At 35.1% G+C, this 72,089-nt stretch overlaps 1 protein-coding gene, 1 long non-coding RNA gene, 3 other non-coding genes and 1 pseudogene across 5 annotated transcripts; 5 read left to right on the top strand and 1 right to left on the bottom strand.

Annotated features, from left to right (window-relative positions):
* Positions 1–27,811: 27,811 nt before the first annotated feature.
* Positions 27,812–29,842, top strand: LOC108456173 (chlorophyll a-b binding protein CP29.3, chloroplastic-like). The gene is made up of 2 exons (XM_017754773.2): positions 27,812–28,472; positions 29,307–29,842. Exons 1-2 carry the CDS (start codon positions 27,942–27,944, stop codon positions 29,622–29,624), a joined length of 849 nt encoding a protein of 282 aa, XP_017610262.1. The 5' UTR covers positions 27,812–27,941; the 3' UTR covers positions 29,625–29,842.
* A 2,452-nt stretch (positions 29,843–32,294) lies between these two features.
* LOC108481288 (arginyl-tRNA--protein transferase 2-like) lies at positions 32,295–46,704 on the bottom strand (annotated as a pseudogene).
* LOC128294650 (small nucleolar RNA R71) lies at positions 41,959–42,065 on the top strand. The gene has a single exon (XR_008284958.1). It is a non-coding gene; the product is annotated as a small nucleolar RNA R71 (small nucleolar RNA).
* A 2,589-nt stretch (positions 46,705–49,293) lies between the features above and the next one.
* Positions 49,294–49,400, top strand: LOC128294927 (small nucleolar RNA R71). Its single transcript, XR_008285234.1, has one exon. It is a non-coding gene; the product is annotated as a small nucleolar RNA R71 (small nucleolar RNA).
* An 8,572-nt stretch (positions 49,401–57,972) lies between these two features.
* On the top strand, positions 57,973–58,078 carry LOC128294834 (small nucleolar RNA R71). Its single transcript, XR_008285141.1, has one exon. It is a non-coding gene; the product is annotated as a small nucleolar RNA R71 (small nucleolar RNA).
* Positions 58,079–64,790: 6,712 nt separating this feature from the next.
* On the top strand, positions 64,791–65,929 carry LOC128293953 (uncharacterized). Its single transcript, XR_008284113.1, has 2 exons — positions 64,791–64,921; positions 65,084–65,929. It is a non-coding gene; the product is annotated as an uncharacterized LOC128293953 (long non-coding RNA).
* The last annotated feature ends 6,160 nt before the right edge of the window (positions 65,930–72,089 follow it).

The raw sequence follows: 72,089 nt of genomic DNA, 5'->3' as shown, positions 1-72,089 counted from the left end.
CTTATTTATCCCTAAAGTCTAATTGAAGTTGACTTGATTATCCATTCCAATCAATTACTAAACGACCAAAAACAAAATGATATAATTAAAAGCCATCCCCACCGCACGTGCATGCATGAATCACTGCGACAAAATTCCGACATCATCGACTACAACCAAAAAGAAAAGATGTCTTAACTTCCTTTTTCTTTTCTGTTGGTTAACTGACATTGGAAATTATTAATCATTAATGTTGGAGTTTATGCCAAAACAATAGATATTAAATCATGATTAGAATAAGTAAAAGAGATGAAGTTGTTCCAATATTTTAATAAGAAAGAAAACATTTATGAAGAAAACGAATCATTTTTTAGGATAAGTTTGTTAATTATTTTTCTTACAATAACTTTCTAATGTTTTCTTTTTGGTAGAAAGAGATGAAAGTGTATGAATTACAAAATAGCATCAAGATTAGAAAGCAAAAACTGGTCATCTCATGAAAAATTGGGGACCGTTAGGGAATATCTTCATTAATCAGTCAAAATATGAGTAGTAAAATTCACCTTCTTTGATATCAACTTAAAATCTATTCTCTATTTACGTTTACATAGTTCTTAAATTCTTAAAATAAAGTCTTTATTCAATTGTCCTCTAAATCTACCATGAATGCCTTTAATTAATTAAGATAAAAAATATCTTATTATTTTCCTTTTAAACTGATGTAATTCTTATCTATTTGGGATGCATGGGTTGATTCAATCTATTAATATAATATAATATAAATATAATATTTTTATTTATTAAAATTAGTACAAATTTAAATAATCAAATTCAATTATATTATATATTATGCTAACATTTGAAAAATATAACTAAAAATTGAAATTGTGTTAAAAGTTTGAAAAAAATAAAAGATACATAATTTTTTTAGTTAAAAAACATAATTTCCAAAGATTATATATTAGTTTTATTTTGAATTTTTTTCTTTTGAAATTAATTTCAACGTAAAAAATAAACATAAACTATAAATATGAAAGATGACAAAGTATAATACACCAAATTTAAATATTTAAATTAAATCTTATTTTTTCTAATATTATTTAAATAATTTAGTTTTTTAATATTCAAAATTAAAATTTAACAATTTTAAAATTGAAAAATTAAATAAAATCCATAACCTTTTTAAAATTATTTATTTTTAAATATTCAAATTAAAATACAAATTTTAAGAACTGTTTTATATTTATTTTTAAAATTGCTTAAAACCTTTAAAATATTAAAATTGATATGTTTTAAATTCGTAAGGAGTATTAAAATTTTTTAGAATATTCTGTAAAAGGTTTAAAACTTTTTAATATTAGAATTGATATTAATTAACGATTATTTTATAAAAATTTTAAAAGTTCCTTTTACCATTTTAAACCATTAATAATTGGTTTAATTATTATTTATTGAAATTCATTTTATACTTTTTACCTAATTTTTATAAAATTTGAAAATGTCAATATTATTTTAATCAAAATTTATAAAAGAGTGATAATAAAATTTTAAACATTATTGTAACCAATATTCAGGCTGGTGATTTGAACTGTCTTTTTCACTTTCATGGTGTAAATTATAAAAAATGAAAGCAGAATATTTCTTTCTACGGGGCTCTTTTGAATGTCTCATACATTTTTGTGGAATAAAATCCTAATTTTTTTTTTCAAGTTATGACTAATGAGAAAAAATTGAGAATGATAAGAATGTGAAGAAATGGGAGAAGGATATGACCATAATTATTTACTAAATTGTCTTTGTGTAACCTATATGATTATTATGATAAAATTTCTTCGTCAACAAAGAAAGTTTAGAAGACATTGTAGCAAAAATATGATATTGAAGAAGCTATATCTAAAAAGTATTCTTGTAGCATGTAACAACTCGACTTTTAGTGGTGTCAAAAATTACGGTTTCGAAATATTATTTTTGTAAATCATGTTCATAAATATTAATATTTAATATTTACGAGATGAATATAGAAATATATTAAAATTTGGTCTAGTAATTTTGTTTAAGTGATAGTTAATTAAGGTACAAGTGTAATGATTCTAAAGTAAGGGTCTGTTTGTTTGCCAGTAAAATGTTTTCCGGAAAATGATTTCTGGAAAATGATTTACTGAAAATATTTTCTGGTGTTTGGATGAAGTCATGTAAAATATTTTCATTGTTTTTGTGATTTCTGAAAATATTTTCCGTAAAAGTTGTTTTTACATATATTAATAAATTTATATACATATTAATAAATATTTATATTTTAAATTATTTTTACATATATTGCAATGATTTATTTATAAATAAATAAATTAAATTAAATATATAATAGTACTCAATTATTAAGCTACAATATTAACCTTCATAAATTGAAAACAACCAAAGTCAAATAAATTATTTGTAGTTGTGTTAAAAAATAAAAAGCAAGGATTGAATAATTATAAATTAACTTTCAAACCACAATTAATACTAGAAATTAATAATATTATCCAAATGCATAATTAGTAGTACACCACATAATAACAACATTGTCCAAGTGCATAACTAAATATTACACCACATAAAAGTATCAATATCTTCAACCTTGAGAAAATTTTTGAAGCCAAATTTTTTTATGCTTCTTATTTTTAACTAAAAAAGCTTTGGCCTCGGATTCATGACTCACTAGATAATCAAACACAGAACACAAGAAGTCATCATGAAATCCTTCTTCCTCCATCGACATCACTTGTTCGTAAAGCTGTGGTGTCTTATCCGCAGTAAATTGTTCCAAAGCATTAGCAATTTTGCCAAGTTGTTCACCCACAAATTTAACTTGTTCATCAACGACACTTTCTTGAACATTTTTTCTTTTACGTTTGGATGTGCCAGATGAAGATACATTTGTTCTTACCTCTTCATCCTCTTCATTGTAGCAGTCTAGAGGCACTGAATCTTGGTTACCATCATCCAAATCTATGTCAGCAAATGTTCTGGCAAAACTCCCTGTTGCCATATCTTTGCCAACAACCAAAGCCATTTCATCATAATGATCAATGCTTTTATTCAAAAATGGTTCATACTTCTTGTGTGCCTGTTGGATATTATACACAATTAGAATAACAAGTATAAAACAATTGAAATATACTTAACATATATATACATATATTACCTGCATCATATGTCGCTCTATCACATGTGATCATTTTCATGTTATCATCCCATCCAAAACCACTTTCACCTCGAATTTTGCATATAATTTGCCATTGGTTTTTTACAGTCCTCAAATGATTTTCCACATGCTTCCCATCCATTGGACTTGGAATCTTTCAGAAATAGCTTCGACAACTCGTTTAATAGAAACTGTTTTGAAAGTATTAGAAGGCTTATTTTCTTTCTGGGCCTCCTCTGCTAGAATTTCAAGAAAAACATGTTCCATCGGTTTTGTCCACCTGATTGCTTGGAGGTCCCTTCTTTGTTGCCCTTACCCATTCTACATTAATAATTGTCATTGTCAATCATTTCGATATCCAACAAGCTTAAAATATAATAAATTCAATATCTAACAAGCTTAACATAATCAATATCTAACAAATTCAAGACATAATAATTTCAAAATCCAACAAACTAAAATTTTAATATCATTATCCAACAAACATTAACAAAAAAAAGAACAATTTTAATACTAAAACATACATAACATAGAAACAACAAACCTAAGACCTAAACCTACCTAATATTTCTAGCCATATAATCAGTCCACATAGTTTGTGCAATTTCGTCTCTCTTAGCAGACCATTCTCTTGCTTCTTCTCTTTCTTCTTGCTCCGTAAGAGTTGGTATTATCAAATCAGACTCAGACTCCTCGTATAATCCTTAATTAAGTAAATCATTAGGATCAACTCCCATGATATGATTATGAATAATACAACAAACCAAAACTATATCTACTTGAGTTTGAAAATTCCAAAATGGTTCAGCATCTAATACACGAAACCGTTTCTTCAAAATCCCCAAAACACATTCAATAGTGATTCGCAATGATGAATGTCGAAGATTAAAGAGTTCCTTTGCATTTTTAGGCCCCTAAGCACTAAACTCTTTTAAATGATATCGGACACCACGATATGGGGTAATATATCTATTTCGGATGCCATATCCAGCATCAGCAAGATAATATTTGCCTAAAATTTTACAAAACATAATTAATACTAATAAATTATGAGCTTATTAGAACTATTTGGTATTTAATGATAATTATTACCTTTTGGAATTCTTTATCCTCTTGGGCGTGAAAGTGCATCATTTAAAATACGAGAATCATGTGCACTACCTTCCCAACCAGCTAGAACATAGGAAAATTTCAAATCAAATGTAACTGCAGCCAATACATTTTGTGTCGTCCCCCCTTTATGGCTACGAAATCTTCCTTCAATGCTAGGTGGAATGGATGCACAAACATGAGTTCCATCTAATGCTCCAATACAATCTTTAAAATAAGGATAAAACCTTCGATTGTTTCTGATTTCACTAGGAGTTGACTCATTAGGTGATCTAATAACTAGTTTATACAATTTCAAAATAGCTCTCAATACAATCCTAAAGTAACGGTGAACTGTCTCAGTTGACCTATAATATCTAGATCCAATCACTCGAAACCTTACATTATGACCAATTATATGTAAAAATATCACTACTTGCTCCCTAATATTCACAGATTTAGTTGATTGTAATAAATTATTCCTACTAAGAATATCACACAAATTAAAAAGGCAATTGGTCTCATCCTTATCATATTAATACAATGTTGGTCACCACTATATAAAATACTATTAATATAATGTTCTCTTTCATAATCTCGATTCACATGAGGGTGAGAAGTAATTTCCTTCCTAGTTTTTAATTTTTTAATCCAAAGAGCCCCAAAAGCTAAAACTGAAGCCACGACTACAGCAATTACATTTTGATGTTGACTACGATCCATCTACACAAAACAATGCCACACAAATATTTGATCACTACAAAAAAGGTGTAAGCTTTTCATAAGATCACATATATGAATAAAGCTACCATGACTAAAGTGCATACATACATATATGAAAATTGATATCTAATACACTAGTAGCTCATGAAGATATCCAAAAGTCAAGACTTTAAAGATATATATTTATTAAAATAATTATAACGACTGAAAATATTTTTATTAATTAAAAAGTTGAAAAAACTTTTAATAACGTCAATTTTTATTAAATCTATGTTAGTATAGATTATTTTAGGTTAAATTATGGTTACTGTTTATTTATTATATTTAAATTTATGAATTAAGAATTAATATTTATATTTTAATATGATATTATTTTATTATTTTATTTTTATAATATCATTAATTCATGCTAAATGTTATTTTATTTTATTATTTTTATCTGATACTAATACAACTAGAATTCATGCTACCCCAATAGAGAACTAGAAATCAATTAGCATACACCCAATATCAGTCTCTGATCAATACACGAGAGTTCTCAATACCATAGTGAATATGAAAATCTCAACACAAAAAAAATCAAAGAAAAGCTGGAACTAAATAGTTAGAGAAAGATGATTCAATTGTAGCACCCCAAACCCGGCCCAGAAGTTATGGCCGGATCCGGCATGCCACATTAAAAACGTAAAAAAAAAAATTCGTTCTAAGTCCAGAAAATCGTACTTGATGTTCAAAAGATTAATTCATTAAAGGTTAAAGTGAATGGAAGCTGTGCACCGGTAGGAAACCGGAAAAGAGGTGGTGAGTCCATCGGACTGCTTAAGTACCAAGCTTCCTTCGGATCCAATCCTAGACATGCATACCGCCATTGCCACACGTTAACGTCATGGATATTTCTAGGAAACCGATTTGATTAAGTCATTTTAGGAAAAGTGATTAATTTTGAAAATACTTTCATTGCGGAAGCTTTATTTGTTGTCGTGTTATTTTGAAATCAATTGTTGTTTTTGAAAACGCCCTAAAGCTATCCAATTTCAACAGTTAAAATAAGTAATACCTATCTTAGTAATACATATTAAAACCATCAAAAATAATTAAGCGGCCTTATTACATTTAAAACCCAAAACTTCAAACGTAAATAAAAGGATGTCCAGTTCACCGAAGAAAATCAAACTTTCGAGCGGGTGGCCACTTGAATTCCCTCACGCTCCAAGCCCACTATGGTTGGGGATTTCTGCGTGGATGAAAATAAAAGGGGTGAGTTTGGGGAAACTCGATGTAAGGAAAACCCATTCAAAGCCCAAGTCACTCAAGCCTATTGGGCCTAAGCCCATTCAGTAATGAGTGGTCTGGGCGAGCCCTTTTCAGATTACAATAAAACGGGCCTTAACCCTTATTCAGATAATGAGATGGCCCATAGGCCCATTTCAAAATACATGCAACATCAAGTAAACATATGTAAGCCCATTTGGGTAATAGTGGTATTGGGCGAGCCCTTTTCAGATTATAATAAACCGGGCCTTAGCCCTTATTCAGATAATGATATGGCCCATAGGCCCATTTCAAAATACATGCAACATCAAGAAACATATGCAAGCCCATTTGGGAGACTACTCAACCCACCAACCACTACACTCCACTCGTACCAGCCATACACTCCATGTGGGAATAACTCAACCCACCCATTTCAACACTCCACATTCTTGACCTTGTTGCTCGATTAACGATAAATTGAGGCAAAGCCTCCAAGATCGTGGACAAGCCACTTTTAGTACTTCCTCCGTCAATATCCCAATCCCATGCATCGATAATAACAACATGGCATGCAATAAATAACAACAATCAAACATGCATTTAGGTCAATTTAACCCTAGGGGTATTTGGTAATTTTGCACCTAGGGGTATAACAAATTTTCCATACATAGGGGTATTATAGTAATTTAGCTGCTTTTAGGGTTTTCATGCATATTCCTACTTTTCACGTACTAACAAAGATCACGCATCGAGGGTTCTTACCAAATTGGGCCCGTTGGCCCATCATTCCAATTTTGGCCCATTAAGCCCAAAAATATCGAGGGCACGTAAATCATGCACTTTGCAGTCCAAATTTTGCAGCTTACCAAAACATTAATCGATTTACCTCACGAGCATTCGCACACTCGTAAATCTACAAAATACCGGTTTTCGCATTTCGCTTTTCGACTTTTGCCGATCTAGACTAAGAAAGAGGTGTTAGTTACACACTGCTTGCGACGATATGTTGACGAGATCCACACACGAACCGCCTACAATTGGATTACTAACACGTTAATCTAACTATTCAAATACAAACTACGTATTAACCCCTTACAATATTCGGCCAACCACACCTACAGATCATAGTAAGCTTATAAGAAATCAATAAGCAACTCATTAACAAATTTTTGTCAATGTTTACCACATAATCATAATTTCACTGCAAGCTGTCTTCCTGAACAACAGTCACTAAATTATTTATAACTGGAGCTACGAAACTCCAAATCAAGTTCCGTTAATTTTCCATGAAAATAGACTCATATATCTTCTATCCATAAAATTTTCATAATTTTTGGTTTAGCCAATCAATACCAGATTTTTCTCAAAGTTTCCCATGTTTCACTGTTTGACTAATCTGACCACTCTTCATTACGAATCAAATTTCTCATTGTACAGAATTCAAAATATGCTCTTGTTTATTCTATTTGAAACTAGACTCATTAAGCTTTAATTACATAATTTATTCAGCTTCTAATTCATCTCCCACAATTTATGGTGATTTTCCAAAGTCACGTTACTGCTGCTGTCCCAAGCAGATTTATTACCAAATCACTCTTTCACACATACCTTGCATGCATGTTATTTAAACATGTATATCACCAATCAATCATCACATATCTATGATTTTACTTAAGTATAATCTCCATTTCATCATTTTAAAGCACACCATGTTAGCTGATTTTTCCCTTTAACATCTAAGGCACATGCATGCTTATTTGTTTGGCTCAACTTCACCTATCTTCCATTTTTCATCAAAAGAACATGAAACAACAACCATTTCCTTCATTTTAATTCATGACTAAATGCTCACAACACAACTAAAAATCAAAATATACTTCAACAGTTAAGGTAGAATCAAGAAGAACTCATGAACCTCAAAATAGAAGCAAGGTACCAAGAACTTACCTTCAATTTTCCTCCTCCTAATGACCAAATACTCAAAGAGCTTTCTCCTCTCCTTTCTCTTCTCTAACTTTCAGCTATGATGAACAAAGATGGACAAAACTTTGTTCTTTTCACCCCTTTTTCTTTTAATAAAACTTCATATTTCATCCATTTAATTCTTTAATACAAAAGACATGAAATTCTTATCATGAAATATTTACCTAACCCATTATCATGAAAGATTTACCTAACCCATTATCATGGAACATTTACCTAACCTATTATCATGAAACATTTACCTAACCCATTATCATGGAACATTTACCTAACCTATTATCAATTTGTATCAATTTGTACCATAAATTATGGATATCAAGTGTACATTTTGTCTACAACAACATGATGGCTGGCCACTTCATGTAAAATGGGAGGTTTGTCATGTAAATCCTCCTATTTTGCACTCCTATTTATTTGGCCACTTCAATTTAGCCTATAGCATTTTCAAACATTTTCACATAGGTCCTATTTCATAATTTCACTCCATTTTTCTTATGGAGCAAAAATTAACTAAAATTACCGGGTTCTATCTTAAGCTTGGGCTTTCTAGAGGCCCACTAACATAATTAAACCTATGCCAACATTCACAGGATTCCTGAAAATTGGGGCGTTACATCAATCTTCTAGCATTCTAATTGCACATATCTCAAAGAGAATGAACATCCTATAAATAGAGCCAATAGCAAGAGAAAAGGAACTTGATAAGTTTTGCTAAATAATTAATAAGTCTGCTATACCAATGCTTCAAATTTGAAGTCGTCAATCGATAATGATAAAGCAACAATCATTATTTAATAAACTGCTCATGATCAATCATCCATTTGGCTAAGGAGATAATGAAAGAGTTGAACTGTTGAAGTTTCCTATATCTAGATAACCGACCGAGTGACCTATAACATTGTTTTGTCAAAAGATGCCAACAGAACCTTTCAATCTAAGAAACTGAAAACACCATACTAATCAAACACCAATATTATATGTGCTGCTTTTTAGTTATAATTTCAATTTCTCAAACTTAGATATTTATCTCGAACTTGAATCAAATATACAAGAATCAGATAAGCACAGTTTAAAATCCTAATGTGCTGTTCGTACATTGCATTTTGCAAAAAGCTTGCACATGCTTTATAGGATCAATTTGCATATTTTCACAGCTCACACATTACATAGCTTGCACATTACACAACTCACACATTATTGTAGCTCACACATTACACAGCACACACATCACTATGACTCGCAAATTACACAGCTCACACATCAATACGACTCGCACATTGATATATACATATACTAAATCAGTTGACATATAAAATCTTACTAAATCGGGTAGCACATAATTACTTACATAGGATTTGCACATAAGTACCTTTCAAGTCGATTTACTCAAGCATTACAAGGACAATTAGCACATATTTTGCCAAAGCAGTTTACACATACCTTATAGTAGCTATCCACACATGCTTTGCAAAGACAATGCATAAATAATTTACAGTTACACATGATTACCCTACATAGTAATCTGATTCACAAAGAAAATTTCACAGTAATCTGATTCACAGCACATACCATCGAATCGGTAGCAGAAAAATCTAACAAAAATTCCATTCAAAAATAGAAGAATTACCTGAAACAACAACAGAATCTTGACGAATAGCAAAAAGAAGGTGAATCTGAAGAAAGATCAAAAGAAAAAAACTGATTAAAATTTCAGGCATAAAATCGGCTAAAGAAACAAATAAGGCATAAAATTTCAGGCTTGACTCCGGACATAGGCTAATTACAGCAAATGATGTATTGTAGTATCCTACCAAATGATATTTTATTCGTAATTTATTAAATTTCATTATATTGTAGTATCCATCTATCCCAATACAAAAAACACAGGTCAACATTGGCAAAGGTAAAAAATATTGACAGAAAAACACACAAGTGGTATGGAGAAGAGTCAAATTTGTTGAACATCAGTGTCATTTTCTAAGGTGGTCCAATGGAGTTTTGTTCTCTCACATGGACTAGTGTGATCCCTAAAATACATACATCACATGGAAATACAGCCAGCACAAGTAAATTATTATATCAATGTTTCTAGTAACTCATAATCAAACAACCCAATTCGTTCATTCATTCATTAAAAAAAGACAAAAGCCAGGGGAAACATTTCAGCTTTCTATTCATATTATATATTATAGACATCATCCATGCTTGTCCTCATATGCAACATTAAACAGAGGAAAATTAAAGAAAGAGAAATTAAGAGCAGCAGAATGTGATCACTGAATCTGTTTAAGTTGAGCGATGAGTAGTAAGTATGTATATATATACATTTACATGAAGTAGTCAATAAATTATTTTATCTCAAATCCACAGGAAAGATGAGAAATTTTTTTTTTTGGGTTTATTAAGATTAAGCAAAACTAGCCTCTCAGGGTTATTTTATGAAGCTTTTGGAACTGTGGATACAGTTCTTGTACTTCAAATCTTGCCAAAATAAAACCCCTGAAAATCCCCCCAAAAAAATGGTAACTAAAAAAGAGAAACCATTGGATTTGAGAAAGGGTAGAGCTTTACCTTAAGCCAAGACCCGAAAAAAAAAAGCTTTATGCAGGAAGAGGAAAATGCCAGCGAAAGAGAGAAAGAGAGAAAGAGAAGGAGAAAGGAAACGAAGTACCAGCAGCAAGAGAACAAAAATTGAACAGCAGCAAAAGAAGGGGCCTTACCTGGATGAAGGAGAAGCACAGGAAAATGTCTTACAGAAATTGAAACGGTAAGACATTTTCCCAAAATGTAAGGGATTTTACGCGTGATTTGGAAAATGTTTTCCAAATGGAAAAGGTTTTCAAGCTACCAAACACTGGAAAATGAGGAAAATATTTTTCAGAAAATGAAATATAACCAAACAAACACACCCTAAGTGGTATTAGAAAATACGGTTTCGAGACCCTATTTCCATAAATTGAGTCTGTACATATTTAACTTAATATTTATGTATGAGTATAAAGGTTGATTGAAGTTTGGTTCATTAATTTTGGTACAAGGACTAAATTATAAAAGTAGTAAAAATTAATCATTGTAAATTTTTTGTAACGCTCCCTTACCAGAGACTGTCGCCGGAGTCAAGCATGAGACATTACAAACTTATTTTAGCATTTAAACAAGTTCAAACAATTCTCGTAGTAAACTATCCATCTGCATCACAGTCGCTAAAAAAATCATATCTCGAGTTACGAAACTCAAAATCTAATTCCGCAAATATTTTCTGAAACTAGACTCATATATCTACTTATTAATTTTTTTCCAGAATTTTTGGTTGGGCCAATTAGTACAGTTTATTAGTTAAAGTTTCCCCTGTTTTAGTGTTCGACTGCTCTGACCTCTGTTTACTATGAATCACTTTTCTCTTTGTATAGAATTCAGATGACTATGCCGTTTGTTTCTATTAAAATTAGACTCAATAAGAAACCTATACATATAAAGTATAATTATTTTTTTACAATTTTTAGTGAATTTATAAATTCAGAACAAGGGATTCAGAAATCGCTCTGACCCTATTCCACCAAAACTCAAATATCTCATAAAATACAACTCATTTACCTGTTTTATTTCTTCCATATGAAAATAGACTTAATAAGCTTCAACTTCATATTTTACTCACCATCTAATTCTGTCTCTACTATTTTTAGTGATTTTTCAAACTCACATCATTGTTGCTGTATGATACTATTTTGTAGCAAATTTCACATTTTTATGAAATTCCATGATTTAGATAGCACATTTAGCATGCATAACACCATACATGATTTTTGATTAGCCATTCCAATGGCTAATCATAACTAAACATTTCCTTATCACTCAATAGCCATATCATAAGATTACATACACAAAATTATTATCATGCTACACATTTCATATTCAAGGTATACAAGCCACTATACCAAAATGGTCCACGGACAGTGTAAGCGATCCTCTGACCGTTCCCGATTTTTGAGCTGGCTTGACAAAACTACAAAGGATGGAAAGGAGGGAGTAAGCATAAATACTTAGTAAGTTCACATGTAAATAGCAAGTAACATAATCATGCAATCCAACATAAAACATCATTTGCATAAACAACACCATGACATTCATGTTACATTTGCATTTAATATCTTACTACGATTTCATCATACCAAGTTCTCAACCCGAGGGTTTAAGCACATACCTGTCAAATTTTCTCATTCACCACACTTACCAACATGTCACATTTGTTTTAGGCATTCTCCTTATTCACTTAATATTCACCTGTTGAACACATTGGAATATAATTCGAATACACAGATTTCATGCACGTAAGTGCCATACCCGCAGCTAGACAAACTCAATGGCCTACGGAAATTATGTAGCCAAGCTACCATGTAACCCGCCCATAAGTGAACTCGGACTCAACTCAATAAGCTCGGGTGTTCGCATCTATAAGTGAACTTGGACTCAAATCAACGAGCTCGGATGCCTAGTTACATCTCAAGAACTCGGACTCAACTCAACGAGCTCGGGCGTTCGCATCCATAAGTGAACTTGGAATCAACTTAACGAGTTCGGAACTCAAATATCCTAGTGACATGTCACTTTTATTCTAATATATTCCCAAGGTTCAAACGAGATTTTTCCTTGATTACACATCTTTGTCGTCTTCCACGAAATATCGAAACCGATACTCGATCGCAATTCATATTTAACAAGTAGCACACATAATTTGCATATTACTCAATAATAACCACAAAGCATAATATTTCATGATATTAATCATCATAAATAAATAACATTAAATTACTTAAAATGAAAATTATGGTACTACATTTACACCTGAACTTACTTCGGTACAAAATAAAGAAATTTTGCAATTTAGTCCACAATCTTTTCCTTTCCCCGATCAAGGTCGATTCCACGTCTTTCTTGGTCTAAAATAACACATTTAGCTGATTTAATACTCACATTTATCAAAATAGTCCTTAACTCTAACTTCAGAAAAATTATGATTTTGCCCCTAAACTTTTACATATTTACACTTTTGCCCCAAAGCTCGAGAATTAATTTTTTTTCCCAAAATTATTATGTTTTATGAAATGCTGATAATTTTTCCCTTCTATGGCAACATCAAATTCTCACTCTAACATGTAGTTATAAACATTAGGTATTTTTACCGATTATGTCATTTTACTCGTTTTCACGTAAAATCGTTTAGCAAAAGTTGTTTAAAACAATTTCAAGCTTCATATTCTACCATAAAAAATCAAAATAAATACATTTCACCTATGGCTATTTTCCCAAATATAAACCCTAGGTTAAATTATTGCTAGAATAAGCTAAATCAAGTTACCGGGACTCCAAAAACGTAAAGAACATTAAAAACGGGGCTTGGAATCACTTACTATGGAGCTTGGAAGCTTGAAACAAACCCTAGCTATGGAAAACTCTTGAAATTTCATCCTAATGAAGAATATGGACATATTTTTGGCATCTTTTTCCTTTTTTAATCTTTTAATTACAAAATAACTAAAATACCCTTCATTAAAAACTTTGGTTATTTCTACCATGTATGTCCATTTTTGTCCATGAAAACCTAATGGTATAATTACCATTTAAGGACCTCTACTTCAATTATGCTCTTCAATTAAATTCTTTAACATCTAAAACTCATATTTATCAACTTTTGCAATTAAGTCCTAATAGGCAAATTAGACATGCAATTCATGAAATTTTCTATCGATATTCTAACACATGCAACTAATCACTCAATAAATTATAAAAATTAATCGAAATAAATTTTTCTACTTCAAAATTGTGGTTTCGAAACCACTATTCTGTTTAGGCCCTAATTCGGGATATTACAACTCTCCCCCTCTTTAGGGATTTTCGTCCCCGAAAATCTTACCGGTAAACAGGTGTGGGTATTGGCTCCTCATAGTTTCCTCGAGCTCCCATGTAGCTTCTTCTACTCCGTGCCTTTGCTATAATACTTTCACGAGAGCGATACTTTTATTTCTTAGTTGCTTGACCTCCCGAGCTAAAATCTTAATCGGTTCTTCATTGTAAGTCATATCCGGTTGCAACTCAATTTCTGTCAATGAAATTACATGTGAAGGATCCGAACGATACCGACATAACATAGATACGTGGAACACATCATGAATCTTCTCTAATTCAAGTGGTAATGCTAACCGATATGCTACCGGTCCAACTCTTTTAATTATCTCATACGGTTCGATAAAATGCGGACTCAATTTGCCTTTCAGACCAAATCTAAGAACTTTCTTCCATGGAGACACTTTTAAAAATACCTTATCACCGACTTGAAACTCGATTTCTTTTCGTTTCAAATCCGCGTAGGATTTCTGTCTATCTGAAGCAGCTTTCAAACAATCTCGAATCACTTTCACTTTTTCTTCGGTTTCTTTGATTAGATCAACTTCGTAAATCTGATTTTCTTCAAGTTCGGTCCAATACAGCGGCGTCCGACACTTGCGACCGTACAGTGCTTCATAAGGTGCCATCTTCAAACTCGTCTGATAACTATTATTGTAGGCAAATTCTACCAACGGTAAGTATCTTTCCCAACTACCTTGGAATTCCAATACACAACATCTGAGCATGTCTTTAAGAATCTAAATTACTCTCTCTAATTGTCCATCAGTCTGTGGATAGAAGGCAGTGCTGAAATTTAACTTCGTACCTAATGCCTCTTGCAACTTTTGCCAAAACCGCGATGTAAATCTTGGACCTCTATCCGAAATGATCGACAAAGGTACTCTGTGAAGTCTAACAATCTCACTGATATATAATTCAGCCAACTTATTAAGAGAATAATCAGTATGTACCGGAATAAAATGAGTCGATTTAGTCAATTTGTTGACTATTACCCAGATTGCATTTTTCTTCCTCGGAGTTAACGGCAACCCTGATACAAAATCCATAGTAATTCGATCCCATTTCCACTCGAGAACCATGATAGGCTGAAGTAGTGCCGAAGGTACTTGGTGTTCAGCTTTCACTTGTTGACAAATTAAGCATTTCGATACAAACTCAGAGATATCTCTTTTTATTCTGTTCCACCAATACATTTTCTTCAAGTCATTATATATTTTTATACTGCCCAGGTGAATTGACAAACAACCACTATGTGCTTCGTGCAAGATCTTTTGAATCAACTCATCATTTTTCGGTACACAAATTTGATCTTTAAACATCAAGCAACCATCAGAACCGATTCTGAAATCTGATCCTGTATCAGCCTCATATTGCTTCCTCTTGGCTTGCAAATCTTTGTCACTTTTCTGAGCTTCACAAATCTCTTGTAAAAATATCGGTCTTGCTCTCAACTCTGCTAGAATCGAACCATCGTCAGACACCGTCAACTGAGTATTCATAGCTCTTAAAGCAAACAATGACTTTCTACTCAAGGTATCGGCAACCACATTAGCTTTCCCCGGATGGTAGTCAATCACAAGCTCGTAATCTTTCAATAATTCTAACAATCTCCGCTATCTCAAATTTAAGTCTTTTTGTGACATCAAGTACTTGGGACTTTTGTGGTCGATATATACTCGGCACTTTTCACCATACAGATAATGTCGCCAAATCTTCAAAGCAAACACTATAGCAGCCAGTTCCAAATCATGAGTCGGATAATTCCTTTCGTGAGGTTTCAACTGCCTCGAAGCATAAGCCACAACTTTTCCATCTTCCATAAGTACACATCCCAAGCCATTTAGAGAAGTATCACTATACAACACAAATTCTTTACCTAACTTGGGTTGTACCAACACTAGTGCTTCAGTCAGTAACTTTTTCAATTTCTCAAAGCTCTGTTGACATTCTTCCGTCCACTCAAATTTAATATCCTTTTGGAGTAGTCAGTGATCACATCGGGAGATGAAACATCTTCACGCGCCCTTATGGCATAAGTTTTAGCCAGAGCTCTACCTTCAGTTTTAAACGCTGAATCTCTGACTACATTCTTGATGTTTGCCTCATTCCCAACATTTCTCGAAGATCTTCCTCTCAAAACTGCACCACTAGGTTTTACACTCTGAAATTTTTCTTTCTCAATTCTCTTGGGACAGTCTCTAATAAAATGATTTGGAGAACCACACTGATAACATTCATTAGTTCTACATGGACCAAGGTGACTTCTACCACATCGTTGGCACTTGGGTCTAACAAATCTCGAATTTCTCATACTAGCCACAGAAGTAGTCTGAGATTTAAAACCCGCATTTTGCTTCTTACGATTCCCATACGAATGTCTGGTCGAAACATGAGAACGAGAATACATATCTCTGGATTTTCTAGATTACGGTGGGAATGCACTGCTCATCGGTCTTTTCTTCAAATTTCTAGTCTCAACCTCTGCCTTTCTCCTTTCTTTAATTAGTTCTTCAGCCTTGCAAGCCCGATCAACAAGTACTACGAACTCTTTCAACTCAAGAATTCCTGCAAATACTTTGATGTCTTCATTAAGTCCATCTTCGAATCGACTGCACATTTTAGCCTCTGAAGGAATATATTCTCTAGCATACTTACTCAATCGAACGAACTCCCTTTCATACTCAGTAACTGTCATGTTGCCTTATTTCAACTCGAGAAACTCTTTACGCTTCTGATCAACAAATCTTTCACTGATGTATTTCTTCCGAAATTCTTCTTGAAAGAGCTCCCAAGTCACTTTCTCTTTCGATACCACTGAAATTAATGTATTCCACCAATAATAGGCTGAATCTCTCAACAAGGATATAGCACATTTGAAGCACTCTTCAGGTGTACAAGACAATTCATCAAATACCCGAATAGAATTCTCAAGCCAAAATTCTGCTTTCTCGGCATCATCATCAACATTTGCCCTGAATTCTTCAGCCCCTTGCTTGCGAATTCTGTCAACTAGGGTTCTATGAAATTTCATCTGATCCATACCTTGAGGCATTGGGGGTACTGGTTGAGGAATCGGGAGAGGGGGAGGTTGAGCATTTGGGTTCATACGAACGAACTCGGTGTACCATGCATTCATCATCTGGAGAAAGGTTTCCCGAGCCCCTTCTCCTCCTCCTTGAGCAACAGTAGGAGGTCGACTTTCAGTCGGCACCACCCCTTTAGCAGGAGCTGGCGCATTGCTCTCTACATCATCATCCACAGTTGGATGGGATCCATTTACTATAAAAAAAATCATTTTAAAGGTCAGGAATCGTCACACTATCACAATATATATATGGCATGTATAGCAAAACCTATACATACACCACGTTAGTCCAAGAATTGACTAAACCGTAGCTCTGATAACATCAAATGTAACGCCCCCTTACCCGAGACCGTCGCCGGAGTCGAGCATGAGACATTACTAAACTTATTTTAGCATTTAAACAAGTTCAAACAATTTTCGTAGTAAACTGTCCATCTGCGTCACAGTCGCTAAAAAAATCATATCTCGAGTTACGAAACTCGAAATCCAATTCTGTAAATATTTCCTGAAACTAGACTCATATATCTACTTACTAATTTTTTTTTATAATTTTTGGTTGGGCCAATTAGTACAGTTTAATAGTTAAAAATTCCCCTGTTTCAGTGTTCGATTGCTCTAACCTCTGTTTACTACGAATCACTTTTTTCTTTGTACAGAATTCAGATGACTATGTCGTTTGTTTCTATTAAAATTAGACTCAATAAGAAACCTATAAATATAAAGTATGACTCCTAATTATTTTTTACAATTTTTAGTGAATTTCTAAATTCAGAACAAGGGATTCAGAAATCGCTCTGACCCTGTTCCACCAAAACTCAAATATCTCATAAAATACAAATCATTTACCTGTTTTATTTCTTCTATATGAAAATAGACTTAATAAGCTTCAACTTCATATTTTATTCACCATCTAATTCTGTCTCTACTATTTTTAGTGATTTTTCAAACTCACGTCATTGCTATTGTATGATACTGTTTTATAGCAAATTTCACATTTTTATGAAATTCCATGATTTAGATAGCACATTAAGCATGCATAACACCATACTGATTTTTGATTAGCCATTCCAATGGCTAATCATAACTAAGCATTTCCTTATCACTCAATAGCCATATCATAAGATTACATACACAAAATGATTATCATGCTATAAATGCCATATTCAAGGTATACAAGCCACTATATCAAAATGGTCCACGGATAGTGTGAGCGATCCTCCGACCGTTCCCAATTTCTGAGCTGGCTTGACAAAACTACAAAGAATGGAAAGGAGGGAGTAAGCATAAATGCTTACTAAGTTCAGCATAAATGCTTACTAAGTTCACATGTAAATAGCAAGTAACATAATCATGCAATCCAACATAAAACATCATTTGCATAAACAACACCAAGACATTCATGTTACATTTGCATTTAATATCTTACTACGATTTCATCATACCAAGTTCTCAACCCGAGGGTTTAAGCACATACCTGTCAAATTTTCTCATTCACCACACTTACCAACATGTCACCTTCGTTTTAGGCATTCTCCTTATTCACTTAAGATTCACCCGTTGAACACATCGGAATATAATTTAAATACACAAATTTCATGCACGTAAGTGCCAAACCCGCAGCTAGACAAACTCAATGGCCTGTGAAAATTATGTAGCCAAGCTACCATGTAACCCGCCCATAAGTGAACTCAGACTTAACTCAACGAGCTCGGGAGTTCCCATCCATAAGTGAACTCGGACTCAACTCAACAAGCTCGGACGTTCGCATCCATAAGTGAACTCGGACTCAACTCAACGAGTTCGGAACTCAAATATCCTAGTGACATGTCACTTGTATTCTAATCTATTCGCAAGGTTCAAATGGCTTTTTCCTCGATTACACATCTTCGCCGTCTTCCAAGGAATATCGAAACTGATACTCGGTTGTAATTCATATTTAACAAGTAGCACACATAATTTGCATATTACTCAATAATAATCACAAAGCATAATATTTCATAATATTAATCATCATATCATATAAATAACTTTAAATTACTTAAAATGACAATTATGTTACTATATTTACACCTGAACTTATCTCGGAACAAAATAAAAAATTTTTGCAATTTAGTCCACAATCTTTTCCTTTCCCCGATCAAGGTCGATTCCATGTCTTTCTTGGTCTAAAATAACACATTTAGCTGATTTAATACTCACATTTATCAAAATAGTCCTTAACTCTAACTTTGGAAAAATTATGATTTTGTCCTTAAATTTTTGCATATTTACACTTTTGCCCCAAAGCTCGAAAATTAATTTTTTTTCCAAAATTATTATGTTTTATGACATACTGATCATTTTTCCCTTCTATGGAAACATTAAATTCTCACTCTAACATGTAGTTATAAACATTAGGTATTTTTATCGATTATGTCATTTTACTCGTTTTCACGTAAAATCGTTTAGCAAAATTTGTTTAACACAATTTCAAGCTTCATATTCTACCATAAAACATCAAAATAAACACATTTCACCTATGGGTAATTTTCCAAATATAAACCCTAGGTTAAATTATTGCTAGAATAAGCTAAATCAAGTTATCGAACTCAAAAAACGTAAAGAACATTAAAAACGGGGCTTGGAATCACTTACTATGGAGCTTGGAAGCTTGAAACAAATCCTAGCTATGGAGAACCCTTGAAATTTCGTCCTAATGAAGAAGATGGACATATTTTTTCAATCTTTTTCCTTTTTTTAATCTTTTAATTAACAAATGACTAAAATACCCTTCATTAAAAACTTTGGTTATTTCTACCTATGTATGTCCATTTTTGTCCATGAAAACCTAATGGTATAATTACCATTTAAGGACCTATACTTCAATTATGCTCTTTAATTAAATCCTTTAACATCTAAAACTCATATTTATCAACTTTTGCAATTAAGTACTAATAGGCAAATTAGACATGCAATTCATGAAATTTTCTATCGATATTCTAACACATGCATCTAATCACTCAATAAATTATAAAAATTAATCGAAATAAATTTTTCTACTTCAGGTTTGTGGTTTCAAAACCACTATTCTATTTAGGCCCTAATTCGGGATATTACATTTTTAATTTAATAAAGGACTAAAATAGCAATTAAACCAATGTTTAAAATTGTAAACCCCCCATACCCAGCCTGGACGTTACAGTCAGATCATGAGGATTACATTGTAGAAGCAAGAGAATCAAACGTTTAGCTTTGAGGAAAATCAACTTCGACAAATGAATAATTTAATTGAACAATTCTTTTGAAAACACTGTGGCTTCCAGAAATCACAGCTTAATTGTATTATTAAAATCCACACCAGCTCACTTGAAAACATTTGCATACTAAAACATTTTGAAAGAATATCAATTAGTCTTACAGTGAAAAACCTTATAACTTTTTGTATATAGAACTGCGGTTCAATTTAATTATCATAAGTTAAAACACTCTTAGACATTTAAAAACTTTTGCGTGATAAATAATCAAATAATGCTAACAAAATAACCAAAAATTAAAATGTCCAAAAAAAAAAAACAGTCCACAAAGTCCATAATGAACAAAATAAAAAGTCTATAGCATATAATCTAAAATCGTGAAACCCGAGCTCTAGAGTCACCTTCCAATCCTATGTCGAAGGATTAACTGAAACAAAACATACAAATCATGAGCTTTAGGCCCTGTGTGTAATATGACCCATATCTTTAGCACATATAGAAACGTATAACAAAACATTTCATAGCATATCTTTCTAAATATTAACCACAAGACATCTAGGAAAATGTTAACCATGTTAATGTTAAGCGTATGCTAACACAGGTACAAATAAGTTGCAACCACATCTTTACGATAGGAAACATAATGGATTGATTGAATGAAAGAGGAAAGTCTTTGTATGGTTCTCGCTTCCACTCTTTCCTATTCTTAGTTAAATAACTCAAAATGGTGTCCATGTTGACATTGTCATAAAATTTTAAATCCATAGCAGCAATGTCGTCCTTTTCGAAAAAACAAAACACCATAATAGTCACAAATCGCTTTAGGGAAGATATAAACTTTTTGGTTCCGAACATTTACCCGATTATCTTTTGTAAATTTTAAATTGAAGTAGAACTCCAAAATGATAGGTATAACTACGGGTGGTTTCGACAAAAGATGAAAGTTGTGCCACATGTGAAATTGGACTAGATCTCATATTTCTACGCATAAAGAAGAAGCCGGGTCAAACTTGCGTTCAATGATGAATGTTTATCCTTGAAGCATAAGAAAAAAAATTTTCAGCCTCTTTTGATTTAAACTTCCTCGAAGCAAACTTTGACGATAGAGGTCGTTCCGGTTGGGATCGAGCCCATTTGGTTTTCCTAGGTGACATTGTATATATATATTCTCTATTCAATCAAATAATATAACAACAATAAATTTAACCAACTAGCCTCAACAAGAATTTCAAAATCATTATCAGCCAAGTTATTCAACTACTCATACATGCAACAAGTGAAACTATTTCAAAATCTAGCATGCAACAAGTTATTTTTCTAAAATAACAAGTACTTTAAAGAACAAGAGAGTTGGAACTTTTAAACTCAAATGATTGTTGATGTCAAAGACAAATCGATTCATTCTTGTGATGTCGTACTTCCCAAATCAATGGAGAAAACTTGAAAATTTGGAGACACGAAAAACAAAAAAATGAAAATGCAAAGAACGAGAAGAGATTTGAAGGAAAAAAAATGAGAGAAAAGTGAAAGCGAGGAGAGTTTTAGGGAGTTAGGGCTTGAAAATAAATAAAATTAGAGTTCTAGGGTGATTTTTGGATTTTAAAAGGATGAAAATATGCTGGTTGTGATACCTAAATCGAGCTTTTGTAGAACCTGATAGGGGTATCACAATAATTTGATAGGTTAAATTCTGAGAGGTTTTAGGTTTTTGAAAAGATGAATTTTGAAAACGAGATAATATTTTCAAAGTTCAATGAATGAAAATTTAAACTTAACCTCGACTTTAATAAATGTTGAGGTTAATATATCATAAGTCAAATATGAATCAATGTACAAAACTTTAAAAGAATCTCTAGTAAATAAAGTTATCCTCGTTTTATATGATTAATTTTGGTCCATATTAAAATCCCCTAATTATTGTAATAAAACTTTAGATGTATAAGTTTCATCTTTGTGATAACCCTTTTATACTTCACAAAATTTATGCTTAAATAAGATTAAAAATCAAATAAATTTTATTACTTTAGGTTTTTAATAAAATAAAATTAAAAAAGTATAAATATAATCAATACATTTGTATTAGTATAATAGAATCAATGTTTCAAAAAAGTATAATTAGATTAAAATTAAAAATTTAGTTAAATTTATAATTAAAATATATTTAGGTCTAGAGTAAAATATATTTAAACTAAAAATATGGTGTTAAAGCATTTGAGAGGTCCTGCATTATAAGGGCGAATTAAATTAGCCCTTATTATTATATAGATCTATTCCTATATTATTAAAAAGAATTAAATAAATTTATATTGTAATAGAATTAATATTTCTTATATAAAATATCTTTTAATTACTGATTAATTTTAATCAAAAGATTTTATTTATAAAACCATAAAAATTTTAAAAATTTAACTTTTTAAATAATAAATGGTATTTTCTATTATTTTAATTTTACTTTATTTTATTAATCTATTTATTTTGCTTTAGATATTGCTAAGTTGAACCAATCAAATGTTATTGCTTAACTAAATGAATCACTTGAACGAAATAGCCAATGCTTCATTGATATAAAGATGATGATCATGATGATGTATGGTGGCAGTGTGCATTCCACGTTGTCCATTTTCTCATGAGTACGTGGCCGCGACATGCTCACTTCCCGACAATATTGTCTGACACCAACACGTGCGGAAAATCATGCTCGTTCCCTATCTACAGCTCAGCTATTTTGATCATAAAGGATCTTTCAATTTGTTTAATTCTGTAAAGTTCGAACTTGACGGTAATTTCATTGCATGCCTCACCCTTCACCAATCATACCTTAGAAACCAATGACTCAAGATCCAACATTTTTTCGAAAGTGAAATGGAACTCATTTATACCAATTAATTTTTTGGATTTAAATATAAAATCATAAATTATTTGGGTAAATTATAAAAGAAAATCACCGACTATTAGCGTATTTTTGTTTTGATAATTTTATTGAATAATATTTTTCTCGTATCTTATTGATAGGAATGTCGGGGTATTTATGCATGCAGTTTTAAGTATTGTTATAATTCATAGCAGGGCCCCACTACTTTGTCATGATTCTATTACCTCCGTATTAACATTCTCTGCGAACTCTAAGTCTGTTGGGCACGTATCTACGAAGCATGCGGTCATTCCTAATTTTGGGACTAGCGCTTTGGGCGACTTTCATACTTACTGGACACGTGTCTAGATGGCCTGCAGAGTATGTGACCCTTTTAGCGAGTCATTTGAGTGTATGCGAAGTGAGATAGTGATCTTTCTTAGGTTCCTACGAGTTAGGTCTATAACTTTGCCTTGTGAGCTAGATCCGCAGGTTGGTCTTGCAACCCTGCCCTGTGGGCTCGCTTAAGGTTCTCGCAAGCTGGGTCTATAATCTTGCTTTGCGAATTGATATGCCATGTTGTCTATTTGTGGTTGGGTCGTAGGTTGGAGGTTCAGTTTCTTTCTAGAATTCGAATCTCAGGTTATTAACATATAATAGATCTAGATTTAAAATTTTTTATTTTAGATATTAACGTTGTCAAAATTTAATATTTTAATTATTACTTGTTAAATCACTAAAGTGACATTTTGCTAGTTATACTATTAGTTGCAAACCCAGATGGTCTTAAATGTGCTTTTTTTGTTGGAATATTTTAATCTAGTTATTTTGACTATTTTTATGTATCATTTTTTAAGCTCATCGTGCATTAGTTTTTGTGATCTTAATTGGTAAAGATATTAATTCAATAAAGATATTTTGAAGAGTTTTGGTATAGTTGACTTATCTTGTTTAAAGATATTTTCACTTAGTAAAAGTTTAATAGGTGAAAATATCTTTTTTATTTCATGTCATATCAATTGTTTAAATTAGACAGAATTTTAGTGGTGTATGTCGACCATACTAGTTGAGATTCACAAGTCTCCAACATTATATATTGAAGATTTGTTTATTGTTTTACTTGTTGAATTGGGCAGTTGCTAATAGCTAATAAAAACAAAGTGTTTGAATGGAAGTGATGGTTGCGGTGACCATTGAAAGTGACATTGAGATAAGAATAAAGAAAACAAGAACACAACGAATTGCTTATGCAGTTCGGTTTCCTACGTCTGTAAAGCCTAAATCAATGAGTAAATAATCTATTTTTCAACACAATACAACAAGTGATTCAAGTCCTATCACACACAGGTAGAGCAACCTTACTTTTGTACCTAAAGATCTAGATCACTCACCTCTAAGTTCCCTCATGAAAACTTAGATAGTAAGCACAATTTGTTTACTCTCTCAAAAATACATTGCACTGTAAACAAATAAGTGCTCTCAATACTCAATGCAAAACCTTTACTAGTCTCTTTAATATATAAAAGTTTCAAGACTTACTAACATACTGGATAATTAAATTACAATCAATCCCCATACTAAACAACAACTAACATAGCAAGATACAATATAATAATAAAGGCCAATTTGAAAAGGATTGTTGGAGATAAGTCTTCAATGTTATCTCGATTCGATCTCCATAATCTTAGCAATCATATTCTTGATCTAATTCAATCGAATTTTTAGGATAAATTACTTTTAATGGATCGATCTTAATAAATGAGCTTTTATACTTCCACAATATCAACATCATTCAAAGCTCAAATATTTTATTTCAACAATTTTTAACTTCAAATATGACAGTAATAGAGTTTGTCGCAATGTTAGTAATAGTGGCCACTACCATTGGCACTTTGACAGTCTAATTAAAAACTTGCCTCAATATTATTTTTGAGTTTCAAGAGCAATGACTTGTTCAATTGAGAAACTTGTTTTGAGTGCTTTTTGGATAGTAAACAAATTGTTTTAATCAATTTGTGATTAAGCTTTTAAGAGGGAAATACTTAATGGGAGAGTGCATCTAGATGATTGCATAGGACTAAGGTTGCACTATGGTAAGTGACTATGGTAAGTGAATTTAGTTTAAATCTTGTCTTGGACTATTGAATTATATAGTGAATTACTATCTAGATAATATCCATAGATGTAAGAAGAGGTTCCGAACTATGTAAGTAATTAGTGTTAGTTGTTTTATTTTTTCAATTTTAGTTATATCTTTAGTTGCAATTCTCGACCCAAATGACTAGTAACTCAACACTAGCAATCGGTATTAGAGTAAGACACCAAACAGAGTTGGTAAAGATCTTACTATTGAATTGTTGAGACATGAAAGAAAGCTGAATCTCTAAACCCTTATGCTGGAGGGCTCCAATTACGCTTAGTAGAAAGAACGCATGAGGGCATTTATTAAATCCATAGGTAAACGGGCATGGAGAACAGTATTTATTGGTTGGGAGCCACCACTTTCTATTGTAAAAGAACAACTACAAAGCTTTGAATGCCATTTTTAACAGAGTCAACCCCCAAGATTTGAAGTGGATATCAAATTACACCTCTACTCGCGAGTCTTGGAACATACTTGAGACAATCCCAAAATGTTAGAAGATGAAACCTTAGCTGACTTTTATGTAAATTTATGTGACATCTCTAACCGAGATTTTTCCCTGGGTGAGGAGTATTCTAATGCAGAGTTAATTAAAAAAAATTCAAAAGGAATAACCAAAATAAATCAAATAAGTCTAAATAACCAAGAGTAACATAAACTCTCACTAGGAGCAATAATAACAGACAAAAAATTAGCTTCGAACAACAACTCAGCTTCATCAACCTTCAAATCCATCCAAAAAATACCACATCTCCTCGTTTTTATTCAAAAGAAGTGTCAAAACATCATTTCCAGGGAGTGAGCTAACAAATCACTTCGCAAGGCTTTTTCTTGATCTCTAATTTGCTAGATGGTCCTGATCTCAAAATGTCGAGCAATAACACAGTTGTGAGAGTTAAATAAAGGCAGAAAGACGCTCAACAATCCTTTGATTGAACCCTTCTAGGTCGCTCGCAGGACCTACTATAGTGGTCATTTCAGGAGCTGAAGTTGTAGTCTTAGTAGCAGACTCTTCTTATTCTCTTTCAGGTTGATCCTCAGGGGCTACAAAAGTATGCTTGCCTTTAAGCCATTTTTGAGAGAACTTCAACTCAACAACAGTTCTCTCAAGTTGCTCAGTAGCTCGAACAATTCTATGATTCTGCTTTTGAACGATTTGAAAAATCAAGGAGGGCAATGAGATTAGGTGGCTCACATGTACCTTTTCTACGTGCTTGGTGATTTCCTCATAAATGATTTGACTGAGGTTAAACTCGACCATTTCTACTGCCTTTTTTTTAGCACAGCAGCATTCTTGCTTACCACATCTCTCTGAGTGTTTGGTAACCAATTCCTTGTTACTTTTGCACACAAGGTAGAGCTTATGCAGTGCTTAGAGATAAGGCATGTATTGGACCCTTCAAAGGCCAGGTTGGATTAATTTTATTGGTGATGATAGAGGCAGTAATGTCCTCAGATTCTTCAAGCTCTATCATATTTACATAGTAACAGTTTAGTACTTTCTTGATCAGCTTAGGATTAGAATCATACCACCTTTCTAGAACATGGACATTGTAGAATAGTTGTCCTTGCTCATCATTGATGCTACACAATAAGTTAAAATAGAATTTCAGCACAACCTGTCTAATATAGGGCTTAACAAAACTATCAGCTTAACAAAACTATCTGACCCCATAATCCCATTATTCTCTAACAAAGTGTCTATACCATACTCAACAAATAAAACTTTTCTTAAGCAAGGAAAGATACCTTTTAGAATAAGAAACAGTAAACTAAGACTGATATAAGAGTATTTTGGTAATTATCACAGAGCAGAGTAAGACTTGAATTTTCCTAAATTCGACTTGATTAATTAAAGAATTAGATATATTCCGAAACTCGATTTAAAAAAAAATTAAATTAAAGCTTATATTTTAATGTTTTATAATTAAATTTAAAATAATTTTAGGAATAAATAAAACATTAATTATTATTAAATATGAATTTGAGTCTGATGGAATCAAGGCACTTGTTTGGTTATATTGAATCCTTAAATCTATGCTTGAAAATGACATAAGAACCTTGAATTACCCTACAAAATAATAAGGTGAAGAAGCCATCAATCATCCAACCTCACCCACAAAGGGATAAGGCACAAATAAGGGCCCTAAAATTCTCATTCCCATCCATCAATTGATAAAATAAAAGAAAAGCAACAAAATTTTGAGTAAAAAAAAAGACTTGAAAAAGCATACATTAAGACAAGCTTCCTACACTTTTAAAATAATTTTTTTAATTTTATTCAATCGATTAAAAAACTTAACACGTCATTTAAAAAAATTAATATTTTAATATTTTAATCTCACTTTTTTTTTCTCTAAAATCTAAATCCTTGGTTGATAATGAATGAAATGATTTCTGATGTATCATTGTCTACATGTTATTTACCCTATAATATATGTTTCAAGCTTGGTCTAGTTGTAGACCTATAACTCTTCAGTTACACCTCGAGCACCACCAGCTAATCCTCATCCATGGCCATCACCACCACCGCAGCTGCCACGGCGTCACATTTCTTCGGGACTCGTATTTACAACCCTAACCTGATAAGCTCTGCTCGAATCCAAGCTAGGTTTGGGTTTAGTTTTGGCACCAAGAAAGCACCACCACCACCACCACCACAACCCAAAAAAGCAGCCCCGAAACCACCATCCGACCGCCTTGTTTGGTTCCCCAATGCGAGCGCACCGGAATGGCTAGACGGGACAATGATAGGAGACCGCGGGTTCGATCCTTTCGGCTTTGCTAAACCAGCAGAATACTTGCAATTTGATTTGGACTCATTGGACCAGAACTTGGCCAAGAATGAGGCTGGTGAGATAATCGGGGTGATTAAGGAGACAGCAGAGCTGAAACCGACACCGTTTCAACCGTACACAGAGGTCTTCGGGTTGCAAAGGTTTAGAGAATGTGAACTGATTCATGGAAGATGGGCGATGTTGGGAACTCTTGGTGCCATTGCTGTTGAGGCACTCACTGGAGTTGCATGGCAAGACGCAGGAAAGGTAAGTTATATAATGCACCATGTTCCACGCAATTTTACGTATAATAATAACAATAATAATAATTTTACATTATATTATGAACTCTTTAAAATGTAGATTTTAGGCATCCCCGGTTCATAATTTTTCAAAATAGGATTTCTTACCCGAAAATAAAGGACTAATTCAAAATTAAAAAAAAAAATTCAAACAATTTGTTTTAAACAAAACATTGTAATTTTTCTATTTGGATACAGAGATAACCATATCCAAATATGAGCTTAATATGATTGTACTAGATAAAGGAGGCCCTTATACTAAAAATTAGGTTACATTTTGTGTCATTTATTTAGAAATGAACAAATTAGTCTATGTATGTTAAATAAAAAAGCAAACTAATCATTCTATTAAAAATTTCAATTATTTTTACTGCTAAAAACTAGCGTTACTAATAAAATAATCAAACAGTTACGCGTGGCGTATCACGTGTGCCTCAAGAAAATTTAACTAAACTAGTTTGCTCTTTGATCTAATGTATGAGAACTAATTTACCCATTTTTTAAAATAGATGAGATAAAATTTAATTTGACTGTTAGGACAAAATCATATATGGTAATTATACTCATTCTGGATTATAATTTATTTTATTCCTTATCTAAGCTTCGGCCCAACGTGATATAGGTGTAATTGTCATAATTTTTTTAATAAAAATTCTCAGTTATATGTAAAAATTTTAAGCATGGAGATGAAAATGATATTCATGTGAATATTAAAGATGATAAAGGTTTTGTATTTAAAATGCTGAATTTTGTTAAATATTCCATTGTTTTCTTGTTGTTTATGAATTTTCAATTTCAGGTTGAATTAGTGGAAGGATCATCTTACTTAGGGCAACCACTTCCATTTTCGTTGACCACATTAATATGGATTGAAGTATTGGTAATTGGTTACATAGAGTTTCAAAGAAATAGTGTACTTGAGCCTGAGAAAAGGCTCTACCCAGGTGGCTATTTTGATCCACTTGGGTTAGCCTCTGATCCTGACAAAATTGATAACCTTAAATTGGCTGAAATCAAGCATTCAAGGCTTGCTATGGTTGCTTTTCTTATATTTGGACTCCAAGCTGCAATTACTGGAAAAGGTCCTATTAGCTTCATTGCTAGCTTTAGCAGTTGATCATAGGTCGATTTACAAACCCCCCCCCCCCCAATTCGGATATTCATGATTTTCTATTTTATATAAAAATATTGATGTATTGGTAAATTTTATTAGTGAAATTTCGAGACATTTTTATGTCATCTTTATGTAAGTTTTCGTGTTTTGTCATGTCTTTTATTGGCCAGGTTGATTATACTTAAAAATGGCAATAAATCAAATACCAATAATTCCTATAACATCTGAATCTAGATCCCATTACTTCTTTTAAAATCTGAATCAATTTATTATACATGTTAAATCCAAAATTTACTATCCAAATTTCTAAATAAAATATCCGTTCTATCATCATACAACAACTATTTCAATTAAATATATCATATAATTTTAAAATATTTTGTTAAATGTAAATTTAGACATTTCGAATCAAATGAGGATAGAAGTTAGATATCAAAATCTGAATAACATCCAAGGGAAAAAAAAATCTATTGAGTAATATTTTCTCGTGTTGTATTAAGTGAAACATAGGGAGTATTTATACACATTCCTACTATAGCTCACAATGGCCTACTATTTTGTCTTGGTCTTTGGGCTGAAGGTACTAACATTCCATGTCTCTAATGTTGACATTCTCTAGGTCTCCTTCAGCTTATTGGACGCTTGCCTGCAGAGCATACGGTCTTTTCTAACCCTGGGACTGACAATCCCAGCGAATCTCGCACTTGCCAGTCACAAGCGGGAGTCCCTTTGGAGGACATAGCTCACGACCTCGTCTCTGCGAAGCTTACGCAAGCTCTCCTCTTGCGACCTCATTCTTGTGAGGCATACGCGAGCTCACCAGCGAGCTTCCTTCGCGAGCTATCTTTGTGAACGTCTTGCATTCTCACGAGGTCCCCAACTGACTATGCCTGTAGACGAACATTCTTCTTCCAAGTCAGGTTCATTCAGATCGGAGGTACAGATCTTATCGGTCATTTGGGCTATAGATTCCCAAATCGTAACAAAATCAAATACATAGATCCATTCTTAATTATACCAAAATTTGATGAGATGCAATTAATCAATTCAATTATGACCAAGAAACGCCAAGAAAGAAAGACCTTAATTAGCAGGAAGATTAGAACATGAAAAGATGATTCAAGAAAACAAATTGAACATGAAAACTGCTGAAAAAAATGAACATGGGAAAGGGCCAAACATAATAAGGATTTATAAGCTATTTGGGCCAATCATTCTTGGATTTGTTGTTCCATTTTGGAAAATAAAAATCCCACTTCAGCCATTCTAACTTTTAGCCATTTGGAATAGGGACTTCAAAAAAAAAAAAAACTTTTTAGCAACTAAAATATAAGAGAACTCATACTTACCAATATTAAAACTTTTAGCCATTATGCGTATACTTCTGAAATCTTAATATATAATATATATATATATATTTAAAAATAACATATAATAAATTAAAAAATATCACTTGAAATTAATTAATTATAATAATACATTAAATATGGACGATATTAAAATAAAAACTAGATTAAATTATGAGTAAAACTAAAGTTAAGCACATAAATACATCAGATAAATAATATTAAATGTACTATAATTATTTAGCATGATTTTATTATTAATTATGAGTTAGCGTTAGTTAACTCATTACACCAATTCAATAATATAATTTTTTTTAATTACGAAAAGACCTTTTCATATTTTCCCTAACTGAGTTGGTGCATAATAAATTTGTGACACTAATTCAGTCAGTAGCTTAAATAATAGTATAGATATACAACTGATGGAAATAATAAATTGTGCATGATAAAATAAAAAATGTCTAAGACACATCAAATGAAGCTTTGATTGAGTAGTAAATTTAAGGTTTTACTAATTCAATTGGCGTGGGTTTAAATCCCACAATATGCATATTTTTATTGATTTTAATTTAAATGAAAAGACTAAAATACCCTCAAATAATATAATTTTTAATTACTGAAAGATATTTTCGTAATTTTTCTAACGGAATTGGTATCCGGTTGTCTCATGACACCAACTTGATCAGGAGTTTAAATAGAAAATAAACATACAACTAAAAGAGATAATAAATTGTGTATATTAAAATAAAAAAGCATTAAGACACTTCAAATGAAGCTTTGAGTGAATAGTAAATTAAAAAGATTTATTAATTCAATTGACACGGGTTTAAATCCTAACATATGTATATTTTTTAATTAAAGAAAGATATTTTTATAATTTTTGTAACCGAATTTATACCCATCTGACTCAAAACACCAACTCTTAATTGAAGTTATTCTTACACGAGTAATTATCGCTGAAAATATATTAAGATCACAAACTTCAAATTTTTTAACTAAAATGCCAGAATAAAAGAAGGGGCGGAAGTTGGGGTTGAGGAAAATATTTTTTGCTTATAGAGGCAAAGTAAACTTTATTTAATACCACACATAGTCACTACAATAACACTAAAATGGCATAGTCGAATATCAGAACCAGAGAAACTCACCTGATTTCGATTCCCAGACCAACAGGATATCTCACATTCCCTTAATTCTGATTGATAAACCTGAAAACTCAACACGAAGTCCATAACAGCTCTCTTTCGAGGCAACCGGAAAGCTACTAAAGACTTGGAAGGTACACTGATTTGAGACTGAATTTCTAAGTCATGCAAACCAAATAAAATTAGCCTAGTGAATAAACCCTACGCTCGGACAGCTCTTCGCCTACCACTGTCTGGTAGCTGTGCAATTGCGTTTCCAGGTAGGGACCAAATGCTCGTTGAAGATCCTTCGAATAGAAAACAATTAAATAGAATGAGACATATTTTGTAGTAGAAGAGAATTAAAGGAGATTTACATTTAGCTTACAATATAAGGGTCTGAAATCCTTCACTATATTATGGCCATGTACTTGCATAAATATGCATTCTATTGTATATGTGGCAGAGACAGAAGATCAACTGCACCTACTTTTAGTTAACAAATATATTGTGGGTCAATGTTCAAACTAGGATCGGAAATCATGAGATAAAAATCTCTAAACTATTGCTAGTTGCCTTAATAGTTATGTTCTTTTCTAACTAAAATTTATCATTCAAAGTAAAGCTGAAAATAACTAGTGCCTAGCTTCACTTACCTTGTATCTTACTCGAGATCCCCTCAGTTCGACTAAAACATTACTCAAATCACCATCAGCTATCGCGGCAGATCTCAAGCCACTTGTTTTGGGCTCCAATTCATCATCAGAGCTCTCTTATTCAATCTCAATCATCAGTTCTTCGTCATCCATAAGAACGTCATTTGAGTCTTCTAGGCCGATGTCATCGTGTTGCGATTCCATAACACTTTCAGGAACACAGTATTTCTTTTTATCGAGCAATGGCCTTGCCATATGAAGTGAAATCCGCCTGGAAATATTATTCAGCTCATGAGACTTAAATGTTACCCAAAATGTTCAAAGTTTTAATGATTCAAATATTCCTTGATGCCCCCAGCTTTTGGTTATTTGCCTTGAGAAACTTTAACACCAATGGATTTTAAAGCATTCAGACAATGGCATCTTAAGGAACTTTTGAATCATTAAAATAAGCAAGAGTTAGGGGCATCGAAGAATTTGATCGATGTCATTATATGCCTTAAGAAACTTTAACATCAACGCATTATAAACTGAAAAATGTAAGTAAATGCACAGTCATCGAAGGCTGAACTTACTGGTAACGAAGAGGACAAAGAAGCTCGGATGGGTAATATGCTCCTTTATATCGCATCTTCCTGCAGGAGTGCACGTAATGGCCCATACAATAATACTAATGACTAGAACTATAGACTTGGTTCTCTTTCACCCAATCAATTTCTTGCAGAGCTGAATTTTTACCCAATGATAAAAACGCATAATCGGGATCCCAGAATAAAAAATCTTGATAAACATCGAGGAAGGATGTCTACCACACCAACAGCAACTAGCTTGCCATCAATAATGTATTGCTGATGGAAAGAGCCAAAGCCACATGGAGGAACCAAGCCATCAGCGGAGAGTGAAACAAATAATAAGGGAGTGTCAACAAGAAACCTCCTGTAGGAGCTTTCGGTGACACAATCTGGTGTATCATTATGCACTTTCATTTGACATCGTCTATACAATGCAACTCTTCCGGATCAAAACTGGACCTTTTCAAACACAGCTCAAGCTTCCTTTTTTGCACTTGAGGTGTTTAGAGCTCTTCTTTGCACAAGAGCTTTTACTTCCACTCCCAAATTCTTTATGTTGAGCAACTACCTGAACATCTCCATCTGAAGACATATTTTTTGCAGCAGAATAAAAATTAATATGCCCATTGCAAGCTCTACTAGACAAGCCAGAAATGTTTGCAAGCTGCTTTAAAGAACACGTTAACTTCTCTGCAATAGATTTTGGGCTTAGACAATTTTCTTCTACACTATGTCTAGACATTTCGGGTGCCATCAGCTGATTGTGTTCGCCTCAAAGTAGCGACTATTTGGAAGGCAATGTTGCTGGAATATAAAAGATCTTTCGATCCTTCAACCAACAACTTCTGTTTGGCAAGTGAAACCTTCTTGACTGCTGCTTTTGGCAATTGAATTCCAGAAGGAAATTCCCCACTTCCAATATATGTATGCACCACTTTGTCTATTAGGTCGGATAAATTATGCACAATTTCTTCTGCCTTGTTTTCCTGTTTGTTGCCACAAGAAAAAGATACATTTTTTTGGTGTTATGAACAAGGTGCAAGCAAGTTCAGCTTTGACTTGAGCAGCAAGGCTCGAGACTTGTTGATGGTCGTGAAATTAACTAAAAATTCGACTAAGGCAAGCGCACCTATCGAACAATAGTATAGTTATGGTGAGACCAGAAATACCGTATCCACGAGGACTAAAAGTACTAGTAATTACTATCTTTTTATTATCTAACCTAAGAATTAAAGGATGTTTTTAAACTAAAACTAATTATCTAATTAACTAAGATTACGACAGAGATTAAAATTGGAAAATACTTTTTAGAAGACCGATGGAGAAGACAATACCCAAGGAAGAATCCACTTAGACTTCACTTATTACTTTTGAATAAGACGATTTATTCACTTGACTTAATCTGTAAAAATCCCTAGTTTATGTTATTATCTCTCTCGAGACTAAAAACAACTGACTCTTGGTTGATTAATCGAAATCTCTTTCTAATTAAAACCTCTATTGTCGCATTAACTCGGTCTATGGATTCCCTTATTAGATTTGACTCTAATCCGGCAGATTTATGTCGTCCTATCTCTAGAATTGCATGCAACTCCGCTTAATTATGAATGATCTATTCTTAAATAGGGACTTTTGCTCCACTGAATAAGCACATCAAAACCTGAATTAATATCCTGAAATATCAAAACAAGAATTAAAACTCACAATTAAGAATAAGAACAAATATTTATCATATAATTCAAATAGTAATAAGATTCGTCTTAGGTTTCATCTCCCTTAGGTATTTAAGGAGTTTAGTTTATAATAATAGAAAACATCTCAAAATTGGGAAAACAACAAAAACATAAAGAAACCCAAAGAACTTCTAGGGAAATTGAATGGAGATCTTTAGTCTTGAAGTAGATCCTGCTTACGAGCTGATTCCGATGACTATCCTTGAATATTTTCTTCCTTCCACTTTGCGCGTCCCCTTTAATCCTCTTCTGAAGTGTTTATATAGACTTTGTAATGCTTCAAAACCCTCAAAATTAGCCTTTTTCGAGTAGAATTAGACTTGGGCTCGACAGGGACACGGCCGTGTGGCACGCCCGTGTGATGATGTTCAGGCCGTGTGTAATTCTGAGTTGTTTTTTTAGTCGACACGGCCATGACATATGAACGTGTGGCCTACCCGTGTGTCACACACGGGCGTGTGGATCACCTGTATAGAAGTGCTTAGGCCGTGTGAAACACTAAATTAGGCCCAATTTGTCCGTTTTTTGCCCGTTTCTTGCTCTTTTTGCTTTTTTATGCTCATCTAAGTATAAAACATAAATTTGAAGGATTAGGAGCATCGAATTCAATGAAACTAATGAAAAATCATCCATAAATATGTTAAACATGGGGTAAAAATATGTATATATTATGGTTTATCAAATATCTCTACACGTAAGCATTTGTTTGTCCTCAATCAAAATCCTCAACGCAATATTAAAATAAATTCTTCTCAACTTATAATTTTCATCAATACTGTTTTGAGATAATCCACAGATAATCATTCATTAAAAATTCAACTAAAAGAACATTAAAGTTTCAAATAATCCAAGTTGAGTATTTCAATCATAAAATTATAGGTATCCCCCTTCATCTAAGTAATTACCTTTAATTCCAAATCAACAAGTGGTGCCATCCTCACTAAAGATCCACTCAAATCACTCAAAGTGTTTAAGGTTCAATAATTAAGCACTCAATAGTCAAACATGAAAAGTTATTACCATAGACTTGCATGAAAGTCGAATCTCCACCACTTTAAATGAGATGATACACAAATCAAAAGGTCTTTAAAGGGTTGTAACGGGGCTTGGGATAAAAGTATGGATAAAGGCTGAAAAAGAAGGTTAGAATCGAGATTGAATTGATAAATTACCTAACTGGAAAAAGAAACTAACACTAAATAATTACATCAATCAAATTTACTAAAGATAAACATAAGCTTCTTTTCAGAATATGGAATTAAATAATTAAGCTCAAACAAAGAAATAATAATCAACATATATGTATATATATATAAAATTATTATTATTATTATTATTATTATTATTTTAAGAACAAGTAATGAGAGAGAATTATACAAGTCAAATGAAAGAACATAGTTAGGCAATTAACCAAATCAAATCTCAACAAAAAGGGAATCAAAATAGGAAAAATTCTTAACGAATCAAAAAGTATGATATAGGGGTTAAAATTTAGGGTAAATTAAGAATAGTTTGTTAAGCTCAAAGGGGTTTGCTAAGGGTTAATTATGAAGGTAGGCTTTTTGTGGGGTAAGTGGGCTAAAACCTAGGTGCCTTTATCATCTCGATATATCAAATCAAAGGTGTGGTCTTGACATGCATAATCGAAGCAAGTTCTAGAATAACATTTCAATGTTGACACACTCATAACCAATAAAATTAGTGAGCAAGAAAGATATATGCTTTAAAAGGCTCAAAATCTCACGAAAATTATGGGTATTTGATGTCAGTCCTGTAAATTCAAAATTTCAAGATAATACCTCAATTCAGGGAAACAACCTAGCAATTTTAATTCTCAAAAGTCAACTTATCATTCTTGATTCTCTACTGCCTTTAAAGTTTAAATAATCAATGCATAATTACCTATGTTTTAATCCATAACATATTAATAAAAATCATAAATCAATCAAAATTCATTCTAATAGTAATATGAGAAAATTATTTGAGAACAAGATATAATTCAGAGATTTTCTGATAATCATATAAATAACCTCCCCACACTTAAGATGTACATTTTCCTCAATGTACGAAGATAAATAATAATAATATAAGCATAATATCAGAAGATAGGGAGAGAAGTGAAATTGCCCTAAATTTTTGGATGAAATCCTTGGAATAGCGAAAGCTAGAATGGTAGATAAGGCCGAATGAAAGGCATGATTCTGAGTTACAAACAAGAAAATAAACACAACTGTGGAAGAGAATTAAGGGATCACTTGATAATAACCATAAAGATAAACATAGTTCAAAATATAAAACATAAGTCTTCAAAAATAAATAAAAGACAAAATAGAATTAAAATGAAAATAATAATAATAAAAAAATAAAGGGACTCAAAGGTCCTCATCATCGGATGGCTCGTGGCATCGATATTGTCGAAGAGTCGCATCGATGCTGTCGAACCGCTCAAAACACTGCTGCTCAAATCGAGTGAGTCACTCGGATATATCTATCAAAGTGGCAGCAGTGGGGCGATAACTCTATGATAGTGGTGGAGGTGGTTCCTCATGAAGGGGAGGGACATCATCAGTAATGTCCTCTGGATCATCCTGATTATTAGAATGGAGGAGTCTATACTGAGGGGGGTCGAATCCACGATGTCGTTCTATCATCCTCATGTGGATCATACTAGAAATTCCCTGATGAGCCATCTAGCCTACTAATGTAACTGTCAATAACATCTCTAGAGTGTCGAAGAGGCCAAAGTGTCGAGCGAGATGAGTTACGTAGGGACCAAGACAGATGGGACCCCTCTTATGGCAGACTGTTTGATGGCGAAAAGCAAGCGCTATGAAGTATGCCAAATCAAAGACGTGACCAGTCGCCATGCTCCAAAAATAGTATGCGTCAGTAGTGCTTACAACTCATGTGCTCTCTCTCTTGCCAGTCAACGTGTGAGCTAATAAGGCGTGGATGTATCGTAGAGCCGGAGAAAGAGATGTCTCCTTCAAATGACTCACGTCATAACGAATCTAATTAGCTGTGAGATCAGTTCAACAGCACGAAGGTGAGTGATAGATGTGACGGTAGAGGTGAAGAAAGTTATCGGCACCTATAAACTCATCAGTGTAGATACCCAAAGCTGCGCCAAATTCAGGGATGCTCATATGTCGCACTAAGCCACCAAGTCTAAAAGTGATAGTACTGGCCTCGTCATAGGTATTCATCACGTGCTGTAGATGGAAAGTAGTGCAAAACTCCAAGGTAAGCTTTGAATAGGTGGGCTCAATAATCGCAAAGAAACGATCCCACGAGGCAGTGGTAATGAAAGCACAAACCTCATCAGCTAGTCCGACCTGCTCCAATGTGGCCCAGTCAATACATCGGCCCAAACCTAGCGGCTGTAAGCGTAAAAGCTGAAACAAGTCGTCCTATAGGCCTGACAAAAATCGAAGCAGAGGGTGACAAGCTTCGGTCGAGGCGCTTGAGGAGGTTGCGCCAGACCCTTTCCATTTTTTCGAAAAGGGAATAGTAGTTTTTTTGCCTCGTGTGTTTTTCATGGTATTTCTGAAAATAATAGAAGTCAAACAGCACCAAGTATTTAACCACAAGACAAAGGAGAAAAGTAGAATCTAAGTAAAAAAAAAAAATAAAACTATGGTCCTAAAGAGTATATACCCTAACACTAATGAAAGCAAAGACTAGAATAATAGGGACATAACAATAGCAGTAAGGAATTAAGAAAACAAATCATGACAACATCTAACTAAACAGATGGATGCAAATATAGGAGAATATAAATACTAAAAATAATAAAAGAGGCTAAAACAGATAACAAAAATGGAAGAGTCAAAACAAACCAAATAAAATAAAAATCAAATGTAATGAATAATAATAGCTATAAAAATGAAAACTACTAAATATATAAATCAATAAAAATTTCTGAAAATTAAAATAGACTAACAATTAACAAATAAATAAATAAATAAATACTAAAATAAAAGAAATGTAAGGTTATAAAAGAAAACCTCAGGCAGTGGTCGGAGGTACGGACGGTGGTGGACAGTATTGGTGTGCGCGCGACGAGGCAGCTACGATGGGAAGGGGAGCGGCTAGTGGCCGTGTGGGTAGGGGCATGGTGTGAGGGCAGGGTAAAGGAGTTGGGTTGAGGGCTAGATAGAAGGGGTCTTGGTGAGGCTGTGCGCGGGAGGGGAGAAAGCTGGTGGCCGAATGGTGAGGTGAAAGGGTGTTGCGGCGGCTAAGGTTGGGGGGTTGGGGAAAGAGAAGGAAAAGAATAAAAATTAGGTTTTTGGTGGGGTTAAAATAGGGGCTCGGTCGTGTTAAGGCCCCGTGTTCGGCCACACGGCCGTGTCACACGCCCTTGTGGCAAGAGTTTAGCCCGTGTTAATCGTGAATATTGAATGCCCATTCGTCACACGGCCTAGAACATGCCCATGTGTCCAGGCTGTGTGGTTCACACGATCATATCGCACAGCTGTGTCTCACATTTTTCACTTCTCCCACGCCCGTGTGATATCCCACACGCCCGTTTGATATCCCACACGCCCGTGTATACGAACACATAGCCGTGTGCCTTACCCATAGAACTCTCTGACTTGTTTAAAATTTAAAATTTTAGCTCCAATTTTCACACGGCCTAGGACACGCCCGTGTGTCCAGGCCGTGTGCTTCACACGGCTGTGTTGTACGGCCGTGTGGATCGAATTTATGGCCGTGTGACTCGATACTTGGGGATTTTTAGCCCTGTTTCCACACAGTCAGGGACACGCCCATGTGTCTAGGCCATGTGGGCCACTGTACCTGTATTAAAATACGAAAAATAGCTAAAACAAACTAGTTACTGGTGTTAGTGCTCGGGTTGCCTCTCGAAAAGCGCTTATTTAAAGTCTAAGCTTGACTCACCTCATATTTTCACGGTCATGGTGGTTCGAGGAGTTGAGACCCCTCTTTCGTACTATCAATTCTATTAACCACATACAGTCTAAGTCGAGTAATATTTACCTTGAAAGTGTCGAATTTAGAATGATATACCTTAACTGTGCCTTATGGGAAAACATTAAGTACCATAAAATGAGTCACTCCATTTGTATTAAGCTCTAAAATAGGGTCCTTTTCATCTAACAATACTTTGTCCTCGACCTTAAATTGCTTTGTTTCATCCCTACGCTCATTGTAATGTCGCTTGGATTCATTGTGTACTTTTGGTTTCTCCTTGACATGTGTTCGCCATTCGTCTAGTTCATAGATTTGAAGCCTTCACTTTTCGTGAGTCACTCTGTTTTTGTTGTATGGATTAGAATGAGGCTCTATCACGTTCTTCCTAGGGGATTCCTACAAAGAAGTTTATGCCTTAACTTTACTCAAGTTAATAGAACCTAAACATCGTCTCGATTACTAGATATATTACCAGAATCACGAGCTTGAAGTTTAATCGTGTCATCTCCTACACAAAGTATCAATTCACCTGTGCCAACATCAATGATAGTTCTAACAGTTGATAAAAAAGGCCTTCCTAAAATTAAAGGTACGTCACTATTCTCATCCATGTCTAAAATAACAAAGTCAATTGGGAATATAAATTTATCAATTTTGACAAGCACATCTTCAATTATACCCCTAGGAATTCTAATGGTTTTGTCAGCCAATTGAATGCTCATCCTAGTTTGTTTGGGTTTCCTAGTCCTAGTTTTTTAAACATTTTATAAGGCATAATATTAATACTTGCCCCTAAATCAGCTAAGGCATTGTTAACATGCAAACTACCAATTAAACAAGGAATTGTAAAACTCCTTGTATCTTTCAGTTTGTTGGGTAGCTTGTTTTGTAGAATAGCTGAGCAGACTGCATTTAACTCCACATGAGATGGCTCATCTAACTTTCGTTTATTTGTCAGAAGTTCTTTTGAAAATTTAACTGCATTTGGCATCTGCAAAAGAGCTTCAATTAACGGTAAGTTAATATATAATTTTTTAAGTAGTTTAAGAAATTTACCGAATTGTTCGTCTGTGTGGTCTTTCCTTTTTTCTTAGGATATGGTACACGAGGTTTATATTCTGTGCTTACCGACTTTTGTTTACCATGATTCATCCCATTCTTACCATTACTTACCATAGTTTCGTGCCTTGTTTCAAATTCAGATTCACCTAACCCTTCTTTGTCGCGCACAACGATGACATGGAGTTGCTCCATTGGGTTAGTTTCTGTGTTACTAGGCATGCTACCTTGCGGTCATTCAGAAATCAACTTAGCAAGCTGTCCTATTTGGGTTTCGAGCCCTATAATTGACGTTGCTGATTCTTAAATGCTGTTTTGGTATTTTGAAAATGAGTTTCTAACACTGAGATGAATTTCGTGAACATCTCTTCAAGGTTTGGTTTCTTCTCTTGTTGGTAAGGTGGTTGTTGAAAACCTAGAGGATGTTGTGGTTTTTCATTTCCTTGACCACCCCACGAGAAATTGGGATGGTTCCTCCAACCTCCATTTTAAGTGTTACTATACGGGGTATTTTGAGGTCTAGAATTATTACCTATATAGTGGACTTGTTCTTCCTCAATACTAGGGTTGAAGGATGAATACTCTGTGCTGTGCACTCCTCCTCCATTTGAATCACACCTCATCACTGGATGTACCTAGGTAAAACCACACAAACCATCAAGCTTTTTATTTAAAAGTTCTACCTAGTTAGATAGCATAGTGACCGTGTCAAGGTTGAAAACACTAGTTGCTTTTGTCGGTTTCGTTCTCATGACTTGCCACTGATAGTTATTCAGTGGCATCACTTCAATAAATTTGCAAGCCTCTTCAAGTGTTTTGTTTTTTAAAGTTCCACCGACGGCTGTATTGATCAGTTATCTTGTTAAGGGGTTCACACCATTATAAAAAGTCTGAACCTGCAGCCATAAAGGTAACCCATGGTGAGGGCACATTCTCAATAAATCCTTATATCTCTTCCATGCATCATAAAGAGTTTTTAGATCCATCTGCACAAAAGAAGAGATATCATTCCTTAATTTAGCTGTTTTAGCTGACGAAAAATATTTAAGTAAAAATTTTTCGGTCATTTGTTCCCACGTGGTGATTGACCCTCGTGGTAGCGAGTTCAACCATTGTTTAGCCTTATTCCTCAATGAAAAAGGAAACAAACTCAGGCGAATGGCATCGTCAGAAACGCCATTGATCTTAAAAGTGTCGCAGAATTCCAAAAAAATTGCTAAATGAGTGTTTGGATCCTCATCCTGCAAACCTTCAAACTGAACAAACTGTTGTATATTTGAATCGTGTTAGGTTTCAGTTCAAAATTATTTGCAGTAGCAGCAGGTCTAACTATACTCGATTCAGTTCCTGTTAAATTGGGTTTAACATAATCATACATAGTACAAGGAGTAGGATCATGATTTACTGGATTTGCAGCAACCACAGGAGGTAGCAGATTATTCTGATTATCAACCATCTCCTTGGTTGTAGTATGGATATCATCCTCTCGCTCTTCCTCTATGTATTGTAGACTTCGCCTTATTTTTGTTCAATTTCTGCGAATTGTGCTCTCGATCTCACTGTCAAAAAGCAAAGGTCCTGACAGGTTCCTCCTAGTCATAAACTAGAGACACCTGCCAGAAGCAATTAGAAAGAAAAATATAGAAAAGAAAAATTAAACTAAAAGCAAAAAGTAAATTGCAATAAAAGTAAAAATGGCTAAAGTGATAAAAATTAAGCGTTCCTAATATCTTAGTCCCCGACAACTGCACCAAAAACTTAATGGTCATGAAACTAACTAAAAATTCGACTAAGACAAGCGTACCTATCGAACAGTAGTATAGTTATGACAAGACCGAGAATATCGTATCTACGAGGATTAAAAGTACTAGTAATTACTATCTTTTTTATTATCTAACCTAAGAAGTAAATGATGTTTTTAAACTAAAACTAATTATCTAATTAACTAAGATTACGACAGAGATTAAAGTTGGAAAATACTTTTTAGAAGACCAATGGAGAAGACAATACCCAAGGAAGAATCTACCTAGACTTCACTTATTACTTCAGAATTAGACGATTTATTCACTTGACTTAATCCGTAGAAATCCCTAGTTTATGTTATTATCTCTCTCGAGACTAAAAACAACTGAATCTAGGTTGATTAATTAAAATCTCTTTCTAATTAAAACTCCTATTGTCGCAATAACTCGGTCTATGGATTCCCTTATTTGATTTGTCTCTAATCCGCAGATTTATGTCGTCCTATCTCTAGAATTGCATGCAACTCCGCTTAATTATAAATTATCTAGTCTTAAACAGGGACTTTTGCTCCATTGAATAAGCACATCAAAACCTGAATTAATATCCTGAAATATCAAAACAAGAATTAAAACTCACAATTAAGAATAAGAATAAGTATTTATCATATAATTCAAATAGTAATAAAATTCGTCTTAGGTTTCATCTACCTTAGGTATTTAGGGAGTTTAGTTCATAATAATGGAAAACATCTCAAAATTGGGAAAACAACAAAAACATAAAGAAACTCAAAGAACTTCTAGGGAAATTGAATGGAGATCTTTAGTCTTGAAGTAGATCCTACTTCCGAGCTAATTCCAATGGTTATCCTTGAATATTTTCTGCCTTCCACTCTGCATGTCCCCTTTAATCCTTTTCTAGAGTGTTTATATAGACTTTGGAATGCTTCAAAACCTTCAAAATTAGCCTTTTTCGAGTAGAATTAGACTTGGGCTCGATAGGGACACAGCCGTGTGGCACGCCCGTGTGATGATGTTCAGGCTGTGTGTAATTCTGGGTTGTTTTTTTAGTCGACACAGCCATGACACATGGGCGTGTAGCCTACCCATGTGTCACACACGGGTGTGTGGATCAGCCTTGTAGAAGTGCTTAGGTCGTGTAAAACACTGGATTAGGCCAATTTGTCCATTTTTTGGCCCGTTTCTTGCTCTTTTTACTTTCCTATGCTCACCTAAGCATAAAACATAAATTTAAAGGATTAGGAGCATTGAATTCAATGAAACTAATGAAAAATCATCCATAAATATATTAAACATGGGTTAAAAATATGTATATATTATGGTTTATCAAATATCCCCACACTTAAGCATTTGCTTGTCCTCAAGCAAAATCCTCAACTTACAAATAAAATAAATCCTTCTTAACTTATAATTCTCATTAATAATGTTCGAAATAATCCACAAGTAATCATACGTTAAGAGCTTAACTATAAGAACATTAAAGTTTCAAACAATCCAAATTGAGCATTTCAATCATAGAATCATAGGTATCCCCCTTTATCTAAGTAATCATATTTAATTCCAAATTGACAAGGTTGACATCCTCACTAATGATTCACTCAAATCACTCAAAGTGTTTAAGGTTCAATAATTAAGCACTTAATAGTCAAGCATGAAAAGTTATTACCATAGGCTTGCATGAAAATCAAATCTCCACCACTATAATGAGATGATACACAAATCAAAAAATCTTTAACAATGTTTTAATGGGGCTTGGGTTAAAGCTAATCACTGAATTACAAACAAGTGCCAGAATTAACACTAACCAAAACTAATGAAGGGAGCTTTTCTCTCAATATGATAACTTATCCAAGCTCTTTAGAACAATATGTAATTTTAATGAATATACGGTTTTTTTTTAAGAACAAGTACAATAATGGAAAATACATAATAAGAAATAATTTAGCAACTAGAATGAATGAACATAATATTAGGTAACTAATCAAATTAAATCTCGATAAAAAAGAAGTCAATAAAAAGAAGAAATTCTTAATTAATCAAAAAGGGATAAGTTGCGGGTTAAAATTAAGGGCTAAAATCGAGAAATAATAGTTAAGGCTCAAAGGGGTTCACTAGGGGTCAACTATGTGGGTAGGCTTTTTATGGGGTAAATGGGTTAAAACCTAAGTGCCTTTATCATTTTAGTATATCAAATCAAAGGTGTGGTCTCGACATGTATAATTGATGCAAGTTTTAGAATACCAAATCAATGTTGACATACTCATAAAAACAATTAGTGAGCAAGAAAGATATATGCTCTGAAAGGCTCAAAATCTCACGAAATTTATGGGTATTTGATGTAAATCCTGTAAATTCAAAACTTCAAGAACATACCTCGATTCAGGGAAACAACCTACAAATTTTAATTCTCAAAAGTCAACTTATCATGCTTGATCATCTAATGTCTTAAAGTTTAAACAATCAATGCACAGTTACCTATGATTTAGTTCAAAACATATCAATAAAAATCATAAGTCAATCAAGATTCATTCTAATAGTAATATGAGGAAATTATTTGAGAGCAAGATAAAAATTCAGGTCTTTTTCTGATAATCACATAAATAACCTCCCCACACTTAAGATGTACATTGCCTTCAATGTACAGAGATAGATAATAGCAATATAAGCATAATATCAGAAGAGAGGGAGAGAAGCAAAATTTCCCTGAATTTGGAAGTAATTCTTGAAAGAGCGGAAACAGGTTTAGAGGTATTGAAAGTGATGTGTATGTGACATATAGATAGAGGTGAAGGTGGTGGTAAAGGTTGGGTTCCACAATCACAGTGCCCAACGAAGAGGTTATCGTGGTTGTCAGTGTCGTGGTGGCTATGGTTGTAGTCGAGCAGGACATGGCAGTCGTGAAGGATTGTTTGTTTATTCCTTAGTAGTACCCATCGACTGAACCTTTTGAAACTGCGGTGCCATCAATAATATTTAAGGGATTTATATGTATAGGGTTGTTATGGTTAGTAATAATGAAATAACCAGATAAAAGAAAATTCAAATTATACTAATAAAAGTCCTGTAAGAAAATGATAACGAAAGTGCAAAAGAAATGCAAAAATAAAAAGAAAAACAAGTTGAAAATTAAATGGACTTGAAAGTCCTCGTCGAAATCTGGATTGTGAGGTGGTGGTGCTGGAGGCGATATGTGAAAATGTTGGCAAATTTGTTGTAGCATCGCCTCGATGCTGTCGAATCGCTGAGTGCAATATTGCTCAAAGCGATGAAGGTGGTCAGAAACTTCAGACAATGAAGCAGTCGCATGAACTTGTTGGTGACTCCGTGGTGCTTGTGAATGTGGGTCCTCTTGAAATGCATGGATATCATCAGGAATATCCTCGGTGTCATCCTCATCGATAGCTCGTGCAAGTTAGTACTGAGGAGAGTCGAACCCACGATGACGCTCAATCATTCGCATATGGAGCATACTTTGGATGCCCTGTGGGGACATCTGGCCAATGAGAGTGAGCAATGAAGACTACGCCACTGTATTTAGGAGCCCAAAATATCGCGCTAGACGAGTCACATATGGGCCGATGCTGATGACTTCTTTTCAGTGTCGTTCTGTCTGGTGGCGAAAAGCAAGGGCGACAAAGTAAGCGAGATAAAAAATATGACCTTGCCTCATGGTCCACAGGAAGTATACGTCGTGAGTGTTGACGACGCCAGTGCTCTCTTGCCTCCCCGTTAATGTGTGTGCCAAAAGGGCATGGAGATAACGTAGAGCTGGAGCTAGAGCCGATGCCTTTGAATGGCTAGGATCATAAATTCCTGTAGCAGGCTGGGGGTCTACCCAACACGATGAAGATGAACGATGTATGTGGCAGTGGAGGTGAGAGAAATGGTCTGCCTCCATAAACTCGTCTGTTTAGAGTCCCAAGACAGCTCTAAATTCAGGGACACTCAACTGACGTACTAGACCACCAAGGCGAAATTGAACTGTTCCTAGGTCATCGTACTCCACCATCACTGTTGTAACTGGAAAGTCGAGCCGAGTTCCAATATGGATTCCAAATATGTCTGCTCGATAATTGATCGCGAGGTTTCATGATAGGTTTTAAATCGCGAGGTTTCGTGATAGGTTTTAAATATTTATAATTACTCGTTCTTGAACAAACTATTATCATGATGTAGGCAAATGTACCTATCGAACAGTAGTATAGTTTTAGCAAGACCGGATTGTCGAACCCAAATGAACTAAAAGTACTAGTAATGACTTGTCTTTTGGGGAAATCATGTCCTGCTTCTATACGGCCGTATCGCATGGCCGTGTCTCTTCCCCTATTTAGCCACGGCTGTAGGCACGCCCATAAGCCTGACCGTGTGTGCTGAAAGAATTTGCATTTCAAAGATAATGTTAATGATTTAAAGTGTTAGAAATTAAAAATAAAGAAATCAAAATATGTTAGTGCTCGGGTTGCCTCCTTAGAAGTGCTTATTTATAATCTAAGCTTGACTTACCTCTCTAGTGAATGGTCAGGGTGGTTCGAGGAGTTCGTACTCCTCATTCCTGCTATCAATCTCATCAAAATAAGGTTTTAAACGGGTGTTGTTTACCTTAAAAGTGTCGAACCTAGGATGACTCACCTTTACCGTACCGAATGGAAAAATACTAAGTACTGTAAGAGGGATTTCCTTATTTTGTGTGGTAGTGACAATGTGGGGATCTACGGCATCTAGTAAGACCTTATCACCAACCTTAAGTTGATTCGGAGGGGTATCGAACTCCTTCTGGCGTAATTTTGATTTATCGTGTGTTCTTGGTTTATGTGCTCTCCATTCGTCTAGTACCTCTATCCGTAGCCTTCGTTCCTCATGAGTGTGTCCTCTATCATTGCTGAAACATGGCTCGTGAACTTCTTTGAAGCTTAATTTCTGCAAAGTAGGTTGTGTCATATTGTCAGTTGTAGTAGACTGGTGTAGACCATTACCTTTACTGTTCGATGTAATGCCAGAAGTACGAGCTTAAAGGGTGATCGTGTTGTCTCCTACGCGAAGCGTGAGCTCACCTATGCCAACATCAATAATTGTTTTAGAAGTTGCTAAAAAGGGCCTTCCTAAAATCAAAGGGGTGTTATTATCCTCCTCTATGTCTAGAACAATGAAATCAACGGGGAATATGAACTTATCTACTTTCACAAGTACATCTTCAACAATACCCCTAGGAAATCTTATAGTTTTATCTGCCAATTGAATGCTCATCCTAGTTTGTTTAGGTTTCCCAAGACCTAGTTGCTTAAACATTTTGTAAGGCATGACGTTAATACTATCCCCTAAATCAGCTAATGCATGACTTATATCTAAACTACCAATTAAGCAAGGAATTGTAAAACTCCCTGGATCTTTCAATTTGTGGGGTAGCTTATTCTATAGAATACCTGAACAGACTGCGTTTAGCTCCACATGTGACGCTTCGTCCAACTTTCGCTTGTTTACTAAAAGCTCTATTAAAAATTTCATTACGTTTGGCATCTGTGAAAGGGCTTCAATAAACGATAAGTTAATATGTAAATTTTTTAAGCGTTTAAGGAATTTACCAAATTGTTCATCTGAGCGGTCTTTCCTTGTCGCGTTGGGGTATGGCACACGAGGTTTATATTCGACATTCACCGATTTGTTTGTATTTTGATCTACCTCACCTTGACCTTTGCTTACTACAGTTTCTTGCCTCGATTCTGGTTCGGGCGCAATGAATCCTTCCTTATCTTGAGTACAAATTGCGTTGAGGTGTTCCCTTATATTAGGTTCAGTATTACTTGGTAAACTACCTTGTGATCGTTCGGAGATTAGTTTGGATAGCTAGCCTATCTGAGTCTCAAGTCCTTGGATCGATGCTTGTTGATTTTTAAGTGTTATCTCGGTATTTTGGAAACAGATTCCTGACACCGATATGAATTTTGAGAGCATCTCCTCAAGGTTCAGTTTCTTCTCTTGTTGATAAGATGGCTGTTGAGGATTTTGTAGCTTTTGATTCCATTGACCACCCCAGAAGAAATTTGGGTGGTTCCTCCAACCTGCATTATAAGTATTACTGTATGGGTTATTTTGAGATCTAAAGTTATTGTTACCCATATAGTTGACTTGTTCCTCTTCGGTTGTGGGATTAAAAGATTGATATTCTGTATGCACACCTCCTCCACTTGAGTCACACCTCATTACTGGATGTACTTGCGTAGAACCAAGTAAACCATCAATCTTTTTATTGAAAAGTTCTACCTGATTTGACAGCATAGTAATTGAGTCGACGTTATAAACGCCGGCTGTTTTCGTTGGCTTTGTCTTCATAACTTGCCACTGATAGTTATTCAATGACATCTCCTCTATAAACTCATAGGCATCTTTTGGTGTTTTATTGTTGATGGTTCCGCTAGCAGCTGTGTCAACCATTTGCCGAGTCAAGGGATTCAAACCATTATAGAATGTTTATACTTGAAGCCAAAGCGGTAACCCATGGTGAGGGCACCTACTCAGTAAGTCCTTATATCTCTCCCATGCATCGTAAAGTGTTTCTAAATCCATCTGCACAAAAGAAGAGATATCATTACGTAATTTAGCCGTTTTAGCCGGCGGAAATATTTTAGTAAAAAAATTTCGGTCATTTGTTCCCAAGTAGTGATAGACCCTCGTGGTAATGAGTTCAACCATTGTTTAGCTTTGTTTCTCAGTGAAAAAAGAAATAACCGAAGACGAACGGCATCATAAAAAATGCCATTGATTTTAAATATATCGCAAAATTCCAGAAAGTTTGCTAAGTGAGCGTTGGGATCTTCATCCTGCAAACCATCAAACTGAACAAACTGTTGTATCATTTGAATTGTGTTAGGTTTTAGTTCAAAAGTATTTACAGCTACAGCAAGTCTAACTATGCTAGATTCAGTTCCTGTTAAAGAAGGTTTAGCATAGTCATACATAGTACGTGGAGCAGGATTTTGATTAGCCGCAATTGCAGGAGGTAGCTGATTGCCTTCGTTTTCAGCCATCTCTTCGGTTGGAGGTTGGGTATCGTCTTCTTGCTCGTTCTCTATGTATCTTAAGCTTCGCCTTATTTCTCTTTGGTTTCTACGAACTGTGCAATCGATTTCCGTCAAAAAGTAATGGTCCTAATGGGTTCCTTCTAGTCATAAACTATAAAAACCTGCCAAGAGAAGGAAAGAGTAAATTAATAAATAATAATAATTAAATTAAATTAAATTACAAGAAAAATAAATGGCTAAAGTAATAAAAATTGAGCGTTCCTAATATTTTAGTTCCCCGGCAACGACACCAAAAACTTGATCGTGAGGTTTCATGATAGGTTTTAAATATTTATAATTACTCGTTTTTGAACTAACTATTATCGCGATATAGGCAAGTGTACCTATCGAACAGTAGTATAGTTTTAGCAAGACCGGATTGTCGAACCCAAAAGAACTAAAAGTTCTAGTAATGACTTGTCTTTTTATTATCTAGCCTAAGAATAATAGGGTTTTGTTTTAATTAACTAATTATCTAAACTAAGAACGCACAGAGAAAAGAATTAGGGAATTACTTTTGGAAAAATCGATTGACTTGAGATAATACCTAAGGAAAAAATTCACCTAGACTTTACTTGTTATTCTGGCTCCGAATCGGACGATTTATTCATTCAACTTGTTCTATAGAGATCCCTAAGTTATATTATTATCCCTATTCAAGACTAATAACGTCTAATCCCTAGATTGAATAACCGAGACTTTTCTCTAATTAACACTCTAAGGTTGCATTAACTCGATCTATGGATCCCCTTATTAGGTTTCACCCTAATTCGACAAAATCTTGTCACCCTATTTCTAGGCGTGCAATCAGCTCCGCTTAATTATGACAAAAGTACTCTTAGACAGGGTCTATTCCTCCTCTGAATAAGAGCATATCTTGAATCAGTATCCTGGGATATCAAAATAAGAATTAAGAACACATAATTAAGAACAAGTTAAATATTTATCATACGATTCAAAAAATAATAACAAGATTCGTATTAAGTTTCATTCCCCTTAGGTATTTAGGGAATTTAGTTCATAACTAAATAAGAAAACATCTCAGAAGAATAAAGAATACAAAACATAAAGAAAACCCAAAACTCCTGAAGGGAAATTGAGGAGAGAACTTCAGTCTTGATGATGAATCCAGCTTCTAAGATGGATCAATCGGCTTCCTTGGGGTAATTCCTTACCCCTTCTCCGTCTCACTATTTCTCCTCTTCTAAGGTGTATTTATAGGCTTTGGAATACCTAGAAGCCCTCAAAAGTGGCCTTTTCTGAATTGGACTTAACTTGGGCTCGACAGGGACACGCCATTGTACGATTACTTCAGGCCGTGTTCTAACCTATTAGAATGGCACAGGCGTGTGCTATGCCCGTGTGAGTCGTGCTCTAATTTTGCTAGATTGACACGGCCGTGTGGTCTGCCCATGTGAGGAGGTCAAGGCCATGTTGATTTCGTACTTTAGCCCATTTTCTCCGTTTTTGGCCCGTTTCTCGTTCCTTTCGCTCTCCTATACTCTCCTAAGTGTAAAACATGAAATTAAAGGATTAGGAGCCTCGAATTCACCAATTCTAATGGAAAATCATCTATAAAATGTGTTAAACATAAGGGAAAATATGTATAAATTACGTTTTATCAATGATACCAAAGAATCGGTCTTATGGAGTGGCGGCTAGAAGGGCCCGAACCGAATCAGCTAGATGGACTTGCTCTAGTGTGGTCCAATCGATGCAACAGCCTACACCTAGGGGTCGGGCATGTAGAATCTGAAATAATTCCTCCTAGGGCCTTGGTGGAAATTGAAGGAATGGATGTCGTATCTCAGTGGTAAGACCCAAGGAGGATGCCGCTCTTTTTCACTTCTTAGAGGCGGGGACGGAAGTTTTTTTGCTTCTAGTGTTTGTCATAGTGTGCCTACAATAAAGAGATTAAATGAATCAAATTGAGCACATCAACACAAAAAGCCAGATAATTAACTTGATTTGGCTCAACAACTTAGACAAATTAAAGATATTTAAACAGTATGCCACTACCCAACATAAACCTAATAAGCTAAATTAAAACTAATAATAATCATGAATAAGTATATAAATAAAAAATGAATAAATATGAGAATCAAAATACAATAATTATATAGAAAACCACCAAAAGAAGAATATCATCAAACCAAATCAATAATCAGCAGGTCCAAATTCAATAAACATTTAGATGTGAAGTAAGTAAAGCAATGAAATCAAATAATAAACATAATATAATAAGAAATAATAAAAAGATAAATAGTATTAATAATAACAATGATAACTATAATAAAAGTAAAATAATAATGATGAAGAAGGGATGGGTGAGGAAAATGTAACCGATGGTGGTGATACGGGTCGAAGGTAGTACGGGCCGACAGTGGTGAGCGGAGGAAGGCACAGGTGTCAGAATGTTGCGGTGGTTATTGTGAAGGGAGAAAGAAAAATGAGGGGGAAGGGGAAAGGAGGAAGAAAAAGGAATAAGGGGGAAGAGGGGGAAAAATAGAGGGAGAGGGTGGCTGGTTGGGGAAGATGATGAATAGTGAAATAGGAAGGAAAAAATAAAAAATTAGGGTTAATGGGGGATTAAATTGGGGGCCACGGTCGTGTAAGCCCCGTTTTGGGCCACACGACCGTGTTCCACACCCGTGTGGTATGCTCTTAGCCCGTGTTTTTCGTGAAATCGTAGTCAGGTTCGCACATGAGCCCTTCGACACGCCCATGTTCCCAGGCCATGTGGTACGCACAGCCGCATCGCATGACTGTGTACACATTCGTTCGCTTCTCTCATGCCTGTGTTCATGAGTTGTGCTTATCAACTGATGATTTAAGTCAATGTTGCACACAGCCCGTGGAAACACCCATGTGTCTAGGCCGTGTGGCCCACACGGCCACAATGCACGGCTATGTGATGCTCCCTTTGTTTCGCCCACGCCCGTAGTAAGTCCAACACGCCCGTGTCAATTAATCAAGATTACGCACGGTATTTAAGCACCGCTCTGGCTTACGCCCATGTTCTATTCTGACTTCGTTTATCGTTTCAATTTTGGGCAAGTTCTCACACGGCCTCAAGCACCCCCATGTGATAGGCCGTGTGACTCTCACGGGCGCCTCGCACGGCCGTGGTAACTTATCGTAGGCCGTGTCTCTGCTAATTTTTTTAGAAATTAAGATGCAGTTTTACCACGGTCTGGGACACACATGTGTCCCTTAACCATGTGGTGCACACGACCATGTTGCACGGCCATGGCTATTTATCGCAGCCCGTGTGTCATCCTGTCTTAGGAAAAATGTTTGTCCTATTTTAACACGGCCAGGGCCACACCCGTGTCTACTACCCGTGGGGAACCCACGGTCTAAAGCATGACCGTGTGACAGGCCGTGTGTGCCGAAAATACCTGCAGTCAGATTATAAGGTAAAAAGAAAAATAACTAAGTTATTTAGTGGGGTTAGTGCTCGGGTTGCCTACCGAGAAGTGCTTATTTAGAGTCTAAGCTTGACTTTACCTGGTAGGTATGTTTATTCAGTTTCGCGGAGCCGTAGCTCCTCTCCTTTATCTTTGAAATCCTTACCGTTATAAAGTTTAAGCCGATGTCTATTTATCTTGAAAATGTTTTGGGTTAGGTGACTTATCTCTACTGTGCCATATGGAAAGACGGTTTGGACTACAAATGGACCTGACCATCGTGATTTAAGCTTCCCAATGAACAATTTGAGCCTTGAGTTGTATAACAGGACAAGATCTCCAACTTCAAATTGCTTGTTTTGCTTTTAATGAGCATCATAGCGGCGCTTTGTTGCTTCCTTGTATATTTCTGAATTCTCATAGGCATTAGCTCGCCATTCATCTAACTTGTTCAACTGTATCGATCTCCTTTCACCTGTGAGTTTGGGATCAAAGTTTAGAAATTTTATAGCCTAGAATGCTTTATGTTCCACTTCAAACGGTAAATGACAACTATTCCCATAAACAAGTCTGTAAAGGGATGTTCCTATGGGAGTCTTAAAAGCGGTTCTATAGGCTCATAAAGCATCATCTATTTTCTTTGCCCAATGCTTCCTATTTGACTCTACAGTCTTTTCTAGAATGCGTTTAAGTTCTCGGTTAGCAACTTCAACTTGTCTACTAGTTTGAGGATGGTAAGGGGTAGCTGTTCTATGGTAAACTTCATATTTCTTAAGGGTTTTATCAAATTAAGTATTACAGAAATGAGTGCCCCTATCACTGATGATTACTCTAGGAGTTCCAAATCGAGAGAAAAGTTTCTTAAGGAACTTCACTACTACTCTAGCATCATTATTAGGTAAGGCTTAGGCTTCCACCCATTTAGACGTATAATCTCCCAAATAAGCTAGGGAATGGACCCATGAAATCAATACCCCATACATCAAATATTTCACATGAGAGCATGTACGTTTGGGGCATCTCATCACGTTTAGAGATATTACCTGTTCGTTGGCATTTATCGCAAGTAGCAATATACCTGTTGGCATCTTTGAATAGTGTGGGCCAGTAGAAACCTAATTCGAGTGTTTTATGTACGGTCCTGGTTCCACTGTAATGTCTCCCAGTCGGTCCTGGGTGACAATGCTCCAAAATTTTAATCGCTTCTATCTTTGTAACGCATATTCGAATTACTTGATCTGTACATATACGAAAAAAAAAGGTTCTTCCCAAAAATAGTTTTTCACATCAGTAAAGAATCGCTTCTTTTACTGATGTGTCAACCCTTTTGGTATAATGTTAACGGCTAAAAAATTTGCAATATCTGCAAACCAAGGTTCCTCAGAGTCAGAGATAGCAAAAAGTTGTTCTTCAGGGAATGAGTCATTTATCTCATGTTCTTTCAGTTTATTGAGATGTGGGTTTTCTAATCTGAATAGATGATCTGCTGCAAGATTTTCTGTTCCTGTCTTATCTTGAATTTCTAAATCGAATTCCTACAACAATAAAATCCATCTTATTAGTCGAGGTTTTGCATCTGTTTTAGTAAGGAGGTATCAAATAACTGAATGGTCAGTGTAAATGTCAACTTTAGATAATATTAGTTATGGTCTAAATTTATCGAATGCAAAAACCAAAGCCAACAATTCTTTCTCAGTCATCGTATAGTTTTCTTGTGCAGCAGTCAATGTTTTGCTAGCATAATAAATCGGCTGAAAATGCTTGTCTTTTCGCTGTACAAGAACCGCTCCTACTGTAAAATCACTCGCATCACACATTAGTTCAAGAGGTAAATTCTAATCAGGTGCAACTACAATCACAGCATTAATTAATTTATCCTTAAGAGTATTGAACGCTTTTAAACAATCCTGACTGAAATTGAAATGTACGTCTTTTTCTAGAAAATTCGTTAAAGGCTTAGCTATTTTAGACAAGTCTTTAATAAATCTTCTATAAAATCCAGCATGACCTAAAAAACTACGAATAGCCTTAACTGAATTAGGGGGAGGTAGTTTCTCAATAGTTTCAACTTTTGCTTTATCAACCTCGATTCATTTACTAGAAATTTTATGGCCTAACACGATTCCTTCACTAACCATGAAGTGACATTTTTCCCAATTCAGTACAAGATTTGTTTCCTCACATCTAATTAAAACTCGTTTTAAATTTTTAAGGCAAAGATGGAAAGAGTAACCGAATACCGAGAAGTCATCCATAAATATCTCCATAATGTCTTCCACGAGTTCATCAAAAATGACCAATATGCATCGCTGAAAATTAGAAGGAGTATTACATAATCCAAAAGGCATTCGTCGATAAGCAAACGTACCGTATGGACATGTAAATGTCGTTTTCTCTTAGTCCTCAGGAGTTATTGGGATTTGGAAATAACCGGAGAGTCCATCTAGAAAGCAATAATACATATGTCCAGATAATCTTTCCAACATCTGATCAATGAATGGTAGGGGAAAATGATCTTTTCTTATACATCGTTCAATTTCCTATAATTAATGCAGACTCTCCATCCCGTGACTGTTCGTGTAGGGATTAATTCATTCTTCTCATTGGCCACGACAGCCATGCATCCTTTCTTAGGAACAACCTGCACAAGACTCACCTAGGAACTATCAGAAATAGGATAAATAATTCCAGCATCTAGAAGTTTAATTACCTCGGATTTTATGACTTCTTTCATGTTAGGATTCAACCGTCTTTGAGCTTGCACACAGGGTTTGAATTCATCTTCAATTAAAATTTTATGTATGCAAAAAGAAGGGTTAATCCCTCTTATGTCAGAAATCTTCCAAGCTATGAATCTTTTATGCTCCTTTAATACTTTGAGTAACTCTTTTTTTTTGGTTGGCTGTAAATCTGAAGCAATAATTACTGGTAATGTGGAATTATCTCCAAGAAACGCGTATTCTAGGTGATCTGGTAATTGCTTTAATTCCAATTTAGGCGGTTCTTTAACAAAGGGTTTTAATTTTAATTCATTATTTACCTCAATACCCTCGTAGCTCTTCTATCTCAATGAAGGCTCATTGGAATTTAGTTAAACTTTTATCCTACCTATCTCAAAGTCATCGTCAATTACCTCCTCTCATTAGGTAAGACACAGTTCCAACGTGTCCTTATGTATGATTTTCTGTAAAGAGTATTGAGTAGCATGATCAATAGAGTCAATAAAATAACATGAATCATCCTGTTCCCTAGAAAATTTCATGGCATCATAAATTTTAAAAATAATCTCTTCGCCACCTACTCTAAGCACAAGTTTACCATCACCAACATCAATAACAGCCCTAGCAGTGGCTAAAAATGGACGACCTAAAATTAAAGGCACCTCAACATCCTCATCCATGTCAAGCACAACAAAATCAACAGGGAATATAAATTTATCTACTTTTACAAGCACGTCCTCTATAACACCCCTAGGATATTTAACAGATCTATCAGCTAGTTGAATACTCATCCTAGTAGGTTTCGGTTACCCAAGACCAAGTTGCTTGAACATTTTATATGGCATCAAATTAATGCTAGTGCCTAAATCAGCTAGTGCCTTCTCAACATTCAAACTACCAATTAAGTAGGGAATAGTAAAACTTCCTGAATCTTTCAATTTGGTTGGCAGTTGATTTTGGAGTATGGCCGAGCATTCCTCGTTGAGTTCCACTGTAGAAAAGTCTTCAAACTTCCTTTTATTTGATAGAAGCTCCTTTAAAAATTTTGCATATGTAGGCATCTGCGAGATAGCTTCAACAAAAGGTACATTAATATGTAATTGTTTAAAAAGTTAAAGAAATTTACCGAATTGTACATCCATGCGGTCTTTCTTCAACTTTGTTGGGTATGAGATTGGTGGTTTATATTTCCTCAACACCGGTTTTTCATTGTTTTCGGGTTCTCCTCCTCACCTTCTTTTCTATCAAGTTCTAGTTGTAACTTCTTTTCAAATTCAGCTAACACCTTCCCACTACTTAATGTAACTGCTTTCACATGCTCTTTTGGTGTCCTATTTGATTCTCCAGCCCTTGAATTGATGCTTGCTGATTTTTAAGTGCAGTTTCAGTATTCTGAAAATGAGTCTCCGCTACTGAGATAAATTTTGTTATCATCTCCTCAAGGTTGGGCTTTTTCTCTGGCTGGTAAGGCTATTGTTGCAAGCCTGGAGGGGTTGGTAGTCTTTGATTTCCTTAGCCTCCCCATGAGAAATTTGGGTGGTTCCTCCAACCTGCATTGTAAGTGTTACTATAAAGATTTTTTTAAGGTCAAGGATTATTATCCATATAGTTCAATTGCTCGTTCTCCATGTTGGGGCCATAGGGTAGATATTCTGAATTGTTTAATCCACCTCCACTTGCATCGCATTGCATTACTGGATGTACCTGCGTAGAACCAAGCAAACCATCAATTTTTTTATTCAAAAGTTCTACCTTATTAGAAAGCATAGCAACCGAATCAACGTTAAAAACACCGACTGCTTTTGTCAGCTTTGTCCTCATGACTTGCCACTGATAATTATTCAGTGACATCTCTTCTATGAACTCATAAGCTTCTTCAGGTGTTTGGTTATTGATAGTTCCACCAGCAGCTGCATCGATTATTTGTCTAATCGAGGGATTTAACCCGTTGTGGAAAGTTTGAACTTGTAGCCAAAAGGGTAATCCATGGTGATGACACCTTCTCAATAGATCTTTGTATCTCTCTCATGCATCATAAAGTGTTTCTAAATCCATCTGCACAAAAGAAGAGATATCATTCTGTAATTTAGCCGTTTTAACCGGCAAAAAATATTTAAGCAAAAATTTTTCAGTCGTTTATTCCCAAGTGGTGATTGACCCTCGAGGTAACGAGTTCAACCACTATTTAGCTTTATTCCTTAATGAAAAGGGAAACAACCGAAGGCGAATGGCATCATCAGAAATGCCATTGATCTAAAAGGTGTCACAGAATTTCAAAAAATTTGCTAATTTAGTGTTTGGATCCTCGTCCTGCAAACCATCAAACTGAACAAACTGTTGTATCATTTGGATCGTGTTAGGTTTCAGTTCAAAATTATTTGCAGCAACAGTAGGCCTAACTATACTCGAATCAGTTCCTGTTAAAGTAGGTTTAGCATAATCATACATAGTACGAGGAGCAAGATTCTGATTTACTGGATTTGTAGCAACCACAGGAGGTAGTGGATTATTCTGATTATCAGCCATCTTCTCAGTTGTAGTGTGAATATCATCCTCTTGCCCTTCCTTTATGTATTGTAGGCTTCGCCTTATTTCTTTTCAGTTTCTACGAGCTGTGCTTTCAATCTCACTGTCAAAAAGTAGAGGTCCTGACGGGTTTCTTCTAATCATAAACTATAAAAACCTGCCAGAAGTAAAGAAAATAAAATTTAGTAAATAAAAACAAAATTAAATTGCAATAAAAATAAAAAATGGCTAAAGTAATAAAAATTAAGCGTTTCTAATATCTTAGTCCCCGGTAACGACTTCAAAAACTTGATGGTCGTAAAACTAACTAACAAAATTAGACTAAGGCAAGCGCACCTATCGAACAGTAGTATAGTTATGGTGAGACCAAAAATATCATATCCACGAGGACTAAAAGTACTAGTAATTACTATCTTATTATTATCTAGCCTAAAATTTAAGAGAATGTTTTATCCAAAACTAATTATCTAATTAACTAAGATTACGACAGAGATTAAGGTTGAAAAATACTTTTTAGAAAACCGATAGAGAAGACAATACCCAAGGAAGAATCCACCTGGACTCCACTTATTACCTTTGAGTTAGACGATTTATTCACTTGACTTAATCCGTAGAAATCCCTGATTTATGTTAATATCTCTCTCGAGACTAAAAACAACTGACTCTAGGTTGATTAATTGAAATCTCTTTCTAATTAAAACCAGTATTGTCGCATTAACTCAATCTATGGATTCCCTTATTAGATTTGACTCTAATTCGGCAAATTTATGTCATCCTCTCTCTAGGATTGCATGCAACTCCGCTTAATTATGAATGATCTACTCTTAAACAGGGACTTTTGCTCCACTGAATAAGCACATCAGAAACTTGAATTAATATCCTAGAATATTAAAGCAAGAGTTAAATTCACAATTAAGAATAAGAAAAAGTATTTATCATATAACTCAAATAATAATAAGATCCGTCTTAGGTTTTATCTCCCTTAGGTATTTAGGGAGTTTAGTTCATAATAATAATGGAAAACATCTCAAAGTTTGGAAAACAACAAAACATAAAGAAACTCAAAGGACTTCTAGGAAATTGGATAAAATTCTTCAGTCTTGATGTAGATCCTGCTTCTGAGGTGATTCTGATGGCTGTCCTTAAGTATTTTCTGCCTTCAACTCTCCGTACCCCCTAATCCTCTTCTAGGGTGTTTATATAGACTTTCAAATACCCAAAATAGCCCAAAATTAGCCTTTTCTGAGTAGAACTAAACTTGCGCTCAACAGGGACATAGCCGTGTGCCATACCCGTGTGAAGGTTCTCAGGCCATGTGCAATTCTGACTTGGATTAATGTCAACACGGCCATGACACACGGGCGTGTGGCCTACCCGTGTGTCACACACGGGCATGTGGATCACCCATGTGGAAGTGCCTAGGCCTTGTGAAACACTGATTTAGGCCTAATTTTTCGTTTTTAGCCCGTTTCTCACTCTTTTTGCTATCCTAATCTTTCCTGAGTATAAAACATGAAATTAAAGGATTAGGAGCATCAAATTCAATGAAACCAAGGAAAAATCATCCATAAATATGCCAAGCATGGGGTAAAAATATGTATATATTATGGTTTATCAATCCCAATCTCACACATTGCCCTTCTTCAACAAGTCTATTAATGGTGCAGTAATTTTGGAGTAGCCTTCAATGAAGCGTCGGTAATAATTTGCCAACTCAAGAAAAGACCGCAACTCTATTACCTTGGTTGGTGACTCCCAATCAACAATAACCCGAATTTTTCCTTCATCTGTCCAAATTTTGCCACCTCCCACAACATAGCCTAAAAATGGTACCTCACGTTGAGAAAATGAGCATTTCTCCTTTTTGACGTAAAGCTCATTTTCCCACAAGGTTTGAAACACTTCCCTCAAATGTTCTACATGTTCCTCAAGTGACTTGTTGTATACCACAATGTCGTAAAGATAAATAACCATAAAATGGTCTAGAAAGGGTTGGAGTACTTTATTCATTTAGGTACAGAATGTAATTGAAGCATTCATCAATCAGAAGGGTATCATAAGAAACTCATACGAGACATAACAAGTTACATATGCGGTCTTTAGCTCATCCCCTTATTCTATTTTGACTTGATGGTATCCAGATTACAAATCCAACTTGGTAAATCATCTCGCACGATCAAGTTGATCAAATAGGTCTGTAATGAGTGGAATTTGGCACTTATTCTTGACAATGATTTTGTTCAATGCTTGATAATCAATGCACAATCTCAATGACCTATCGTGCTTCTTCTGAAACAATATCGGCACGTCGAATGGAGATTTAGATGGCCTAATTAATCCAACATCTAAAACCTAACATCTAAAAGCTCCTTCAACTATTTTCATAACTCTTATAATTCTGGCAGACACATCCAATATAGGGCCCTAGCTGACAGCTCCATGTTGGGTATCAACTCGGTCCTGTGATCCACCTCTCTCTTCGATGGTAACTTCTTGGGCAACTCAGCAGGCATCACATCTCAAAAAGACTGTAGCAACTATACTACTTCCTTTGGAATCTCACCAATGGGTTTAATGACTTCTTCGACTTTCAAGATTGCTAAGTAAGAGACTTCATCTCTATGTACCCCCTTAACAGATTGGATCATCTATAGTGTCTAAGATTCCATACCACCGTCATATTTCATTGGTACAAAACATTGTTGATGTGAATCTAAGATCAACATGCAATCGGCAAAAGAAAAGTGACACACCTTAATCTGATAAAGAAAACTTAATCCAACTAAAAATTCATAGTCATCAAGTGGTATTACATTAATAGTCTCCTTATCAATCAAATTGTCAAGTTGGAGTTCTACTCTTTTTGCTACACCCTCTATTGCAACACGTTTCAAATTCACCGTATTAATGCAACCCGATTCCTTCTCAACCTTGAGACCAAGTTCTCAAGCTATCTCTTTGGACATGAATAAATCTGACACACCTATATCAATCCATCCATAAAGGAGAAGAATGCCTCCTTCTTACCCATATCTGAAATCTAGAGTATGAGTTCACTGAACTCTCACACATACTTCCTAATTGTGCCTTGTTGCATAAGTCAACACAACTTTACTTGAACCTCATCCTCGACATACTCCAAGTAAAACTGTGCATTGAATTCCTTTTGGAACTCCTCCTAAGTCCCAATTGCAGCTCTACCATGTTTCTCATCCATATACCTACGACTCCACTATAACAAAGCAACATCAGCAAAATACATAGCAACAATGTTTAACTTAGTACCATCATCCATAATGCCTTTAGCATAGAAGTATTGCTCTATTCCCACAAGAAGTTGTTCATGTCTTTTGCGGAACTTTTCCCTTTAAATTTTTTCGTCTTCAAGATATCCACTTTGGGCTTGGGTGCCATAGAAAACACCACCTAGAGCAGCCTTATAGATTGTGAGCTCACCCTTGAGCTCCGCAATCTCTTCCTTCAAGGCCGTCAGGTAGCCTCAAAAGTATCATCCCTTCCAGTTAGCTTGTTTTCAGTGGAATTGAGAAATTCCAACACATAGTCCTTAAGCTGATCCTTTTTTAAATCCAACCCATCAATGAGCCCTCCCTCAATTTTCTCAAGTATCTTCCTCATGTCCCCCATGGGTTTCTCGAGAGTAACTATTTGTCCTTCCAAGTCGACAACATGTCCCTCGATCGGCTTGCTCTCTTGGCCCTTCCACAGGTATCTGTTGGCTGAACATGATTGACTACCTTTTCGACATCTCAATTCTTCAAAACCTTAGCTCGGATACCAATTGTCATGGAGCTAGAACTTTAGTCTCGCAATCTGTGCTGCCTTAGGCGATTTCTTCACTTCAAATGTGCCTAAGTTAGTCTAACTCTCACAAAATGAGAATTCTTGACAGAAATTATCTTAAGGCACTGAAAACAAAGTGGAGGCAACTCAAAAGAGAAAAAAGCTTGAAAGAACAAAAACATAAAAGCATAAAGAGTTTGAGTGAATGCTCTCAAATAATTCTATTACTCAAGAATAATGTGATCACAAATGAGGAGAAGAGGCCTCTATTTATAATTGAGCTCCCCCAGATCAAATGGTACAAATTATTAAAAGCAATCTACAAATCAGATCTCCTAAAATTTACATAATCAAATCTTCTAATTTTACTACTCATACTTTCCATACTATGTAGATTGACTTTTAATCTCTCCAAGCCACAAGTCAGTCATGTTAGGTCATGTAATCCCTCGCGAACAAGATGGACAATTCATGTGTGTCATGGTTACAGGCTCCCTTATACAGCCCGTGACACTTGCATGAGGTGTTGGTGGTTATTCCTTCTCTAGTTCCCACTATTTGACCTTTTCACTTTGTAAGTCTTGGCTTTTCAACCACAAAAGATAATTGGCGTCTCTTTCTTCAACTCAAAGAAGTCGAGATTCATCCATTTATGGCCCTAATATTTCTACTAGCTTTGGTTTCTCCTATTTTCATTTGGGTAATAGTTTGAGTTTGTCCTGAGTGATTAGGTATAAGGGGTTGAGCTTGGATTCACAAGGTTGTTTTGTGGTCCATTATAAGAAGTTTATGATGGAGAAAGACCTCGTCCCTTCATTACCCCTAATGAAAGGTTATGTTATTGTTTTTATATTTTGTGAAAAAATAATTTCATAAAGTATTCTTCACATTTTTCTATAAATTTTTATAATTTTTTATAGACAAAATGAATTTAAGTGATAAAAAAAAAGAAATACTATCACAATTTTCATTATTTACTTTATCACAACTATTTTTATCCATAATTACTATAAACACGACCCCGTTGTCACACTTCAAAATCATGTTTTAAGGACACCCAAACAACAAATACTTGTTCTATCAAAATCTCGAAAGATTAGCATGGATATGTTGAAGAGCTGCTAACATGTAACTTTTTGTTAATTATAGAAATGTCCTAATTTTTTTTCCTTTTTTCATGGTTTTTATATTTTTCTCGTAATAATATATTTTTCTTCGTGTTATTAAATCCGTTTAAATTATTTTTTTAAAGAGAACTTCTTTAATTCATTTCATAAATGAGACCATATAATTTGAGGAAGAGGAACAAGAAACATTCATCGTAGGTATTAAAGGACAAGCTCCGTCAATACAACAAAGGCTTCAACCTTAACATTAATAGAACATTATGACACGTTGACAATTGATTCTATCACAATTCAAGCACAACATATTTGGATTTATTGTAAGCACGACATATTTATAGTGATTGCAAGCACTTAATACGATAAGAAATCAGCCTCGGATGGTCCAAAGCGGTGAGAAAAAATTGACAAAAGAATTGAACATCTACCAAACTAGAGAAGACAAAACCATCCATAAAATTACTTGCAAAAGCAAGACTAAAAAATGTGCTACAAGAGCAGATAAAAATTTCTAAAAGTGAAGGTTTATTTTACAATAGAAAACAAAAAAAAAACTTAAAATAACACAGGTCCAAACCAATTCGTAAAATCATTTATTATTTTAAAAAACTCTCAAATTATAAATAGATTAAGAACTCGATGAAGAGTCACCCACTTTTCAAGAGAAACTGCTGATAGTCGGTGGAGTTTCAGTGGCGACAAGTATCGTCATCTATCCATCACAACTTGTGAAGATATCAAAGATATACACAAGATATATCTACAAATTAAAAGAAAAAAGAAAAGAGAAAACACATAAAGTAAATGAGAAAAAAATTGATGAGAAAAAAAAAACGAGCGATAATAAACTCCAAAGATAATACCACCATCGATCAAAACAATGTCTAAATTATTCTATATTTATAAAATTTTTAACAAATAAATAATTTGTCTAATATAAAGCTCGACATGTTTATAATATCATTATTCATAATGTAATCATATCTAACTATTTTTAGACTAATCTAATGTCTATATGAACCAAACATCAACCTGTGTCTGGTAAATTATGTCATCTAATTTTCTTGTTAATAAAATTTCTTTTCAAGAATTGTTATGAATATCCTTTTCAACGTTCCCAAGTTGCTTCTTTTTCTATTTTTAGGTTCTATTTCTGTATCATACTATTTTTTTATTAAAAAAAAACTAGTTTTCTAATTTGGTCATTTGCTTTATCTTGTTATTAAATTTTATCATTTTTCAGCAAAATAGTCATTACACGGTGGCTCTATATTGACCATTGAAATCATTGATATGGAACAATCCATACTATGAATAACATGTGAAAATGTTTTTTTTTTTTGTGTGTGTGTGTTTTAACATTTATAAGCCTCTCCAAAAACTCAAAATGAAGACTAAACTCATTTGATTTGAGCCCAAATTTTATATTTTCATTCTTCTATATTTTTTAATTCTCCTACAAAAATATTCACATTCTATGTAAGTATTCAATTTCTTTTACTCCATGAAAATTGCTTCCGGTTTAATGTCGGGGTTTCATTTGATATTTTAACATATTTGCTTTTACGTTACTTTTGAATTTGATTTTCTAATATCCGGTTTCGAATTTTAGATCATATAATATGGAGTTTTTTTTAACAGATTGAGGCCTGTTTAAACTATGGAACTAAAGTTTACACGTAGAGAATCTGCAGAAGTCAATATTCAAAACCCCACAAAATTCAACCTCTTTAATCTCATCTATAAGATCTGCCAATCCAGTTAAGTGCAGCCAATTTTTGGCCTATGGTTTCCTTTATCGTTCATCACGCTTTAACTCGAGAAAGTTGAGGGCTTATTGTTGCTCAAGCTTTAATAGCTTCCCCCATGAAAATGGTGTTCACAAGAGCATAGAATCAAATCCTTCAAAGCATCTTTTACCATTAAAGGTTGAGTTCCTCGATCCCACATCGCTTGGAATTTATCCTGAGATTGGCCCGAGAGAGACAAGATTCGAAGGTTCACCATCGAACAGAAAGCAAACAACATGGGGATCCAACATTCGCTAAGGTTCATAAAGAGAAAACAAGGGTGGAAATTGGATAGTTTCATTGATAACGCAAGTGAATTTGCATATTCCTCGGTTAAAAATGCCATTTCTTCATTACTTTTCATAATCAGAGAGATTCAAACTACACACTGATTATTAGGGAAGGTTTTTATTCCGAAGACTTGATGGTCGTCATATCTAAAATCCAACAAGACATGACGTTAACCTTTGTATGGTTGTTCCAACATGTGTTTTCCAAAACGCCGACACTCATGGTTTACGTCATGCTTCTTTTGGCAAACTTTTCGATTCAATCAATGAGGGTGTTGAAAATTGGCCAACTATACTGCTGTAATATTTTCGAATGAAATACATGTTAGCAATTATGCATTTTGTAGCAACATATTTTTTGTTTTAGTTGCATATAATCCTTCATGTATTTCAATCAAGGTACCGAATACAGTAGTCGTAATGCCTTATATAACAGTATGCTTTATAACAGATTAGCAACTGACTATAACAAAATACTAACTAACTAATATAATTACAATAACATTCCCTCTCCAGTATCTGAAAATAAACAACTCGCAGAAACCACATTCAAGCGATCGCGACGGTGAAAAATCTCAACCGTCAATGGTTTAGTCAACACATCTGCCACCTGATCGCGTCCAGGAACAAAATTCACACAGAGCTGATTACTCAAAACCTTCTCACGAACAAAGTGAATATCCAACTCCACATGTTTCACTTTAGCATGCAGTACAGGATTAGCCGCTAAAGAAACGGCACTAGTATTATCACACCAAATGATCGGAATACCACTAGGCGTAAAGCCTATCTCAGTCAACAGAGATTGAAACCACACCATTTCAGATGTTGCATTAGCTAAACTTCGATATTCAGCTTCCGTAGTAGACCGGGAGACAACACTCTGTTTCTTTGACATCCATCCTACAAGATTATCCCCTAAGTATATACAAAATCCGGAAGTAGACTTACGATCTTCAAGTGAGCTTGCCCAATCAGCATCACTAAAGCCAGTTAAGCTCAAACCAGAGGCTTGAAATAACAACCCATGCTCAATCGTACCCTTAACATATCTCAAGATACGTTTCACAGCTGTCCAATGAACATCATGAGGTTGATGCATATATTGACTCACTTTATTAACGCAAAAGATAAATCGGGGCGAGTTAAACATAAGTATTACAAAGCGCCTACAACACAGTCGATATAGAGTACCATCGGACAACGGCACTCCGGTCAAAGATGTAAGAGTTGGTGAACTTATCATAGGAGTATCCACAGACTTAGCATTCACATGTTAGCACGTTCGATAACTCACGAGCATACTTTTACGAGAAACATGCATACGGTCTTGATGTCTGACCACTTCGAGACCAAGAAAGAAACTGAGCTCCCCTAAGTCTTTAAGAGAAAATTGACGATCAAGACAAGAAATAACATCATCTATTTCATCACAATCTCCACCTGTAACAATGATATCATCAACATAGACAAGAAAGTAAACACTTCCAGCATCTGTATGTTTGTAAAATAAAGAAGCATCTACCCTAGAAGGCGTAAAATGCAATTGATTCACCAAAAAGTTCCTCAGATTTTCAAACCAAGCCCTTGGAGCTTGTTTAAGACCATATATAGCCTTATTTAATCGACAGGCCAAAGATTGACCATGCTCATCAACAACTTCAAACCCAGGAGGCTGCTTCATGTAAATATCCTCAACTAAATCTCCATTCAAAAATGCGTTGTTCACATCAACCTGTCGAAGCTTTCATTTTCGTGACACAGCTAATGCAAGTATCAAGCGTACAGTATTGATTTTGACAACTGGGCTAAAAGTCTCGTGATAATCCAGTCCTGCTGCTTGAGAAAATCCTTGAGCAACCAAGCGAACCTTATTACGTGCTACACTACCATCAAAATTTCTCTTGATTTTAAACAACCATTTGCAACCGACTAAAGATTGATTCACCGGTACTGAAACTAAATCCCATGTGCGATTCCGAATTAAGGCCTGAAGCTCATCATTAATAGCCTGTTTCCATGATGGAATTGCCATTGCCTCATGAATAGTTAAGGGTTCCACATCACTCCCCACTGCCATATATGTCTTCGGTTTGTAAATCCCCATCTTACTCCTAGTCATCATGGGATGTCTATTTATTAAAGAAGAGCCTGTTGCTCAACAATCGAGCTAAACGATCTTACGAATTGCTTGAAGTAGGATCCGTCGGACTAGTATCCACGAACTAGAATTACTAGCGGAGTGGAATCAACGGAGATGATTACGATATATTTGGAGAAGTCATGAATATAGGCAAGGAGGTAACATCTCTCATGAGCGCGGATCTGCTGTCGGGGCCGGAAACTACAGACTTTGACAGTTGAGCAAATGGATAAGTAGCTTCATCAAATGGCGAGAAATATAAACACGTCCATATCAATCAACACATTTATATCCCACATGATTTGTGGCATAACCCAAGAAGGTACAAGGAAGCGGACACTGTATTGAAGCTTATGGCGATTATATGGCGAAGAAGCGGATAGCAAAGACACTCGAAGACTCTAAGGTGTTGATAATCGGTTTCGACCAAAAAGTGCTCTGCGGAGATACACGGATAGGCTTTTAGTTGGAAGTCTATTCATGATATACAATTTGTAGCAAATGCATCGACCCGATGGGAAATGGGCAAGGAAGCTTGAGCTAACAGCACTAGTCTGTTCAACGATGCATCGATGGCGGCGTTCAGCGAGACCATTTTGCTCACGAGGTATGCGGGCATGATACACGATGACCAATTCCACATTGTTTGAGATATACATCAAATGACCTAAATTCACCCCCGCCATCAGTTTGAAGCTGTTTGAGTTTAACACCTAACTGCAACTCGACATATTTCTTGAACGAAAGAAATGCAGAAAAAGTATCAAATTTCTTTTTAAGAAAATAGATCCATGTGTATCGAGAAAATGAGTCAACAAAGGACAAGTAATATTGATAGCGAGAAGAAAAGCAAGGAGCTGGCCCCCATACATCTGTAACCACCAGTTCTAAAGGCGGTGTACCGCAATCGAGAAGATCTAAAGGGCAACTTGTGTCCCTTTCCTAGCTCTAAGCATTACACAGCGTATAGTTTTACGTGTCGAAATTCTAATATTACAAGAGGTCAAAATACTACGAACAACATCCCATGATGGATGACCCAATCATGATGCCACTGTCGAGGCCGAACATCGAGCCATCTTTGTTGAAAAGACTCGGCAATCTTGTGCTTTCGATATTAAAAACAAAATTTGACTTGCGATATTAAATCGATCTGACCCATTCAACTCACTTCCGCATAGCAATGTCGATGAGTCTTGGTCCTTGACATAGCAGCACTTAGGATAAAATTCAAAATATATGCCATTATCTTTAGCAAATTTAGAAACTGACAATAGATTTTTTTAATATCAGGAACATATAACAGATCCTGAAGCAATAATAGACTGGAATCATCAGCCAAGAGAGATGAACCACCAACATGTGTAATAGGTAGAGAAAATCCATTACCTATAACAACCTTACCTCCGCCATTATACAAGCGAGCATCAGACAATTTCGCTGAGTCATTTGTCATATGAGCAGTAGCGCCACTATCAGGATACCAGGCCGAATCGAAAACTGTAGATGGAACTGCAATCCCAGGAGATTCATGCGATTGAATTCCATGACCATCCGTTGAACATATTGACTGTGATATGAGCCCTGATCGCCTATGCATACAGTCTAAACCGGAACCAGAAGACCCACGTGATGCCTGACCAATAACTGCAGGCATGTGAAAATGTGTACTTTGACCACGCTGAGTAAAATCCATTTTATTAAGTGTGGGTTGAATCTATCGAAGAGGTTCACAAATCGGTGGGTTATGGGCATAATAAGATGAATGCAAACCATCATTCGCACAACACATATAAGCTTGAATGGGCTTGCGACCCATGTGAGAAGATCTAGCCCAACTCTCAGTATTGTCCCTGAAGCTAGAATTTTCTCCTTCTCCATCAGATGCCGAGTCATATCTGTAGAAGCAACGTCGAGCAAGATGCTCAAATTTTCTACAAATCTGACACTGTGGTCTTGCACTACCACCTCGATGCCCACGACCTCGACCACGACGAGAACTCCGTGATCCACGCGATGAGCGAAACATATCCGGTGGAGGTTGGCCGGCATATGACGAACACTTGAAACCGGAACATCCTTGTGCCTTCTTTGCAACATTTCTTTGAAAACATCGTGCAGGCAAAATGCCCTTGTTGAAACCTCGGCATCGAAGTGTTGTTGTAATACCTTGAAGATCAAATAGGACTCTGCTCGTGGTGATAATCGACACCACATGATCAAATTCAGGTGGTAAGCCATTCAAAATAGCGGACTATTGTTCTTCCATTGTCACTGCTGACCACATCACCAAAGAATCATGCTTGATTTTTATCGTGAGTAGACAACTCATTTTTATTATGCGATAGTCGAATGGAGTGAGATCGCAATGGGCTGCCATAAATTCCCGACTTTATGGCGTCGGACTTGCTTCCATAAGCGCGCGTACAAAGTTCTCGTCGAAACACCTTCTTCATTGACAAGTTCTTGGAGGAATAGAAATTGTCCCTCAAGAAACATTTGCGATCGATGAGTCTTCACTATCAACGACACATGTTGTTTCGTATCGAGTGATGGAGTTAATTAAATTTTTGGCTCTTGCTTCCCGCTTTGTCTTTGGTAGATGATGGAAATTTCTTGGCCTGGAAACAACATGTGCTGTTGATAGTGAAGACTCATCGACTGCAAATGTTTCTTGAGGGGACGGTTTCTATTCCTCTAAGAATGCTTGTCAATGAAGAAGGTGTTTCTGACGAGAATTCTTTGTACGTACGCTATGAACAACAAGATTCAGCACTTGCAGCGTGGCTTCTGTCTACTATTAGTCCGACCCTGTATAATCAGTTAGTCGGGAGTTCTGGGTCATCCTGTGAGTTGTGGTAGGCCCTTATGCGTATATTTGGATTTCATTCTACTACTAAGGCGATGCGTTATCAATCGTTACTGCATAATATTCGTAAAAATGAGTTGTCTATGTCTGCGTATTTAGCGAAAATCAAGCATCTGTGTGATTCTTTAGCAGGATGTGGTCAGTGTGTGACAATGGAAGAACAACAGTCTGCTATTTTGAATGGCTTACCACCTGAATTTGATCATGTGGTGTCGATTATCACCACGAGCAGAGTCCCATTTGATCTTCAAGGTATTACAACAGCACTTCTGGATGCTGAGGCTCGGCAACAAGGGCATTTTACCCAGACGGTGTTTTCAGCAAATGTTACAGCAGTGCACAAGGATGTTCCGGTTCCAAGTGTTCCGTCATATACCGGTCAACCTCCACCGGATATGTTTCGTTCAACGCGTGGATCACAGAGTTCTCGTCGTGGTTGAGGTCATGGGCGTCGAGGTGGTGGTACAAGACCACAGTGTCAGATTTGTGGAAAATTTAGGCATCTTGCTCGACGTTGCTTCTACAGATATGACTCAGCGTCTGATGGAGAAGGAGAAAATTCTAGCTTCAGGGACAATACTGAGAGTTGGGCTAGATCTTCTCACATGGGTCGCAAGCCCATTCAAGCTTATATGTGTTGTACGAATGATGGTTTGCATTCGTCTTATTATGCCCATAACCCACCGATTTGTGAACCTCTTCAATAGATTTAACCCACACTTAATGAAATGGATTCTACTTAGCGTGGTCAAAGTACACATTTTCACATGCCTGCAGTTATTGGTCAGACATCACGTGGGTCTTCTGGCTCCGGTTCAGACTGTATGCATAGGCGATCAGGGCTCATATCACAGTCAATATTCAACGGATGGTCATGGAATTCAATCGCATGAATCCCCTGGGATTGCAGTTCCATCTACAGTTTTCGATTCGGCCTGGTATCCTGATAGTGGCGCTACTGCTCATATGACAAATGACTCAGCGAAATTGTCTGATGCTCGCTTGTATAATGGCGGAGGTAAGGTTGTTATAGGTAATGGATTTTCTCTACCTATTACACATGTTGGTGGTTCATCTCTCTTGGCTGATGATTCCAGTCCATTATTGCTTCTAATCATATATGTTCCCGATATTAAAAAATCTATTGTCGGCTTTAAATTTGCTAAAGATAATGGCATATATTTTGAATTTTATCCTAACTGCTGCTATGTCAAGGACCTGAAGACTCATCAGACATTGCTATGCGGAAGTGAGTTGAATGGGCTGTATCGATTTAATACTGTCAAGTCAAATTTTATTTTTAATACTGAAAGCACAAAGATTGCCGTAGTCTTTTCAACAAAGATGGCTCGATGTTCGGCCGACAGTGGCATCGGCGATTGGGTCATCCATCATGGGATGTTGTTAGTAGTATTTTGACCTCTTGTAATATTAGAATTTCGACACGTAAAAACTATACGTTGTGTAATGCTTGTGAGCTAGGAAAGGGACACAAGTTGCCCTTTAGATCTTCTGATTGCGTGTACACTGCCCCTTTAGAACTGGTGGTTGCAGA

This window comes from Gossypium arboreum, chromosome 6, assembly GCF_025698485.1.
Source record: "Gossypium arboreum isolate Shixiya-1 chromosome 6, ASM2569848v2, whole genome shotgun sequence".
NCBI classification, from domain to species: Eukaryota; Viridiplantae; Streptophyta; class Magnoliopsida; order Malvales; family Malvaceae; genus Gossypium; species Gossypium arboreum.
Note: the sequence above shows the minus strand (reverse complement) of the source record. Positions and strands in the feature narration are given on the sequence as shown.

Bases quoted from the DNA above. Each gene is read 5' to 3' on its own strand.
- LOC108456173 (XM_017754773.2), top strand. From the start codon at position 27,942: ATGGCCATCACCACCACCGCAGCTGCCACGGCGTCACATTTCTTCGGG. The intron at 28,473-29,306 runs GTAAGTTATATA...TTTCAATTTCAG, and splicing joins CATGGCAAGACGCAGGAAAG to GTTGAATTAGTGGAAGGATC.